This window comes from Lepidochelys kempii, chromosome 10 (assembly GCF_965140285.1).
Source record: "Lepidochelys kempii isolate rLepKem1 chromosome 10, rLepKem1.hap1, whole genome shotgun sequence".
NCBI lineage: Eukaryota > Metazoa > Chordata > Testudines > Cheloniidae > Lepidochelys > Lepidochelys kempii.
In genome coordinates, this window is record NC_136389.1 from 26343947 (window position 1) to 26416035 (window position 72089).

At 42.0% G+C, this 72089-nt stretch overlaps 1 long non-coding RNA gene across 4 annotated transcripts; it reads left to right on the top strand.

Moving 5' to 3' along the window:
• The first annotated feature begins 2317 nt into the window (after positions 1–2317).
• Positions 2318–42523, top strand: LOC140918356 (uncharacterized). 4 transcript variants are annotated; one of them, XR_012161159.2, is made up of 4 exons: positions 2318–2690; positions 15037–15233; positions 15353–15405; positions 17723–17928. It is a non-coding gene; the product is annotated as an uncharacterized LOC140918356 (long non-coding RNA). The 4 variants fall into 4 exon arrangements; XR_012161160.2 differs by lacking the exon at positions 15353–15405 and having other exon boundaries at positions 2333–2690; positions 17708–17928; XR_012161158.1 differs by lacking the exon at positions 15353–15405 and having other exon boundaries at positions 2333–2690.
• The last annotated feature ends 29566 nt before the right edge of the window (positions 42524–72089 follow it).

The following is a 72089-nucleotide window of genomic DNA, read 5'->3' on the forward strand; positions in this document are numbered from 1 at the left end:
TCTTTTACAAGCAGCTTGATGTGAGTATTTAAATCTGAGCTGTATGATTTCACAGGGATCACGAGGTATGTTTCTGCTTCCTGACTGGATAAAGATTACTGCTAGAATTAGGTATCTGGTGCAAATACCAGTGAGTATGACTGACTTGAAGGGGGCTCTGTGCTGGCACAGGGGTTCACACAAGTGGGTCAGATTGCACAATACAAGCCTAGAATGTAAATAAAATTAACTTTGAGGGGGGAAAAAGTCTCTTTCTTTTGCTTTTAGCAGAGGACATTTGGAGTCCATTTTCTTGCATATAAAAAGCAAAGTAAGAAGATATCTGAATCATTAACTGTGCACTCTGTTGTTCCATTTCTTTTTAATTTCTGCTATATTATATCCCACACCACATAATTCCAGTATAACAATTCCAGCTTTTATCCGTTACTTAAAATAATTACCTTAAGAAATACTTGGAAGCATTAGATTTGCTTCCAGTGGAGATTCTGATGACTATTTCTTAATACCAGCTCATTTCATTATCTCTCTCCACAGCACGCTTCAAGTGCCCTAAACTAATGTTGTTTAACAATTATTATGGACGAACTTACACGTGTATTCAATTACTCACTCTAGATATGAAGAGGCTTCCCTACTTTGTACATATAGGAAGAGGCAATTCCTCCCTCTCAAGCAGTACACCAGGGGTCTTAACAATACAGTGAATTAGTAATTGGAAGAGTTTTGCAATAAAGCCATCTCCAACCTTCCTCAGAGAAATGAGACAAATTGCTCAAATTGCTCATTGCTCAAATTGCTCACCTGTTGCTTTATTTGATAGTCTCATATCTCCACGACAGTAAAGGCATCTGAATATCTCAGGAAGGTTTGGCTTGAACTCACAAGGTATGAGGGGCCTGAGACTGATCTCATTTATATTAACGTAAATCCAGAGTAACTCCACAGAAAGTTGGACATTCTGGGCACTGCCATGCACATAGCAACTGAAAGATAGGGTTATTCTGCATGTGCCATTTTCCCCAATTGGCCCTCCAAGTTTGTATAGTAAAGCTAGCTTCCTTCTGAAACCTGGGGCTCTTACCAGTGGAGCTAATAGCAGCCACAGTGGAACACCATACTGAGTTGTATGTAGTTAGTGGCAGCAGACATACTGGCTGAGGGGGATTAGTGGGAAGAGACTATACAAAGGGATTGATTGTAGTTTTGTGGGAATCTGTGTTTGTGGATACAGTACCGCATATAATATCTGTCTGAGGTCTCGCTATTGGGCCGAGAACCTGATCCTACATTTGTGTCCTACTGACTTCAGTGGGACTCGACATGGGTACAATAGGGCATCCGGTTAGATCACAGCGCAGGGCTCTAAGCGCTGAAAAAGGTTAGTATGGCAGTGCCCATACAGAATGGGACAGAAAAGTCTGTTTCTCTCTCCCTGGGTTTTAACACTCTTTAGTGGGACTTTATAATTCTACGGGGGTTTTGTTGTGTGCCATATTATTGGTGTCAGACAATTCTATTGCCCAGTTTCAGAGCCAAGAGAACGATGAGCCGAGAAATTGGAGGGTAGAATACAACAAAGCCTTGTGGCTGTTTTCACATGGTTATATTCTTTATGAATGGTCACTTATGGCTTAACAACCACTGTTGCTGCCTTTGAAATAATTTACATGCCATTCTTTTCCAGCAGTTGTCATTGTTAACCTCTTCTAACCAACCATTTTTTCCCTCAGGTTGTTTAATTATTGGAGGATAAGTGGTACTAGTGAGGGATTCACAGGGAAAAAGTAATTAGTATTTCCATCTATCTCTGTGAAAGAAAGTATTATTAATTAATTAAGAAGGATTTTTAAAAAAATCTACAATAGAGATATCTACAAGGGTCACATTTGCTCTGAATGCCTCTTTGACAGGTACCCATTTATTATTTTAACAAGCCAAGATTGTCTGCATCTTCAATCACAGGAGGTCAATCCTTCATTTCTGTCAAACCTTTGATAACTAAAGTGTCTGTATTAATAACTAAAAGCTGAAAGAACAAGCTAAGATAGCTACAGTAGGGGGTCACATTGCTTGAAATTGCCAAGTAGCAGCTAGTTCGTTTTGCACGAAGAAAAGAGTTAATCATTGTATACAGTTGCAGTAATTATTTTTAGACGTACTTTGGCATAACTCTGCTACCCACTGGACCTTTACCTCCAAGTAAGCCCTTTTCTATAATAGCAGTTCACGTCTAGAAAGAAAGAAAAGAGAATGAATGTGTGTGGGATAAAAGTGTTGACCTGGGCAGGGCTTTCCTAATGAGGGTACATCTTTGTAACCACAGGCGCATGTTAGTCCACACTTATAAATAACTGGGACAGCCACCAGGCTCTTTTGTCTAGGGCACTGTTTAACTGACATGTGTCCCAGCGAGAGGGCTCATTGTTGGAATCATCCCCCAAAAGGAGGAAGTGGCTGAAGAACATTTAGATTTAGAGTATCCTTGCTACGCATTTTTCCTACTTTTAACTAGAGGGCTTGTGTGAGCATCCTACCCTTAGTCTGCACCTGATTAATAACTGAGAAAGGAAAGTTCCAGATGAGTTTTCCTGATGCACACGAAGAAGCAGCTTGGCTTAGTGGATAAAGTCCTGCACTTGAACTACTCAAGAGACACAGGTCTGCCACTGACTGCTGGATGGCCTGGGGTAAGCCATTTTGCCTTTCTGTATCTCTGTTTCCTCAGGATAGTGGCAAGGATCTATAGATGAAAACCACTAAAACAGCTAGGTATTATTTTCCTAAACATTTTCTAGGTGAAAGTGACATTTTTTCATCTTTTGGTATATGCAAAGACATAACTCTGCCATACCAGTGTCACTTATTCTTTTTTTTAAAATGATAGTAGCACCCAAAATATGCTAAGCACAGTACAGCTGTGTAAGAAGAGACAGTCCATGCCCTGAAGAATTTACAGCATAGAAGGACAAAGACAAATCAAAGGGTTGTTCAGCTGCACTATGGTGAGAATGGATTGTTGGTTAGCTTTTCAAAAGAGGCAGAGCACTCTCAGATCCCACTGATCTCATTGTAGGTTGTCAGCACCTCTGAATATCAGACCACTCATTTTCAAGTAACGTGTGGTAATTTTGGTGCAGGCAGAAAGATCCTACTTATTATACACATAGGCCTCCTACTTAACCCTGAAAGGAAGAGGACTCTCTGTATTCACATCTGAAAGAGATAGCTGCTGGGATACAAACAAAAGCACCTATATTTACTCAGCTGACTATGCCACTAAAATCTTCTCTTTAAACGTGCACTGAGTAAACCCCACCAGATTTGGAATTCCGGTGTAGTTTGGAGAAGCATCCTAGAGTTTTGCATCACCACTACTCAAACTTCTCAAAACTGCAAAGCTGACATGGAAATTTCTCAACAAGAACCTTTCTGAGGAAATTGACAACATGCCCGGCTCTGGCCCTGCAAATGCAAAGGGCACAAACAATCTGATATTTCAGAATCTTAAGAGAGTTTCAGTTCTAGAAATGGATAGAGCTTCATTGGGGTTTGATTGTATTCAAATTGGACTACCCCAGCTTGGACTCAGCACCAGTTGTGCTGCATGAAAGGGATCCAGTGGAAAGAGAACACCCTTGCTAGCATACAGCTAAGCAGCATTTTCTTCTTCTCATGCCTGTCACATTCCCTCTTCCTTTTATTTCCATGTTTTTGTTTTCTCCTTCACTTCACTCTATGGCAGCAAATAATGCAGAATACTAATGTAGCTCTAACTCTTTCATTTACAGATCATTTCTCCACACACAAGTGCTCAGTTTTTCCAAGTACAAATCAAATCAGGTTACCTTAATTACTCAGGAGTTTTTGAGTTGTTCTGAGGTGCTGGCCTTTTGTTATCCCTAAGCCCCTTTACTAGACGGAGTAAGATCTATGTAGTCTTTCAATGCTTTTCTTTCTCAGTGTTAGCAGAGAGGAATTCTTGTCAGAAGTAATTCTGTTTGCCTGAACAAGGAGTTTCAGGGTGACATTATTTTAAAGCCAGTGGATGAATAATAATCCTTCCAGGTGATTGCTTTGCGAAGAATATAATAAAGGAATATTTAGTGACTTTTTCACCCAATTTACTGTTTCGTGGAATATCATAACAGAATTTAGACAGGTTAGCTGTGAACACAGATTCTGGCTTCTTTTTCAAGTAAATTGGTAGCACATTATTAGAAAAATTCACAGAGGGAAATGCTAATGGTGCAGCAGTGCTTACGTTTTATATGAGCCAGATTATGACTAGATACATAGAAAAAAAGAGTGGGAAATCTGCAGCTGAGAAGAGCTTAGTGCATAATTATTTTCTCTCACTCACCAAATGACTCCTGGGTTGGAAGGATTTAAAACAGAAAGTGAATGATAAAAAATGCTGACTGTGGCTAACCAAGCAGAATTAACATTGCCAGGAGAGATGCGCCAGACTTGTGTGGACCTTGAAATGAGTGCTTTCTAAACAGTATGGCCCCTATTTAAAAATAGCAACTGTTACTTACAAGGAAAAGCAAAGTAAGTTTCATTTCCGATTCAGCAGACTGGCTCACCCCTCCCCACATCCAAGAGCTGGCAAAATGGCACTTAAACTACAGAATTTCACAGTCCTTTTTCTGGTGCCAGATTTTGCCAGAGGAGATTGCTTTGGAGAGCAAGCAAGATATATGTCCTCCTAAACTGCTAGGCATTCAAGCTTCTCCCTTTTTTGAAATGCAGGAGAAAAGTAATATTCACTGGTCAGCACTGCAAGTTCCACTGGCCTATAACAGCACATTATTTAAGCCCTGATTCACCAAAATGCTTAAGCACATACTTAACTTTAAGACCATCCCTATTCAGCAAAGCATTTAACCATGTGTTTAAGTCCTGTTGACTTCAAAGTTTAAAGTTAAGCAGGTGCTTCTGTGCATTGCTAAATTTGGGCCTTAAACTGTAAGAATGGGATAATTTGGCTCATTATACTTGGGGAACGACACAATGCCCTTGAACATTAAACTTGCTATCTATTTGCATACAGATGCACACACAGTACTGGGTTCTGCTTTCAAAGAATTCTGTAGCTATCAAACTACACAAGGATCCTTAGAGATTACCCAACTGCAATTATGCTCCAAAATAGATTTGGCGGCATCACCTACATGCCATCTCAGTAAGTCCAGCTGCACTGAGCGAACACATTTGCTCAGGTTCTTCCATTGCCCTTGAATGTGCTTTGGTTTCACTTGCTGCATAAAATACTGTTAGATATGAGTTTATGAGACACCCACTCCCAGTAGTAAAATAAACCTCGCTTGTAACAAGGAAGTCCTCTGGAACTTGAGTTCTTTCCATGAAATCATGGTTTGTGCCCACACATTGCTAAAGGTCTTGCTGGAGCACCCTGAAGTACCTTTCTACATAGAATATCCCCTGCTGGGATCTCTTCTAGCCAGATTAATGATGTGATGCCTTTCTGCTGTTCTTGGTTTCAGTGAGCATTAATTTGTGATTAAACTCTTTATTACTGTTTAAAGACAGACACTGCATAAATAAGCTGTACATTTCCACTGCTCACTCTCAAAAAAAGCTTCTGATTTGAAATGCAAGGAACTGAAATCAGAGTTACAACACTGAAATTCCTAATCGAGGAAGGTCTAAGTGCCTGGTTGTCACTTAAGTATTCTTGCATGGTTCACTGATGTGCTCCGATACTCATTTTCTCTATGTCAAGTGTACATTTATTATGTTAATGCTGAATCATCATAATAAGAGTGGCCATACTGGGTCAGACCAATGGTCCATCGAACCCAGTATCCTGTCGCCTGAGAGCAGCCAATGCCAGATGCCTCAGAGGGAACAAACAACAGGGCAATCATCAAGTGATCCATCCCCTATCATCTGCTCCCAGCTTCTGGCAGTCAGAAGCTTAGGACACCCAGAGCATGAGGTTGCATCCCTGATCATCTTAGCTAATAGCCATTGATGAACTTATTTAATTCTTTTTTGAACCAGTTATAGTTTTGGCTTTCACAACATTCCCAGGCAATGAGTTCCCACAGGTTGACTGTGTGTTGTCTGAAGAAGTACTTTCTTACGTTTGTTTTAAACCTGCTGCCTATTAATTTTATTGGGTGACCGGGGTTCTTGTGTTATGTGAAGGGGTAAATAACACTTCCTTATTCATTTTCTCCACACCCATCAATTTTATAATCCTTAATTATAAGCTCTCTTAGTCACCTCTTTTCCAAGAAGAAAAGTCCCAGTCTTTTTCATCTCTCCTCAGATGGAAGCAGTTCTATAGCCTTCATAATTTTTGTTGCCCTTCTCTGTACCTTTTCCAAATCCAATATATATCTTTTTTGAGATGGGGCAGTCAGAACTGCATGCAGTATTTAAGGTGTGGATGTACCGTGAATTTACATATTGGCATTATCATATTTATGGTCTTATTATCTATCCCTTTCCTAACATTGTTACCTTTTTTGACTGCCACTGCATATTGAACAGATGTTTTCAGAAGACTATCCACAATGACTCCAAGATCTCTTTCTTGAGTGGGAACAGCTAATTTAGACCCCATCATTTTGTACGTATAGTTGGAAAACATAATCCCAATATGCATTACTTTGCATTTATCAACACTGAATTTCATCTGTCATTGTGTTGCCATGTCACACAGTTTTGAGAGATCCCTTTGTAGCTCTTTTCAGTCTGCTTTGGACTTAACTATCCTGACTAATTCTGTATCATCTGCATGCTTTGCCACCTCACTGTTTACCCCTTTTTCTAGTTTACTTATGAATATGTGGAACAGCACTCTTACCAGTACAGATCCGTCGGGGGTATTGCTATTTAACTCTCTCCATTCTGAAAACTGACTATCTATTCCTTCCCCTTTCCCCATCCCTGTCTTTTAACTAGTTACTGATCCAGAAGAGGACCTTCCCTCTTATTCCATGACTGGTTACTTTGCTTAGGAGGCTTTGGTGAGAGACCTTGTCAAAGATTCTCTGAAAATCCAAGTACATTACATCCATTGGGTAACTTTTGTCCACCTGTTTGTTGACCTCCTCGAAAAATTCTAATAGATTGTTAAGGCATGATTTCCCTTTACAAAAGCTGTGTTAACTCTTCCCCAACAAATTGTGTTCATCTGTGTTTCTGATCATTCTGTTCTTTACTATAGTTTCAACCAATTTGCGTGGTACTGAAGTTAGGTTTACTGACCTGTAATTGCCAAGATTACCTCTGGAATCTTTTTTTTAAAAATTGGCATCACATTAGTGATCCTCCAGTCATCTGGTACAGAAGCTGATTTAAGTGGTAGGTTATATACAACAGTTAGTAGTTCTGCAATTTCATATCTAAGTTCTTGCAGAACTTTTGGGTGAATACCATTTTGTCCTGGTGACTTATTACTGTTTAATTTCTTCCAAAACCTTCTTTATTGACACTCAACCTGTGACAGTTTCTCAGATTTGTCATCTACAAAGAATGGCTCAGGTGTAAGAATCTCCCTCACATCCTCTGCAGTGAAGACCAATGCAAAGAATTCATTTAGCTTCTCTGCAATGGCCTTGTCTTTCTTGAGTGCTCCTTTAGCACATCGATTGTCCAGTGGCCTCACTGATTGTTTTGAAGGCTTCCTGCTTCTGATGTACTTAAAAATCATCATCATAACTGACTAAGCCTGGGATTTTCAAAGAGGCCAAACAGAATTAGGCACTCAGCTCCCTCCACCTGTTTTGAAAACCCCAATGTTGGGTAATCACAATTTTTTTTAAAGGAAACTGTTAGTGCCTGCAATTTTTATTCCATTCATCCTGGAAAGTTTGGGAATTGAACCCAAGACCTCTCACCCCAAAAACCATACACATATGCCTCCAGGCCATCTGTATTGTTCATATCTGATTAAGGTCCCTGTTGAAGTAGTTCCTTTTTAATTGACACAACTGGGGTAGCCCAGACAGTTATTATGATGTCTTGATTGCTGTTTATGTGTTCACTCTATTGTAACTTGCATGCGTTAGGTTGGTACTAGTGCTGGAGAGAAGAAAACTAATTTAGTTTTAAAGGGGACGTGAAAATTTTAAGGTAGTTTAATGTTTTGGTAAAACTATAATGGTTGGGAAAGTTGGACTATCAGAGTCAATAAAAAGCATTAATTCTGATAATAACTCAAGCCTTAACTCCCTCCAATTCAAAGAAACACCCTTTCTCCGATGTACAGTATAAATGCTCTTCATACCACAATTGATGACAGCCAATAGAAAAGATACATTTTTCATTTGTACCCCATTGAGATTTCACACCATAAAGATCAAATCTGTAGATAGTTATTTACCCATATATAAACTGACTTGTTCAGCGATGAGGAGTCATCTACATTTTATCCATTTATGCCGTTCCCTAAACTTTATAGGCCAGATCCACAGCTGCTGTCAATGACCTCAGTGAAGCCGTGCTGAGTGACATGAGCAGAGGATCTGGATCTGATATAGTAGATGGATGACTGTCAATATTACACAGTCCGTAGTGCCAAGATACCACTCTGATGGATAGAGTATGGAGCAGAGGAAAAGAGTGGAGGTGGAGAAAGATGCATGAACCAGGTCTTTGTCTGGATTTCTGGACAAATACAGCTCTTGACTTCTTGCAAGCTATTGGCTATGCCTTTCCAAATCTCAGTGTTCCAGCTGCATGGGGCTCGGGAAGGCACGTCAGCAGCGGAGCTTGCTGTGTAGCTGCCGCTCCTTTCCCTTTGTTTTGGACTACATTTGTATGTTTGCTCCCCTCCATGATGCATAACAGAGGGCAGCATTTGACCCCAAAAGAACATAATCTGAGTGACATTCCAAAGAACTGTTTTAAAATCTTCTCTCCAACTTCTTTATTGGATCAGTTACAGCCTCTCTGTGTTTCCTTCTGCAAACCCTACTGTAAATGTTGTTGGGTAATTAACGTGTTGAACACCAGAGCTGAACTTTCATAGGCAATTAATGGGATGGGAACAGCCCACAAAATGCATTTCAGTTTTAGTAGTGAATTGTGACTCATTCGCCATCTTGCAGAGCGGTATCAAGCATTGTGGTATCCCTAAAACAGATCAGCCCTTTGTGCTTGTTCACCTTTCCCACCCTTACCCCCTTTCCATATACCAAGGCCCCCTTTTCTGTTCAATTTTTCACTTCAGCCTTGTAAAGGATTCTGCTTGTTGGTTACTTACAATCTACATATTGTCCTTCTGCTGCATCAATAACTCATTGGCCTAGCATCTGCTTTCCACTGAGCCCAGAAAAACAGTTTTATTTTTACATCCTGTGTAACTCCTCAGGTCTCCAGAAAATCATACCCTCCATCATGATTCTAGCCCCGATGTTTGCACCCCTGCTAAGGAGGCTAGGAGCCACTTCCTAAGCCTAGATAGACAAATGCACTATCACAGCTGGGAAGGGCACAGGAGGGAGTCAGAAATGCCTCTTTGCTCCCGACTTAGGCTCAGGGGAACACAGGGGCTGCACCCCAGATACTTCCCCACAGAACAACCAGGCAGGGAAGGGGCAAGGAGGGGTGGGGAGTAAATTAACTCATGGCTCTATCACAGCTATGCACTGGCAAGTAGAATCAGCTGAAGTATGCTGCACCCCAAGCAGAGGGGTTATAAATTAGTCCCTACAGTCAGAGCCTTATGGGCAGCAAGCATGATCTAACCCTATACCTTTAGATGGGTTGAAAGCTTAGCTTAAAAACCCAAGTCCAAAGACTTATCCAGGGAACACTCATTTATTATGAAATTTAAAAGCAAAGACGCTTAACCATTTGGAAGTTAGAGGATTGTGTAAAATTTGGTTGTATGCTATCCAATGTTTATTGAGATTCCTCTGCCTGACTCAAAAATACCAGAGTTGTCTTTAAGCTGAACTTTGCAAACAAATGACTGAAATTATTACATAGTTATGGAACCTGTTCAGTCTCAAGGACACAGTATACTAGTCTGGCCAGTACAAATCCATCATGAGTTGCATATATCATAGTCGGACATTATAAATATGAAATAACATCCTCTTCAAAGTCTATATTGACAGGGGACAATGTACAAGAGAGCACCCTACTAGGCAATTTCCTGTCTTGAGAGACCATGCCAAAGTATTCCTCAAGTATTCTGAGTACATTTTTAACAGAAGCCAACCGCCACAGAACAATTTTGCCAGAACTTTGAACAGTGGCTGAAGACAAGTCTTCCCGTATAGCAAATATTGTACAGCCAGTTAATGTAATTAATGTATTTCATGATTTTGAATAGAGTTGGGAAATGTTCCCAACAATTCCGGCCCCCTTCCCACAGTACAATTTTCCTAGTAATAAGGACTTGTTACTAACTCAACATTTAGTCCAGGTTCCATTAAATTTTGTACAAAACTTTGTGATAACCTAACTCTGAACACAACTGGGCCAATTTATAGTTTAATTCAAAATGGAGGTAAAACCAACAATTAATAAGAGTGGCTGCTATTCAGAAGCAAGCCTAGAGTTCAGCTGTACACAGCACAATCCAGACCTTGGTTTTAGATGGGACACTGGTCATAAAAATTTGTCTCTTTATTGTGGAAAAAAAGTGAAATGCTCTTTTTCAACAAGCTAAAGAACTGGTCAAAATAGGAAGTTTTTGGCAAAAATTTTCACAAAAAATCCACCTTATTTTTCATTGAAATATTCCACAATTTGATTTGTTTACTAGTTCTAACACAGGTATATTGTGGAATCTGAGGAAGGCCCCAACCCAGCTGCAGAATGCCATATAAAGGGTCTTTAAAAACCCTAGATCTGGCTAGGGGAAAATTCTCCAGGCACAGGAACTAAGGGTTTGTCTTCACTACTGGGGAGATCCAAGCTGCTGTAATCAATGCAGCAGGTGTTGATTTAGTGGGTCCAGTGAAGACCTGCTAAATCGACAGTAGAGCGTTCTCTCTGTTAGAGTCTGATACTCCAGCTCCCCAAGAAGAGTAAGGTAAGTTGATGGGAGAGCATCTCACGTCAACGCGGTGCAGTGAAGAATCCAGGGTAAGTCGACCTGAGCTATGTCGACTCCAGTTACGTTATTCTTGTAGCTGGAGTAGTTGACTTACCCCGGTAGTGTAGACAAGGTTGACTTAGGTTGACTTACCCCGGTAGTGTAGACAAGGCCTATGGGAGACTGCCACAGGCTGCCTTCCAGGACTCTTTCAGCCACGGGGAACATGCCAAAGCTGGGAGGGGGTGGAGCCATAGCACTCTGATGATTCTGAACAGTGCTCCTGCCCATACGCAGTGGGTGACAGGCAGCCTCCAGAACTGTGCAAGTCATACCTGGGTCCACTGTGATTTCCAGGGCAACCCAGAATTGGCAGCTTTCAAGGGACCTCAGGAGGTCATCTAGTCCAACCCCCTGCTCAAAGCAGGACCAATCCCCAATTTTTGCCCCAGATCCCTAAATGGCCCCCTCAAGGATTGAACTCATAACCCTGGGTTTAGCAGGCCAATGCTCAAACCACTGAGCTATCCCTACCCCCCCTTACTCTTCCTCCCACTCTCTGGCCTCTAAGAGGGGAAGCACAGAATCTCCAACTAAGCTGCCCTTTCTGTCTCATACATAGTGTAGGCACAGAGTCCAAAATTAGGGAATTGAATTTACAAGCACAATTCCTGACTGAGAAAATACAATAATTGCTAACAGCTAACACACAGTGGCACCTGAGATGCAAAAGTGACTAGTGATTTTGGGTACCTGGATCGAGCCACCTTAACAGGGGCCTGATTTTCAGAAAGCACTGACAGTCCACACTTTGTCCCCTTGAGGCATCCCCAGACTTTAATACTTAGTCCTGCCATGACTAGAAGGACTGGACTAGAAGACTTCTTGAGATCCCTTCCAGTCCTACAATACGATTCTATGATCCTCAGTTAACCCACAAAAATCACTACATGTGCCCTATTGAATGTGGCATATTGCAGCATTATAAAATATATTTATGCACATGAGATGAAAAAAATTCTCCTTTCCACAATCTTCCCCTGTTTAGGGTGTGTGTTTGCACATGAACATATACTCCCCAAACAAGGAACGTATGTGGAAAGGAGAAAATCTTTTCTATAGTCTACGGGATGTGATAAGATTGTGCCCCACTCTTTTCTCAGTCTCACACTGGAGGAAACACAGTTTTCTTTTAAATAAGCTTAGGGAAAAATAAAATCCATCAAGATAAAAATAAAATCCATAGAGCTGCAGCAGTCAGGCCCTGCACCACTGCATAGGCGGGTCCTGCTACAAAGCCAAGAAACAGCCAAGGAAAAAATGAATTGTCAAGCAGATGATTGTACTTAAGAGAATCCTCCTGAAGCTGGACATCTGGGTGCTTCAGATGCCAACCTTAAATCAGCAGTCAGCTTAGTGCTGGTATAGGGATGGATGGCAAAATAAGGCAAATTTTACATTGCCAAGGATGGTATGGGATGCAATGTCAAGTGAATACTGCAAGTAAATCCATTTGGCACTGTACTCTGAAAACATGCTTAAAAACAAAGCATAAATTGTGTCAAGAGAATGCCTAATCAGGGCATGGAAATGTGCTACTCTGTGCTATTGAACTTCATGAGCAAAGGGGGTCTATGCGCTTCAGAATGGCTGGGGGTAAGCAAATGGCTGCTGTGTGCTGGGATAGGCATAAAGAGAACTGAAACATTAACCTCTGCTTTGCCAGCAAGCAGCAACTGCCTTTTTCGTATGGCAGCTGTTGACTTGTTTGTTGTTCTGATAGGGAATGAATTATCAAATGAAAAAAGGACAAGAATGCTGTATTTTATCATCATACTTATTACACTTCCTATACTTCACTGCCATGACATTTTGGCACGTAATTTAATACTTCTAGTAATGTAAAAATTGTAAGAAACCTCCTTTCCTATTCACTCCCTGCCCCTCAGATTTCGGTGTCTCTTGAAATCTCAGCCTGCAACTAGGACTAGAAGAACACCAGAAATCTGGTGTGAAACTTTTTCCTCAAGGGTTTTTCCAGCTGGTTTTTGCAGACCCAAGAGATCCAACCCAAGATTTTATTTACAGTAGCTATTCAATCAAACACTCATTTATCCAGATAAAAGGAGTAGATGAAAATAATTCAAATAAACATAGTTCTGGGAAAGCAGGGAACCATCTATCTTTCTAGATAAGAATACTTCTTATATATGACCCATCCCTTCTCTACCATAGTATCTAGGCACTCCCAGTCATTAAAGTATTTTTCCCCCCTACACCCCTGAGGTAGGAAAATATTACATCCATTTTACAGCTGGGGAACCAAAGCATGTAGACTAAGTGACTTGCTTAGGGTCACATTGGAACTCTACTGCAGTGTTCAGAATTGAACCCAGGTGTCCAGAGACAGAGGCCAGTTCCTTAACCACAAGACCATCCATCGTCGCTTCATTTTTCAGTGTACTCTAATACATATCTAATACAATGTCTCTTTTCAAATAAAGGAATTTTTCAAGTAATCAAAATTTGACTGTATGCACAATCTCTCTCAGACATTACATTGTGCAGAGACAGTTTACAGAAAGTCTCCATTGCAAACACAACATTTTCAAAGAACTGTAGCACGTGGATCCACTAAATACTGTACATATGACACCTGAGTTGATCTCAGGCAGACAGCTTACAGACCTATGAGCTCTACATTCTCAAAATAAGCCCTTGACTAGATTCCAAAGAAGTTACCACAACCAGTCAAAAATGTCAACTATACATTAATCCAGGGGTGGGCAAACTTTTTGGCCCAAGGGCCACATCTGGGTATGAAAACTGTATGGTGAGCCATGAAGGCTCATGAAATTGGGGGTTGGGGTGTGGGCTCCAGCTGGGGGTGCGGGCTGAGGAGTGGGACCAGAGATGAGGAGTTCAGGGTGTGGGAGGGGGCTCCGGGCTGGCACATGGGGGGGGGTGAGGGCTCCGGCGGGGGGTGTGGGCTCTGGGGTGCAGCTGGGGATGAGGGGTTGAGGGTACTCCGGGAGGGGACCGAGGGATTCGGAGGGCAGGAGGGGGATCTGCATTGGGGCAGGGGGTTGGGGCATGGCAGGGGGTCATGGGTACAGGCTCCTGGCGGCGCTTATCTCAAGCAGCTCCCGGAAGTAGCGGAATGTCCCCCCTCCGGCTCCTACGTGGCAATGTGGCCAGGCCGCTCTGCGTGGTGCCCTGTCCGCAGGTGTTGCCCCTGCAGCTCCTATTGGCCATAGTTCCCAGCCAATGGGAGCTGCGGGGGCAGCAGTTGGGGCAGGGGCAGCGTGTGGAGCCCCTGGGCTGCCTCTGCACATAGGAGCTGGAGTGGGGACATGCCGCTGCTTCTGGGAGCTGCGCGGAACCATGGCTTGCATGGAGCAGGGTAAGACCCGAACCCCGCTCCCCAGCTAGAGCGACAGAGAGGGGCAAGCACCAGACTCCGCTCCCTGGTGGGAGTTCGAGGGCCTGATTAAAGTGTCTGACGGACCGGATGCAGCCCCTGGGCCACAGTTTGCCCACCTGCATTAATCCCTGTTTACTTGATGCGGCAAATATTTGCAGAGTATATACACTTTCTAATAGCAGATATATTGATTTACATAATGACAAAAAGTCTGACTGCAAAAATAAGAAAATCCATAGCAAAGACAGAAAAACTTTGACTAATAATCCAACCTCAAGTCAAGCTGGCATGTCCTCCTTTGTACGATGGCAGAGTGATGACTGTGATATCAGGCTACAATTTTAGCAATATGTATTTCCTCTCTTTTGTCAATTTGTGTGTGTTGGACCCAATGGTCACCCGTAAGAACTTGCCTTCAGTCACAATGGCCAAATGCAGACATGTTGATTCATGAGTAGCATCTTACTCCATAACTAGCCCCAAGGACTTAGGTGGGAGCACATGTATAGTCAAAGTGAGTCTGAATATTGCCTTAAATAACTTTAATTCTGTATTTGCAGTATATTCTATGTATTTCTTACAGCCAAACCAAGGGAACCTATCAACTTACAGAAGGCAACTGGAAAGTTTACAAGAGAGTGACCACTACTGCACATTATTTCAACATGTGTTGAACATAAGAACGGTCATACTGGGTCAGCCCAAAGGCCCATCTAGCCCCGTGTCCTGTCTTCTGACAGTGGTCAATGCCAGGTGCTTCAGAGGGAATTAATAGAACAGGTAATTATCAAGTGATCCATCCACTGTTGAAGATGAATTAGTAATAGTGATTTGCAGCATCCATGGTGGTCTACTTCAATTGTGTGTTATATGCATGACCAATAATATGAATTTTCCAGAGCGGCTCCTGAGGATCAGGGTTCTAGTCAACACTGAAGGAAGACTATATAATGTAGGTGTCATTTGATTCTAACACACACATATATATATTTAGCTTATATTCCAGTTACTTAAGAACAAGTCCTGAAGTTCTTAATGTAAAACAAATACTGGGCTCCTCAGATACAACAAAATTCCCCATTAACTTCAGTGGGAGTAAGGACCACAGAATTTGGCCTTTAGTCCTTAGACAACATTCCCAATGAAGTTAATGGGATGCTTTGCCAAGTAGGACTTCAGGATTGGGTCCTTTATCATTACTGCTGATGCTAAATATGAAGATGACTTTGAAATAGGTGCATTTTTTTTTTTTTACTAAAGTCAAATCAATCACAACCGATGGGGCTATGTGAAACTCGCAAATTTCATTTCACACAGATATCAGCTAACTTTTTCATTAATTTTGATTCACATGTTTTCACACTCACTTCAAATCCAGAACTCAAAATGAACGACTGACGTTATGTTCAGCTCCAGAATATTGCCTGTTAGTTTGAGTTTTATTCCACTGAGAAAACCTACCATGGAAGTTAAAAACATTTAGACAAAACCAAAATTCAACCACAAAAAACACTGTTTTTTTAAACCATATGTGTTTAGAAGCAGCAAAATCTCCTGGTTTGATAAAAACTGGTTCATGTAAACTTTGACTTGTTCCATTTTTAGGTTCAAAGTCCAAATTTGCAGAGTTTGCTTAGTTTTAGGTTTCAAATTTTACCTTTCACACAGCACTTGTAACAAAGCAACACTAACTGCTACTTCAAAATCAAAATAAATCACACCACAATATTAAAGAACTGCTACTAGACTCCCTTAAAAAGGAGCAAAATGTTCATAACCATAACTTAATTATACAGATATACAATGCAAATCAGAAATATTTTCTGAGTTGTACAGAAACATGAATAAGATGGAGGTTGACAGTTCAACCCATCTGAGGTTTAAATCTACAGAAGGATTGTTATGGCCTCTAGTTTTTAACTGAAGTGTGAACCCCAGTGAAATAACGCCACTAAATCAAAATGAATGACCTCTAAATAATTGTTCATGTTATTGGATTCTATTAATTTAACAATACCTATTGTTTTTAGAAGTTCATGTTTAAGGTGTGATACTACCATGAATAAGAACTAGAGGTCATTGTGCACCTTATAACCAACCTAGACATTCTTAACCATTCTTCAATTTCAAAGAAAAGTCATAGCCTTTGATGAGAAAACTAACATGACCCTTTCTGTTTAGAGAAGTAAAATAAATTCAAAATCTTCATGGCACAATGTCTAAAGTTCAGGACAAAGTATCAGTTTAGCCACAACATGTTTTTTTTTTTAAACTTCAAATTACTTGCTTACAAAGTGTCTCTCCATCCAGTAAATACATTAATCAGTGATTAAATCTAGGTGGGGACATTATTACTTGCCGAGTTATTTCAGCTTACATACACAACATGGCCTAAAAATCATGCTGGGAACTAAACACTTCAAGGTAGTGTCACTTTACCTTTGATTTTGGCTGGCTGGGACAATGAGTTTTTGTCTCTCACATTGTAGCTGTCATTAAAAAGTCAGTGTTTACTACGATGCCACATCCCTTCTGTTTGGATAGAATATAGAATTTCTGTGATAACTGTTGAGTTAATGCTGACCAATGAATGTTCTTCCAGACACACCTCTCTCCACTCCTTTGGCAGAGGCAGCTAGGATATAGTCTTTTCCCCTGCTTCTCCCCTCAGCTAGTCTCAGGAAAGCTCTCCTGTATTTCCTTAGCAGGGTCAACTGAACAAGTGGCTCCTTCTCTTATGACCATGCTCTGAGCAGTTGCTGGGCTAGCTCATATCCAAAGAAGCAGTATCCTGTTTACTTCTGAGATACTAGATATGGGTGCAGAAATCAGTTCAATATCTACACTAAGTTGCCTTTGCAACAGACATCATATGATGAACGGAGGCAACCTAGATAATTTGCTTTGCCATGACAGCTATTATACTATGTCAAAAGTAGTGTCAAGTATTCCCAATGACTGGTCCAAGATTGTAGTGTTTAACTTCGTAAAGCTGAAATACCTAGAATCTAGATCCAATTTACAATACTAGGAGTCCTGCATATTAAGTGAGCTATGCCTTTACATACCAATATTAGCATTTCAGCACCACAGTTAATTTGAAGATCACTGTTCTGAAAGCTTAGTTAGGGAGAAAATGTTCTTGGCAACGCAACAGAAATATTTAGCTGAAAATATATTGTCCCGTGGCAACAGCCTCACAGAGAAGACTGAACGAAGCCCATCTCTTTTACATGACGCAATTATGTTTGCAGCCATTTGTATTTCAGATCATGAGAGATGAACACTGCGCTGAAATCTGTATGCAGCTTTCTTCTGAAAGATTCCACCGCATTGTGCTGCAAAGCCACAGATCTAAATTAGGCCCTTAAGGCTCAACATGGAAAGCTGTAATCACAGGCTGAACTTTTAACTTTTGTTTTCCTACACAATGACCAGCACATTCTCCTTATTATTAGACTATTAAATTTTAATACTGCTATCTCACATGTTGCCTTTATTACCTGTCACATTAAGTCTGCGGAGGTTTGCGTTTGTCCATCTTTATACCCCATAGAAGTGATTCAGCTTACATTTAAAGCACAAATTGTATTTAAAAAAAATAAAAATCCCTACAGGTGTTGAGAAAAATATCCTCTTCATTAAAGCTAAGCAAACTGGTTCAAACTAATTAAGAATCTGCTTAAAATTCAAGACCAAATTTTGACCTGAACTTTAGAAAAGTTTGATCATTACAGATAAATATTCCCTACCCGACCTAAGTTATTTTATGGCCCCAGAACACCACCCACACTCTTTGATTTCCTCTATCACCTTCTCTGACATTTTAGGGACAGAGAAATTGCAATACCAGAGCAGTTCAGTAACCTGTGTAAGAAACCTTGCAGTAGGCAGTTAGAGTACTACATATATAATGGAAAGTTGCTTTCTAATCTCCATCAGTTAGAGGTTGGCTTGTGCCCTCAAGCATAAAGGTTTATACCCTTCCAAAAAACTTTTATACATTTTAATTCTGAATATTCTAAATATTCATATAAATATCCTATTTTTAAATCTTGCTAAACTCTTAGATTGTATGAGATCTTGTGACAATGAGTTCCTCAGGCTAGTTATGAGTCAGGTGAAAAAGTACTTCTTCATATCACCTTTAAAAATGCTGCCTTCAGTTTCATTGAACCTTGACAAATGTATTGCAGGGCACTAGATGTGTATGTGACCTGGTCAGTTCTGCTGGGGTGGCTGCTAGCTTTAAACCTCAGCTTCCCCAGAGAGGCACATAATATATGCAGATATCCCTGACCTGGGGGAAAAACCTGCTTATGCAGGATTTTAATACAGCCACCAACTTGGCCCAGCAGAGAGTGGTAGACCTAACGAGTGTGAGACAGCTAGGGCTGCCAGCTATCCAGGATTGTCCTGGAGTCTCCAGGAATTAAAGATTAATCTTTAATTAAAGACTGTGTCATATGAAGAAACCTCCAGGAATTTGTCCAACCAAAGTTGGCAAGCCCAGTGACAGCCTGCAACAGGAATAGGGTGACCAGATGTCCCAATTTTATAGGGACAGTCCCGATTTTTGGGTCTTTTTCTCACATAGGCACCTATTACCCCCCACCTCCTGTCCTGATTTTTGACACTTGCTGTCTGGTCAGCCTAAACAGGAATATCAGGACGGGGATGGGGAGAGAGCAAGGCAAGAAAGTAAATAAAGTGGTTTAGGGCAAATGGCAGACAAATAAAGAGAAAGAGATGGGAACTCTTAGGCTCAGGCCATCTAATTGTAAAGGGAGAAGTAGTAGAGGAACTGGGGTACAAGAGAAAAGTGTCACTTATTCATACATTTTAAAACTAAGAATAGTTCAAATTCAGTTCATTTCTTATTATTCCCCTCATTTATACTCCTCTGACATGTGGGGTAGTAGTCTAAGCATGGGACTGGGAACAAGGAGATCTGAATTCTACTTCCCGCTCTGCTCTCTGTAAGAACTCAAGCCTGCTGCTTAACATCTCTGGGCCTCAGTTTCCCCATCTCTAGAGTAGGATTAATTATACTTTGTAAATCACTAAGATATTTATCATAAAGCTGCTATTGTACATAATTATAATTCAAATTCATTGAAGTACAAACAATAAAAAATTACCACTGGTGTCAGATAATAGGTTTGGGGCGTGATAAATACAAATAATGTTTGCTATTGCTCTTACACAAACCCATAAATCATTCGTGGATTAAACTTTCAGAAACTTTTAACAAGCATCCATGCCATTACAGCACAATTCAAAATCTATTTCAGGTTGCCACAAAAGCTTGGTGCTGTATTCAGAATGTAGGGATCAATCAATTTAAGGAAGGAAAGATGAAAGAACAGATTACCTAGTGATACGGTCATTAATTTTAGATGCAAACACCCAACTTCATTTTATTTTTATGGGAAAGAGCCCATGGTATCTCAGAAAACTTGTCAAAGTTCCGACATTCTCTCCTGCATTTAAAGCATCACTTGAACTTAATCAGACTGCTGAGCTAATGACAAAAGGTAGGCAAAAATTGTGCGACAGCATAAGATTAAATGCTAGAGAGAACAGCTTGTAGAAGAGCTCTGGCTCCCCTGGGGAAGAGAATTTGGAATCCAAATCCCGAAGGCAGTTTTGACCACCCAAAGCATTTACTATTATCCTGTTGCTCTTACTCAGTTAAATGCCTCACTGAAGTCACTAGGAATTTTTCTTAAATACTGCAGGATCAAGCCCAATGACTTATTTTATATATATCTATGTCTTTGAGGTATAAAATGTCTTCTAGATATAAATCTAGAGATTAGGTAAAATGATTCTGATACACGTGTATCTATACATTCACAAATACCATAATCATGCTTTATTAGCAGGGCCCTATCAAATACATGGTCAATTTCACAGTCAGAGGATTTTAAAAATCGTAAATTTTGTGACTGCAGCTATTTAAATCTGAAATATCATGGTGTTGTAATTGTAGGGGTCTTGACCCAAATGGCAGTTGCAGGGGAGGGGGTAGGTCGCAAGGTTATCGTAGGAAGGGGTTGAAGTACAGCCAACCTGACTTCTGCGCTGCTGCTGGTGGGTCACTGGCTTCAGAGCTGGGTGCCTGGGCAATAGCTGCCGCTCTCCGGCCACCCCGCTCTGAAGGTGGTGCAGAAGTAAGGGTGGCAAGACTGAAACCCCCCTAAAATAACCCTGCAACTCCATTTGAGTCAGGATTCCCCATTTGAAAAACCCTGGTCTCCCTCGTGAAATCTGTATAGTATGGGGTAAAAGCACAGAAAAGACCAAATTTCATTTGGGGGAGACCAGATTTCAAGGTCCATGATATGATTTTCATGGCCATGAATTTGGTAGGGTCCTATTTATTAGTTACACATACTATATATAAAATAAAGCATGATTATGATGTTGAAAATATGTGTGTTATATCTATACGTATGATATATAAAATATGTATATAGACATGTGCATCACAATCATACTTTATATTTTATACAGTGTGTACATAGAATACATACACAAACATGTCAAAATCATGCTTTCCATCATAAAGTATAATTGTGACTCATGATTTGGGCTGTCTGGACACTAATGTAGTTTAATTTTTCTTAGGCAATAATGTTTCTTTCAATCATTTAAATCGCAAAGTCAATCCTTTCTGTTATATAAATAATCAATTTTATTTGTTTATTTTTCTTAAATACCAGAGTTCTTCCTTAGTTTTCAATTGAACTCCCTTATTTATTTTCCTTGAGCCTCTGGGGAAGAATGCATGAATGCTGCTGACATAAAAATTAATGGAAAGGAAAAAACCCAACCTAGCCAGACTAATAAACTGAGTGACATTAGACAAAAGAGGGGATAACATACAGTGCCTGCATTAAGCATGAGCTCCAGTCCCCACCCCTCTGGCAGCAGAGCACCTCCTGGCTCTGGAACCAGTGCTGTTCCACAGCACAAGGGAGGAAGCTGGATTCTGAGAGGCCATGCCTGGATTGTGCATCGCTGGTGTGAGGCCTGCCACGATAGGGACTCATGATAACATGCAAGGGGTGAACGGAGTAGGCTGTTGCCCAGATTCTACAGATCCTCCCACCAGGATGATGGCATTACTAAGGCCATTTCATCTACCAGGCACAAGCAGCATCAGTGCAGCAGCTCCCCAGCACCGGGGGAGGATTTCTTCCACCCTAAATTACTCCACAGAGATGCTTACCCTACAGCCTGCTAGTAGGCCTGTGGGCTACCTTTCTGCATTGGCTCTGCTAGCACTATTCTCAAGAGAGAATGCCACTGTACAGGAATATTAGGAACTGGTGCTCAGTCTAGCAAAGCACTTTAAGCATGTGCTGACTAGATTAAAGACATGCCTGGTTACAAATACACACGTATTTTGGTGATTTGCAAGATTGGGACCCTGGGGCTTGATGCTACGAGGGACTGAGCCTCTGGTCCAGATCTAGCAAAGCACTGTGAGGACTCCCATTGACTTCAGTGGTAAAACTCAGGTAAAGATAAACACATGCTTGAGTGCTTTGCTGCGCTGGTGCTAGAGTGCTCAGCACTTTGCAGGATTTAGCCCTTACTGATTTACAAGAAGGCTGAACACCTACTATTAAGCTTATTTCCTATTAAAACAGGGAAGGATTATAGATCACTCATGCTTTTGCACATGCAACCAACTGGTCACTGTATGTGACAAATACCTCTCCGAGCCCAACCCACAGAGGATATGTTCCAGGCTACGCAGCCTGGCTCTTTAGCTCAAGCTGCAGAGATGTGAAGTTTCAGTCTCTGGCTCAATCCCTGGTTAGTTGCGTCAGCCAAGATGCAGAAGGAACACCACACATTTCCCTACTCCTCTTTTATTCCTCCCCACATCTGTGTATTACTACTGCACTGGACCATAACTGTCATCCCACATACAAGGGCAGAGACTAGTGGCAACATGACTCTCCATCTAAAGCTAGCAGCAGACACCACATGGCCTCTTGTGTAGGCAATGCAACCCATTTTGCATTCTGGATTCCCATGTCACTCATCAGATTTCCAGCAGCATCACAAATTCAAACTTCTCAAGTTTTTGAGTAGTCAAGTTCTGGAACTCTCTGTACCTCTGTTTTTTTCTCTGTGATGTGAGGATTACACTTATTTATCTACATCCCAGTGCAATTGTGAGTTAAAAGGCATCAGTGTTTGCAGATCACTTTGATCCTAAGATAAAATGTGCTGCACAACTCTTATGATGTAATAATGTGAGTGCAAAGAATGGAGTAGAGAGAGCGGGAGTCTAAATGTGCCTCCGGTATTTCTGTATCTCCTCCCAACATTGATGTGCCTATAAATTAGCAACTTTTCCCGGCACACATTTTTCCCAGCTGAAAGGTCTCTACAGTCTGATCTGAGGTTTTCAAAGCAGTGGAAATTAACAGAAGATATGTGGCCAAACCCCCTGCAAAGCTCTGAAAAATCTCAGCCCAGATGTTTGTTTTTAAAATAGCCACAGTTAAAAGAGAAGAGAAGACCCAAACACATTGCATACCTTTGGGATTATGGCTTTAGAAACAGCAAAGCAATCAAATCCTTTCCCCCACAGCCTTCCGTGGGCCTGATTCTTTTATATAGGGCTTGTTTATATGGAAAACTAATGTACGGTAAACTGGGGTGTAAACCCATAGCACACTAGTCTGCAGTGCACTGTCTGGCTGTATGGAGCCTACTATTGCACACTGAAAATGCCATAGCATGCTTTACTGCAGTTTGAAATGGGAGTAGATTAAAGAGCATAGAACTTTTAGTGCACATTAGCAGGGTTGGCCAGTTAGTGCCCAGCAAGCTAGTGTGCTCTAGATTTACACTGCCATCTTAACACATACTAATTGTCTGTATAGACAAGCACTTCCACTGGCTTTGTACACAAAGTTATTACCGACCTAGGCCCCAGTCCAGCAAAGCAATTAGGCACATGACTAGTCCCTCTGAAGTCACTGCTATTGTTGTCCACCGACATCACTGGAGGCAAGGTCATATTGCCATGAGTCACTGCCCCTGCACGTAGTTAAAAATAACTGAGTTCAATGGAACTGCTCACATGCTTAAAGTGAAGCATGTGCTTAATGCTTTAAGGAGATCATGGCATTGCATGAGCATAAATAAAGTATCAGTGAACTGGATTCTCATTTCAAGTTGAGCCTTCTAATTTTCTCAGCCACACATCTAGTGCATTGGGAAGAATATTGTAGAATTATAACAAGGTATACATGGCCGTTATTACGAAGTCAAACAAACTGATTCCAAGTACAGAATACGCTAAAACGTTCAAACATGTATTCTAGTGTTTGAAGCAGTGCTTGCTTTCTTTAAGAAGCTAGTAACATCCTTTTAACCATACAAGCCTATTGAAGTTATCACTGCTGTTCTGTCATGTAATTTCAGAGTTCACAAGATATAAAAGGACAGCTTGTTGTGACAAACAACCTGATGATACTCAAGGACACAAACTATGTATAGCCACTTTAAGGCTTTCCTCGGGCCAGAGAAGTTTTCTAGGGGTCTTTATACATGTATTCATTGATTCTGTGGTTGCAAAGTTTGCCACAGATTTTAGTTTTACTGTATGGGCTTTTTTTAGTATGTCTAACTTTGTTCTTCTTCTACTATATGGGGAAAATGCTAATTATTCTTCATGTTCTCCTGGAGCTGCTTTGTCTTGTCTTCAGGATGCAAGTGGCTGGTCTGAATTGATTTAATTGGCAAAGGCATAGTTCAAAGAATAGCAATATCTATGATAGAAATAACATAGCACATTAGAAGTCAAGATAAGTAGCCCTTTTATTTCAACAGGTAACGCTTATTGGTACTGCTACGCACTGCTCTATTGATTTACAATCATTCGTCTTTGACATTGGTTGTGGAGTTCTCATTCTTTCCGATTCAGATTGGGAGTGCAAGTGTGGTAAAAAAATTTGTTCCAAAACAAACAGAAATACACAAGGAGGAAAGTTAGAAGGACAAAGTATCATTTCTCATTACATTTTATATTAAGAAATAGGTTTGCAAAGCTATGTTTTTAGAATAAACAATATATCAAAGACCACACTGAAAAAAAATCACATCTATGGAGCACTTGTAGTATGTGGTACAAATAGTTGCATTTCCTCTTAGTTTAAATATTGAAAACATCTTTACAGTTGCAGTTCACTCCTAGGACAAAAAAAAGGGTGAGGTTTCTTTATCTGAGATTCATACAGCATGACAGAAAGTCCCATCTCAGCAACAAGAAAGGGAAAATGTAACAGGTACTTACCAATTGGAAAAGAGAAAATTGCAGCAACCCATTGCAAGATGGCTACTGTAGCATTGCAGCTACCTGGTTCTGCTGCATTTAAAAGGCTAGCTCCAAAAACGCATGCTGGAGGTGTATATGTGTCAAAGTGATAGGAGGACAACCATGCATTCAGCAGAGTATGACACAATGGCCTGTTGCTTTGTGAGGTTGGATACATTAGGCTACTCTTACGTTGCATGTAGTGTGAGTGAATGTGATATTAATGGAGTATGAAAGATCGTATTGTCTGGGTTTTTTCCCCTCTCCCTGCATTAGGTTTATTTATGCTGCAGAATTTTTATGTTCTAGTTCCTTTTCCACTTTCTTTTCTTTCAACTGAGCAGCAGAGAATGTGGACACCTGGGAATCAGCTGGGTTATTTTAACAACAATTAGGCAGGAAAGACATGATTTAATCCTGAAAGGCCAGGGGAGGCTTGCTGAAGAAAGCAGAGTTTGGGGTCAATTACAACAGGAGAAAGACCAAAGAAAAAGCACCAGACCACCTTGTCACAGAGAATTAGAGATTGATCCAATGTTCACTAAACTCAATGGAATGAGATCAGTCTCTAATAGGGTTCACAAAGTTGCTAATAGAGATATTGCATTCAGGTGTACCACTGTATCACAAATACAAATGACTTTCAGGAGTAGCAGTGTAATAGTGATGGCTTAATGGGTAAGCATCAGTATGAAACAGCTGGGGACAGATTCTCCATTGCCCTGCACTATGTGTAGTCATTTACCCCAATGTGAATTGAAAGGAAGGTGGGAGTAAACTGCAACTCTATCAGAATGGTAACTATTTACAGTCACTTAGGAATTCCTATGCAAGACACAGGGTAATGGACTTCTAGTCTCTTGAGAACCATAGCTTTCAATCCTCCCTTCTAAGAGAGATAAACTCAGTTCTACCCATAATTCTTAGATGTGGGTCTTTTGAATTAAACTTTAAATGCTGAGGTCCAGTCTGCTCTGTGTGGATAGAGATTACAAAGTATTTTTCATTAACATAACTGCTTTCCTTGGCAAACTTGTCCAAAATTTCCCATCACCCAATTCTGCTCTGCAATGGTCCCAGTTCCATTGTCTGTGGGGGAATATAAAGATCTCCCATTTGAAGAGCTTGCCACTCTATGTTTATTGATTCTAAAGTCCCAGAAAGGGAACCCATACCGCCATTTATACTTGTGGTTCAAAGGGCGGACAGTTAAGAATGCTCATGATTTACCTGCATTCTGTATGGCAGTATATCACCTTATCAGTTGCAAAGCAGTGAAAGATCAAGCTCTTACGTCATTTCTACATTAAGAAAATTCACACTGGTGTAACCCCATTAATGTAGTTACACCTGCACAATCCCCCAGTGTAGGTAAGTGCACTGCACTGAAGTGAGACCCTACCCAGAGTACCTTACTTTGCTATATTCCTGAACTAAGCCCCCCTGGAGGACTTTCCACATCTACATTAGAGATTTGTGTAGAATAGCAGCACTAATGTAGTTACACAAGTACAAGTTATTCTAATGGAGTTAGGGCCTTAGACTGGGAAAGGCAGCATTGTAACTTTTAGCCAAAGAAGGGCGGGTTTACTACTTGTATTACAGTAGTGCCTAGAGGCCCCAGCCAAGACCAGGGCTCCATTGTGCTAAGCACTGTGCAAACATACATTGAGATACATTCCCTGCCCAGAAGAACTTAAAATCTAAATAGACGAACGGGTGTGAAGGGAAACAGGCCCAGAGACGTGACCTCTCCAAGGTCATACAGCAGTGAGTAATAGAGATGAGAACAGAACCCAAATCTCCCAAGTCCCAGTTCAATGTTCTATCCACTAGAACACGCTGCTTCTCCACCTCTGGCTTTTTATGGCAGAAATCTTTTTCTTCTAGGACATTACACTGTTCTAACTATAGGCTTAGATCTGGAGTCAGTGCTTTAAGTGCTTCCATTTCAAACTGAAATGGAAAGATGGGAAGCAAGTGAGAATCAATAGTGCATATAAATGTATAAAAGACACATATTTCAATCATATGGTGCTTTTAGAGTGACAAAAACTGTGTCCTGACAGTATGGAAAACTTAACCACTCTAAACATGTTGGACTAGATTTCTCTAGCCAGGTTACAGCCTCATTGTGCCACTGAGACCATAATTTGGCCCTAGATGCCCACCAGCAGAGTCCTCTGACAGATGGGAACACTACCTGCTGGTGTATCTGTGGCACAGACAGTCCTGGTGCTTCTACCCCACTCCCTAGCATGGGGGTGGGGAGGCATGTCAGAAGTGGCAGTGACACAGAGGAGGGGGGTGATGGAGCAGAGCTCTCCCACAGCTCTTTCCCGCTGGTGTAGGTTCGATTAAGAACCCTATAACAGTGATAGAACTTAAAGTTGCCTTGCAGCAGTTTAAATTGCATTGGGGATGAATCTGACTCCATGCATCAGAGAGCCAGAACTGGCTCCCTGATGAGCCCACCTCCTCTTCATTTATAAATCTAGCACAATGGACTGGTTTAGAAGCATGCTATGCTAGAACGGAGAATCAAATTCTGCCCTCACTTACATCTGTGGAGTAAATAGGTTTTCATGGGTGTAACAGAAAACTGAAATTAGCTGGGATTATTTCCCTTTAATGTGATGTATGGAAAGTATAGTGCACTGCTTCCTAAATTTCAGATTTGTATTGCTTCTGCAATGCTGATCTCAGAACATAAAACGAACACTTAGTTTAACTCACCATAAAGAAATAACTTTATTCTCATGAAATGTTCTTATCAGAAATGTTGTTTCTTCTTCATTTAGCAAAAATAACAATACCCCAAGGGGAATGCAGTGTTGCAAGAATATAAACTTCAAACTTCAATAAATAATCTAAACCCACAATAGTTCTAGGGACAGACAGCTGGACTACCTAATGGTGAAAGGTTATTGTAAACACGAATTTTCAAACCAAATCTGGATGGTAATAAAGGGGTCCTCTAAGAGATTTCATAGAAGGAGACAACTGATGTCCAGATATTTTCTTAACAGTCTTTTCCTTTTACATCCATTTAAATTCTCCTTTGGATAATGTCAGTTTCCTGTATTATAAGACACTCTGATTAAGACATGATAACAAGAATACAGAATCCTCTTTTAGAAAGATCAGAATCTCATTGTCTCAAATGTAATTTCTTCTTTTATGATTTTCCCAAAAAAATCATTTGCAAAGTAACAGCATCACCATCCTAAGCATTCTTGCCAGCTTCATTTTAGAGCCAAATCCACCCTCCTATTCTTACATGGATCCCAGTAAACTCAATAGGAAGCTCCTGTGTATACCTGAGTTCATAATCTGGTCCCTTTACTAGTACATTGATGTTCACTTCCACTTGCACAGTTATTCCCATGTTGGTGAACATTTCAATGGAATTGTGGTATACTCATAAGGACTTGGCACTTTGCTTGCTGTAATATTCCATTCTTCTCTCTTATTGAGCTCTTGAATATCTGAAACCCAGATGCTACAGTGATAGATGCTTTCAATAATATCAGAATATTGAATTAAGCTCCATTATTGACTAGCAACCAGGTGATTCTCTGTATTCAAATGTCTCCTTTTCAACCAGCAGAATAGCTCTTGACTGATTCCATTTTCAACAAATTAAGAGTAGAGGCAAATCCTTTGCCCTGTATGCTCATAGAAACATAATCCTCCTTATATAACTGAGTTTAGACTTACGATCTTACAGTAAACAAGAGCATGCATTGGTATTCTGGCAATGTATTGCTCTACTACAGCAGCCTACCCTTTTAACTTGCACACCATCCTTAATTTATGTAAGAGCTGATAATCCTTGAAGGCCAAAAATGATTGCTGTCTGTTATTTCCAAGTTTTTCTAGGGTCCAGTTTCATAGTGTTGTCCCTTTTCTTGACTGAAATACAGCTGTATGAGTCAGCTGATCGACACTTTAGTAAATCATCATATGCTAAGCTGTTGAGTAATTTGTTACTAATTGGTGAGTAATTGCTTAAGTTTCTCTTCTTTTGTAAAATACTTAATTAAAATATTGCTGTATTTTTTCATGTTTTTTACTTTAATTTTTCCGCAACATACTCTGAAAATATTATATTTTTGAGTCTTCCATACAGATAAGATTATGTTTGTTTTCCATGGTATGTAAGTGATTTAATTCATCCTACACCCTTTGGGTAAAATCCTGGCTCCACTGAAGTCAATGACAGAACTCCCATTGACTTGAATGGTTCAGGATTTCACCATTTGTGTTTTTGACCTTGTTTATCTACTCTGGACTGAATCCTGATCTTTTAAAGTCAATGTCAGTCCTGAAAGGCACAAAGCAGCCTTAAAGGTGGCTTAATGGGCTACTTGAGAATTCCCCCTAAGTAGAGGGATCCTTGGGTTGCAGAACCTCTAGAGCAGTTATTTTTTAACCCCTCCCGCCAAGTCCTTGTTGCTGGAGCTGTCCTTACCCCCAAAACAGAAACTTAGGAAACAGCTGATGGAAGTTAAAGCAGCCCCAAGGCTGCTCTAACATGCATTGGAGGATTGAGCTGTTAAAGGTCAGCTATACGATCCAGACACCGCAGAGACAACGTGCTATGATCAGAGTCTGGCCGGACCAGAGCATCTGGCCTCATCAAGATTTTTAGCAGTAACTTCAATGGGAGCAGTTTAGGCTCTCTAAAACTCTTGCATCCGATGAAGTGAGCTGTAGCTCATGAAAGCTTATGCTCTAACAAATTTGTTAGTCTCTAAGGTGCCACAAGTACTCCTTTTCTTTTTGCGGATACCGACTAACACGGCTGCTACTTTGAAATCTAAAGCTCTTGTATTTAAAACAGACAAAAAATATACAGTAAGCAATTAAAATCCCATAATCTAACCTAAAGTAACCACAACAATGTAACTCAGTGTTCTGGCATCCTGAAACCCCAGTTAGTAACATGATAATATTCTACAGTGTATGATTATTAAGTTAATAACTTTTTCAGTCATGAGGAATTCTAGGTTCTCACTGAACCTCCTCTGATTCCAGTCAAATGACACAGGCACACCCTGATACACTAGACTTGTTTCCAACATTACACAGATGGTATAAAAACGGCCATACTGGGTCAGACCTATGATCCATCTAGCCCAGTATCCTGTCTTCCGATAGTGGCCAATGCCAGGTGCTTCTGCGGGAACCAACAGAACAGGCAATCAACAAGTATTTTGTATTGCCATCTGAATTTACAACAGCATAACTAACAGCAGCATATAGTCCTTTCCTTTTAAAAGCATGGGCCACCAAGTGCCGGCAAGATTAGAAAAACAGGACCCACCATAGTCCCATGAAAGTTCATGGCAAAGCTTTCATCATCAGCCGTATTAGGCCCTGGGACATTATCCCATTATACATTATCCTACATAATAGAAGTTTAAATTCTGCCATGTTTTTGAAAATAGAATATTTAGTCAATTGGAATGGCTGTATCTTATTGTTACAGTTTTTTTCCCCTCAGAGCTTTGTTCCAAATGGCTGTGTTGGTCTCAATTGTTGTCCTTTGGTAGACTGAAATTAGTTTGTGGTCAGGAGAAAATATCATCCCAAGGAAATTTTAGGATGCAAAGTTAACGGAGCATCACTGTCCTGTGAAGTATCCATCAGGCAAATCTCAAAGGTTTTACACAGCTTTCTTCCAACATAATAAACATCCCTTTTGCCTCACACTATTCCTTTTTACAATGCTAATATTTGTGATTCCAAGCACCTTTTCCATTAGCCACATGTTGTCTTCCCAGAGTTCTTCAATCATCATCTTTCCTTTTGTCTGAAAGTTTGAATATTCATCTTGCTGCTCACTGAAATGCTCCATGTCTTTGAAGAAGAGGTCTTTTCTGACTGGCAGTGACAGTTATTACAACATTAAACTAGACACTTGATCATTTTGATCTTTGCCAACTTTGTTCTTTCCTTTGTAAAAGTCATGCATATGTGTCTCATCACTGTACTCTGCATTCATCACCTCTTTTTCTCACTATTCATACTTTTTTTTTTGGAGGGGGGTGGATGCCTTATAATCCCCATCCTGTCACTGATGTGGCAATAAATCTATCATGCTGCTTGTCATTCATTCATGCAGTGCTAAGTCCATTCTTTGCCTCCCCACATTTGTTTTGCACCCTGAAATGCTCGGTCTTATTTTCCTTTATGTTAAAACCTCTTATAATAAAAATACAAACCTATTGAAACAGATTGCTCTTTGAGGCAGGGACCCACCATTTTGTTCTCTGTTTGTACAATGCCTCACACAATGGGGTCCTGGTCCATGACTGGGGCTCCAAGTGAGATCCACAATAAAATAAATAAATAACAAAATTCACTAAACTATACATAGGGATAAATGAAGGAAATTTTTTTTAGAATTGCTTCTAGTTCTGAGATCAAAAGTGAAATCCCATCATCACAGTGCATTAATTTGGCTTGCCAGTCTCTACATTTTTTTAAAGACACCTATCACTTGGGGCTGGGTTTTCAAAAGTGCTCAGTGTTGCTCCCATCTAACTGAATGGTCGTTATGCTAGGGTTATGACAATGGATTATCACTGAAAATCTACTACTCCTTAAAGATATAGAGAGATAAATTTTCCCAATATTCAAGCATATCATATTTTAATCCTTCTGGAGAGAATATAGTGATCTATTGGTTTCATGTGATAAAACAAGCAGTTTCACCATATACATGAGAGTTGTTTCATAACATGTCCCTTCCTTCAGAATTACTAAATTGAAAGAGTAATAATGTACACGTATAAATTGCCATTCTTTATGATTAAATCCTCAATTCTAATTCTTCTTTGAAGGAATCTATATAGCACATTTCTCATTTAAAAACTAGTAAAAGGAAATTTGTATAGGGACAATGGCCACGCAAAGGCATATATTTTGTAGGACACCTAAATTCCAAAGCAGATTGAGATTGTCATCTTTTATGATGTATAAAGGAAGTTAAATTTCCTACCAGTTAATTGTGTAAGTTCTTGTATACAAGAAAGTGCAGTCTCAAATAAATAATTTTGACCCCCAACTCAGCAAAGAACCTAAGTATATGCTTTGTGTTAAGCACATGCTCATCCCAGCCATATTCACTGAAGCTCTTAGGCACTAATCCAGCACAGCACTGCCACGCACTTTAAATATAAGAGCACTTGATAGACTTCATGTGATTACTCATGTGCTTAAAGTTAAACACATGCTTAAGTGCTTTGCTGGATCAAGGGGTGAAATAGGAGTTTTGTCACTGACTTCAATGGGGCCAGGATTTCACCAAGGTCTCTATTTGCTCCCCAGTCCTGCACGTCTCTTGATAGTCCAGGTCCAGGTATCCCTTCGGCAGACTGCCAATGTAGATGGACTGTCGTTTTTGCTAGACCCATGAATCTGAGATCACATTACAAAGAGACACTGTCAGACTATTTAGGCATCCCAGATTTAACCTCCCTGAAAGAAATTAAGTGTCATGCAGCATCAGTGGCAAATGCCTGGTAGATTTTTCTTCTACACAATCAGTGTATAACTAAGATCGTTCTTGTGACAAATCTATACATTTCTTGCAATAATGGGCATGCAAGGATTTTCCTCTGATATTTTCATTCTGTTTACTCAGGTGATACTCGGGCTCACTCATATACATAGTACTTTTATCATCATACTGGACTCGGTCCTACAACCACTGACTTCAGTACAAATTGGCTCAGTCCCATTATCCTCCATGTATGAGTCCACAGTGCCCCCTTGGGAGAACCTAATCTCTAACTCCAGCTCAAAGGGCCCCTGAGGCTACATTTAAAGCAATGAGCAGTGTGCATACCAACAAGCCCAAAATAGCATTAAATATGCCTAAATAGGCCAACATAATTTGGGAGACTACCAAAGCCTAATCCATAGTGAAAACCCACCAGTATTTCCTATGCATTTGTTATACACGTTTGCTACAAAACACCGAAAATGCAGATTGCATAATTCTGGCCCTGCTAAGTCAATGATAAAACTCCCATTGACTTAAATGAGGTCAGAGTTTCACCCCAAATGTCTCAGTGGTATAGACCAGTGGTTTTCAAAGTTCGGGTCACGACCCAGTACTGGGTTGCGGAATGCAAGCCACTGGGTCACCTTGCTCAGCACCAAGGACCCTGGCAGGTGGCCATTAAAAGCTAGTAGTCCCTACCTGTTCTGAAACTGCACTGCATCCTGGAAGTGGCCAGCAGCGGGTCTGGCTCGTAGGCAGGGGAGCCATGGGGCTCCATGCACTGCCCCACCCTGAGCACCGGCTCCACACCCCCATTGGCCAGGAACTGGCCAATGAGAGCTGGGGCGGGAGGGGCGATGCCTGCAGGTGAGAGCCACGCCTCCCCCTAGGAGCCGGGCCCACTTCTGGATGCTTCCACGGTGCAGCACGGACCATGGTGCCAGGACAGGCAGGAAGCCTGCGTTGCTGACCGGGAGTCGCCGGAGGTAGGCCCATGCCCCAGCCCTGGGCCCCAATCCCCTGCCCCAGCCCTGAGCCCCCTCAAACCCAGAGCCCCCTCCTGCACCCCAAACCCCTCATCCCTGGCCCCACCCTACAGCCCACACCCTAACGCTCTGCCCTGAGCCCCCTCCCACACCCGAAACCCCTCATCCTCAGCTCCACTGGGTCACAGGCATCAACAATTTTCTTCAACTGGGTCACCAAAAAAAAGTTTGAAAACCACTGGTATAGGCTGCATGGGCTAAAGAAATCTTTTTCAGCAATGAGAGATTCCACCTGACTGGTTTTATGATGTTACCATGACTGGCCTTACGAATCAGAAGAATAATGTTCTGCACACTGTACCTAATATTGGGCCAGATCTTTAGCTGGTGTAAACTGGCATTACACCCATCTGGCCCAAATTCCACAAAAGTATTTTGGATCATCTTAAATCATGAAAGATGTTCAGTATAATACAGAAATGGCTGATTTCTGTCCAGAAGATAATGTCATGATGGAGGTTGGGTGAAACCTCCCTGAAGCTGGTGAGCCTCATGGTTACCGTACATTCAGGATAAATGTAAAAAGCAGTTAAGTTCCTTTGAGTAAAATAGCTGAAACAGTAAGATCCAGGGCCCAAAATGGAAAGCTGGTCAGAAGCTGAGCTATGTGGGTGAAGGGATTTTGCTGGAGGTTGAATGCAAATGCATGAGCTGGCATGCTTATGAGAGAGAAAAACTAGGAGAGCCAGAAGCAGACGTCAAGGGAAGCACAGGTAACACAGCCAAGAGAGAAAACTTTTAGGGCACAGTGTTGGCTGGAGAGAGGCGTGGAACTGTGAGCAAAGAAACTGCCTCCTGTTGCTTGATTCCTGCTGTGTTCAGGGAAATAGGACTTTGTACATTCTTTGTAAATAAACAACATCAGATAAATACCTGACTCCAACCTCAATTTCTCCTCTGAATGGAAACAACTCAGCAAAGCCCTGAATATTGAATAGGTGCTCAGGTCAAAAGGGATAACAATACAAAGAAAAATATCTTCAGAGAACACTAAGTAGAAATGGACAGTTATGAACAAAACTAATGGTGAACTGAGTAGCCTAAAGTAGTTTTTCTCTAAGCAATATTTACTAAATGCTCTAGGGTACCATTTTCAAGAGTGCCTAAGCAGCTCAGGAGACTAAATCTCATTGACTTTCAAGGGGACTTTGGCTCTTAAGTAACTTAGGTGCTTTGGAAAATTTTACTGCTACTCCCTACAGTCTATAAGGCTGAGCTCAGTAGACAGAAGAATCAGCATACTTTACTTCAGGTCCTATCTAAACACATGTACGCTGTCTCCCTTATAGGTGAGTTGACAATTGGTTAGTGAGCTAATTTGTTTTAATATGTTGCGTTGTTATCCGGAAACCACACATGCACCTCCTGTTAGGAAAGATCTGAATTATGCCACTCTTTTGGATCTCTAACAATTTTTAAATGACATGGGTAAGCTCACTGCTGCCATGCACTAATTGGCAAGTAATCCAAAATCCTCCAATGGCTGATAGGGAGGATGCTCTTCAAAAAAGAGGTGGTGCAACACTGAGAACTAAGTTTTATTAGGAGCAGTATCTAGGAGATTTCCAAAAGTTACAGAAATAATATCAAGCCCTGAAGAGATAAGGTAAATATATGACCTAGACCAGGTGGTGGGCAATTTCTGGTCCATCAGGGTAATCTGATTGCAGGCTGCAAGACATTTTGTTGACATTGACCGTCCACAGGCACGGCCCACTGCAGCTTCCAGTGGCCGCGGTTCGCTGTCCCCGACCAATGGGAGCTGCGGGAAGCGGCGGGCTACAGGTACGTGCGGGAGCTGGGTCGGGCGGTGCCTGCGGATGGTCAACGTCAGCAAAATGACCCGCAGCTCGCAATCAGATTACCCTGATGGGCCGCATGCGGGCCACAGGTTGCCCACCACTGACCTACAGCATTAAGTGCCAAGAAACATCTTATTAACATTCACATTGTTACCTTTTTCTCTTCCCATCTGATTCACAGACATTAAGGCAGAAAGGACCATTAGATCATCTAGTCTGACTTCCTGCATATTACAGATCATTACATTTCATCTAGTTACCCCTGTATTGAGTCCAATAACTTGAGTTTGGTTAAAGCATAGCTTGCAAAAAAGCATTCACAGTCTTGATTTGAAGACATCATGAGCTGGAGAATCCACCTCTTTCCTTGGTAGTTTGTTCACTGGTTAACCACCCTCACTGTTAAAAATATCTGCATTATTTCTAATCTGAACTTGTTTGGCTTCAACTTCTAGCCATTTTCTGTCTTTCCCTGCTAAATTAAAGAGTTCTTGAGCACTCAGTATTTTCACCCTGTGATGGGTCTTCTTATATACTGTAATGAAGACACCTCTCAATCTTCTTTTTGATAAACTGAACAGATGAAGCACTTTCAGTGTCTCATTGCAAGGCATTTCCTCTAGCCCTTGAATAATTTTTGTGGTTCTTTTTTTTTTTTTTTTTTGGCACCCTCTCCATTTTTTCAACATCCTTTTAAAAATGTTGACACCAGAACTGGACACAGTACTCCAGTATTGGTCTCACCAATGCTGTATACCAAGGTAAAAATCTACTCCCTACTCCCCTGTCTACACATCCAAGGATTGCATTAACCTGTTTTACCACAGCATCACATTGGGAGCTGATGCTGAGTTGCTTGTCCAATTTGACCACTAAAGCCTTTCCAGAGTCATTGCTTTCCAAGATACCTCATTCCATAGATATAAATGTATTATAATTGATTTTGTTTGAGTGGACCCCTCTGACCAAGTAATCCAAGTTGCTCTGTATATCTGCCCTATCCTCATCATCACTTGCCATTCTGCCAATCTTTTTTTTTTTAAATCTGCAGTGATCTTATATTCACTTCCAGATCACTGATGGCAGTGTTGAATAGGGTCAGGCCTTGTAACCATTCCTTGCAGAACTCCACTAGAAATACCCTCATTCAAAGACGAGTCCCCATTGACAACTATATTTTGAGATCTGTCAGTTAGCCAATTCTTAAACCATTAATGTGTGCTTTATTGGTACTTTTTGGTGATAATTTTGTAATCTGAATGTTGTGCGGTACTAAGTCAAATGTCTTACGAAAGTCTAACTCTATTACATCTATGCAGTTATCTTTATCAACCAACTTTAATATAAAAAATGAAATCAGGTTTCTTTGACAAGACCTATTTTCCATAAAACCACATTGACTGGCATTAATTTATATTCTTACATTTTAATTCTTTCTTGATGTGTCCATTTGTTGTCTCTCATTTTACACTTGGATTGTAAACTCTTGGGGCAGAGACCATCTTTTGTTAGATATCTGTACAGTGTCTAGCACAATGCAGATGAGGCCTCTTTATTGTGATGTAAAGTGATAATGATAATTTTACATGTGCAATATCATTTTGTATTCAGCTAGTGCTGACATCACAACGGCATATAATAAAATTTGGTGTCAAGCACTGTGTTTTGTATGGAAATCTTCATGTATAAAATCCTGTGCAGGAAAGGGGATCATGAAAGGGAGCTACTGATCATTACTCCAGTCTGGAATTAACTGAAACATTTTTGTAATATTCCTCAGGAAGCTCATTCAAATCTACCAATCTCTAGAAATTAATGGCATGAACTTGCATTAAATCAATCTGTCGTTAGTCCAGCTTTCTTTATGGTAATTCCTTAGGATACATTTCCTGCAACTGACTGAGAGATGCCAAAAGAGGATCTACAGACATGATTTTAAAATGTATCACAGTACATTAGCTTGCACCTAGCTGTATCTTTCACAGGACATCACAGTCACACAATATAAATACAAGGCGATGGGATACTGAGCCATTGACTGCTATGGACCCAGTTAAGTGTATTTGTGTAAAAGATGGACATAAGCAGTGTAGAAAGAGACATACAAGTTCTGGATTCCGTAAAGTTGGGAGAATACTACACACTGGTTTGAGATAATGTGGCTGTTATATCTAAGTGAGTTTAATCCTTGTACAATCAAATTGCCACTTGCAAACATACTGTTGCTTGTGGGCTCAAGTGTGCCCGTTAGGTATCGCTCACAACAAAGAGCAGTGCAGAGCTGCACAGCCCCACTGGGGGTGGCTCCTGGCAGAACTCTTTCCTGGTGGACAAGGGAAGTGAGCTCACTGCTATGCTCCTACGTTGAGTGCGGCTTACTCTCCCCACTGTGCTGGTCGCCCTCAGCAGGCTGGTGTGAGGATGGGGTAGGGACAGGGGCCCATTTCAGATGTTGTGCTCCCCTAGGGAGTAGGGCACGAACAATCCTTGTGCTCAGGAACTGTGTTTGGGCCTCGTGCTTACGAGGGCTCTGGAAATGGGAGTGGTTGTAAAATGGACGCCTGTAAAAGTAAAAGAGATAGATTGAGATAATGAGCCATATCTTTAACAAGTGCAAACTGCACAGTTCCACTGAAGTCGAAGGGGCTATGCACTTGCCCCACAGGTGAGTATCTGTGAGGAATCACTGCAAATTCCTAGCCATGCACAGAATGGGAAAAATATCTATCATTGACCGCTGCTAGAAGAGTTTCGTAACAAGCCAAATCCCACAATGCCACTGAAACAGTAAAATGCAAACCTACTGCAGTCTTACTGATTAAATGCCAAGACTGTCAAAAGTTATTGATGTTTGAGACCCCACAAAGTGGCCATGTTTGCAAAGAGTTGGGGGTGGGGGGCTCAGCTCTGTCAGAAAATCCAGCCCCTTGAAGGTGTCTCAAGTTGAGTACCTAAAAGGCAAAGCATGGAAAAGTTTCTAGTTGAAGGGATCACTCTCATTACAGTGTGTATGGTAACACCCATTGTTTCATGTTCTCTATGTATATAAATCTCCCCACTGTATTTTCCACTGAATGCATCCGATGAAGTGAGCTGTAGCTCACGAAAGCTCATGGTCAAATAAATGTATTAGTCTCTAAGGTGCCACAAGTCCTCTTTTTCTTTTTGTCAGAAAGTTACAAAATGATGCGAAAAGGACTCTCCAGCAAAATCACTGATCCCCCCTATAAATTTCACTCGACTCTTTGCATGTAGGATTGCCTGTTAGAGTGCCACATCAAGGACTGCATCTTTCCATAAGGAGGAATGTCTTGATAATCAATGGTAGATTTCTAATTGAGGCATGGCTCAACCATTAAATTAATTAGCCTGATTCTGATCCTGTACCATGTAAATCAGGAGTAGCTCCACTAAAGTCAATTAAATTAAACCATGGTAACTGAGATAAGAATGAGACCGAATGCATTTAGTTAACTAGATTAGGTTACCTGCCTCTAGCAACAATTCCAACAAAGAAACAAACAAATCGTCACTTCAGATCAAATGGCAAATCCTGCTGTGTACAGCAGTTCCCTTTTATATTGCAGCAGGTTCTAAAACCACCTGACCTTTGCCAGCACGACAATGTTCTCCATTATTGAAAAGGATATGGTTAGTAGTGCATTAAGATACCTGTTTTCTAGTACATCCAAGCTAAATGGACTTCAGCTTTCAGCTTCTGTAATCATCATTAATGATTTGTTCCATAGCCAATCTGATAAAGAAGGATGACCAAAGCTGTGCTGATTAGATTTCCTTGAATGGAGGTGATTACATTCTCTGCTTTATTTATCATTACTAATAGCAACCAGGGGTTGCTCAGCTTCAGTTAGTTCAGCTGATCCTTTTGAATAGGATAACATAGCCTGATGTTCTCTGCCCTTTCTGCTCTGCGTGCCAATTGCCCAAAAAGGACGGAAACCACTTGAGTTAGGGGAAGTCAAATAAGGGTTTCCTCCTCCTTGAGATAGAGAGAGGAGAGTGTGTTCCCAGGGGAGGTGTATGGGCCACATATGTCTCAGTGCTAGGATTTCACTCATAGGCATCGACTCAGTGGGTGCTCCAAGGCTGGAGCACTCACAGAAAAACATTAGCAGGTGCTTAGCACCCACCAGCAGCCAGCTCCTCCACCCACAGTGCCTCCTGCCCGCCAGCAGCCCCACTGATCAACTTCACCCCCTCCCTCCCAGCACGTCCCGCCTGCCGCAGATCACCTGTTCTGCTGCATGCAGGAGGTGCTGGGACGGGGCATGCTCGGGGCAGGGGGCAGAAAGAGGCAGAGTGGGAAGAGGCAGGGCAGGGTGCGGCCTTGGGGAAGGCGTGAGTGGGGGTGGAATGAGGGCGGGAAGAGGTGGTGGGTTTAGGGTGGAATGGGGATAGGGCCTGCAGTGGAAGGGTCGAGCACCCCCCGGGTAGAGAGGAAGTTGGCACCTAATATTTCACTGTATGCTAGGCCGGTGGCTAGAGAGGCTGTTCCATCCAGGAGTACCCCCTGCAGAGTCCTAATGACTTCTGTGGGGTTTTGCATGGGGCAAGGGGTTCACACAGGTGAAACAGCTTACAGGATCAGGGCCTTATTCTTTTAAAGGAAAGTTTATCTTGAAAGCAGCCCAATTGCTTGAGATGCAGGGAATGATGCGGGCAATGTCTTGTGGGGTATATCTAGACACACACATAGGTACGGTAATTTACAGAGCTGTCAACCAGGCCACACGATGTGTACACTAATTTCTATAAAGAAACAAGAGGGAGTAACAAAAGGGTTTCCATTTTACATACCCAGAGTTCTTTCAGTCTTTTCGAAACAGAACACCATGAAATTCACCAGGTGAGCTGTTTATCCTAGAGCTGGAATTGTTAAGCTTTTCTTTTAAGGTTTCCACTTTTATTATTTATTATACACAGTGAAACTTCACTTACCCTAACCTCAGCTATCAGAAAAAGCCTAATTTATGTGAAATGAGGTCATGTCCCTTGATGTGTATTAAACAATTTGAAAACCCTCATTTATCCACATTAATTCCATTTGGATAAAGGAGGTGTCACTGTATATCAGTAATTTTATTTCTTTTTTTTTCTTTTCTAAAGAAAAAGCCAAGTTAATTAAACCAAACCCTACAGTATTTATGATTTTTTTTGTAGCTTAGCCTGGTTTATAAAAGGTGATGTTAATATTGACTTTAATTAATGTCAATCTTAATGTAATATTACATTAATAGCCTGGTGTATCTTTGAGCCTAAGGCAATGTACCGTACAGCTTAAGCTATTTATAACAAAGGTATATTTAACAGCTTTGCCCCCACCAAAAAAAAAAATCAATTTATACTAAATGTTGTTGCAAAATCAGATTCATCACCCCAGGGATTAAGAAAAATGAAAGACCAATTTAATGACAGGATTTAGTTCATTATTTATCTTCCAGCATGTAAATTATAGATTGTCATGAATTTTTTATCCTTTTGGTGCCCACTACCTAATTCATGTGAAAAACGTAAGCCTATGTTACAAAGAACAAGCTCCCTAGCTCTGTGTACAAGAGGCATCTCCTCTGCCTTTTGACGGACGATAATCTGTCAAAATGAAAAATTAATGGAGGCTCCCTTAATTCATCATCTTCTGCCTGTGTTCTATTAATGGTTTTAAAAAAACTTCTATAACTGCTCACACTGAACAGAATTGGTAAAGTGGGGGGAATGAGAGGTCAGCTGACTGCTTGAGTTTATGCCATGTGCTATAATCCAGCCAATAGCTGAATGACATGTTATTTATTAAATTCATTCAGGAATTGTGCAGATTTCTGCACACCATGAAAATGTGCTGAGATCAGAACATTTGGTGGGGGTACTTTATAGTTTTCAGTTTTGCCGTAACAGAAATTACTTTGTGTAAATGATTATAAAGAACTTGCATGGAGTAGGTATGCTACATGAAGCCCCCATTTTGAAAACTCGACCCAGGAATAGACCAAACCAGGGAAATAATAAGCAGGCTTCAGTTGTGTCCCCTAAAATAAAATGTACATGTCAAAAAACAACTGATTTTCTCTTTGATGACTGATTTTACCTAAACCAGGGAGGACTTTTAGCACTGTCTTAAATAAGGATTTAACCGCTATAGAAAATATGCCATTATAAATGTGTTTCATAGCTGTCCTAGTCACCTCTACTGATGACCTTAAAAATAGGAGTTCAACCAAAGTCTTTCTTTCTTTCACAGCTCAACTACTTTTGGATGATCCTATAGGTCTGAATGCTATGTTTGTCATATCACAATAAATTCAAGGACAACGGACGATGTCATAAATGCAAGATTATGACAACTTCACTGCTGGATTGAGAAGCATGGAGAAGTGGAGTGGAAAAATGCTATTCAAACATAAATACTGGCAGAAATAGCACAGTAGATTACAGGAGAAGTGTTTCTTTGTGCACAGTACACATGTATTCCTTGAGACAATATGCCTTTTTTCCAAAAATGGATACATTTTGGTGGGCTAAATCCGGAGACACTACACAGGAAGTAAGATCCAACTCTTTGTCATTCAGAATGCTCATTAGAATAAAGCACTAATTCAGCCATCCTTATTTATAAAATATTGCAAGGAGGAAGGGAGGTCCTTAGTCACTCACTCAGTCACCTGACTGTTTTTATTGAGATCTCGCTGTCTCACTAATCATTGTACATGGTTCTAAGGCACCAATTACCCTATCTTGGCTATGGTTATGTTTTCTAAAGCCCGATTCAGGTCTCATTTACATCAGTGGAAAGATACCCACAGACTTCAGTGGCGGTTGGAGCAACCCCTTGATAAACAGGCTACAGCCGAAATCCTGTGACATCCCCTGAAGGGGAACTCATGCAATGACTTGGCTCATCAGCAAGAGATCAGCGAGGAAGAGAAAATTTTTGTCAAGAGTTTTGTGAATAACAAGAATATGTTGAACAAGTATAGCACCTTTTGTCTGAGGATCTGTGTGTTTTAAACATGAATGCACAGACCTTTGAAACATCCCTAAGAGATAGCTATTATCACTCCATTTAAAAATGGAGAAATTGTGGGTCAAAGAAGTTAAGTGTTTTGCCCAAGGCCAAGTAAAAAGTCTGGGACAGAGCTGGGAAGAGAATACAGATCTTCTAAATCCCAGTCCTGTGCTTAACCACTTGAACACCCTTTCCCAAGTTTGTCTTTTCCCCTGGTTCAAAGGTAGCAATTTTGTCAGGTGAACTAGAAGAGATTCCATCTGGATAATTCAGCCGAAACTGCTATGTTCTCGTGTGTGTCTGAGGCATGCTGAGATAAAGACAAAAGCCAACAAAACTTAATGTTTACATTATTTAATTGTTTTCCAGTCAACAGCAATTTTTATTTTCTGAAATCAGTGGTCAGAATATGTGGCTCCTTCTATGAAATACCAGGAAGAGAACACACATGTGCTGGGAATTTCAAAGGAGACCAAGGGGGTTAGGCACTCAAATACCACTGAAATGCAATGGGAACTGAGTGCATAAATCCCTTGGGTTCTTTTGAAAATCCCAGCCACAATTGGCTACGCTACAGCTGAGGGAAAACAACCATCAAGAAGAACTGCCATGGACAGAAAACTGCCTGCAAAGAACTTAAGGTTCACCCAGTTCCATGAGTGGCTCTGGACACAGGTGACCCAGAGCACGAGTCATTCAAAAGCTCTTGAACAATGACCCTCATGAGTGCATTAACATTCTGTGCATTTGTCACAGGTGTTGATCAACAAAATTTTGAGAGCTAAAGATTTGTCCAGAGAAGTGTAATGGGGATAAATGAACTCCTCATGTGAGAAGAGCGCAATGGCCTTGCTAGGCATTAGTGACATTTGCGCATTAGGGAAATATACTTGATTGGGGGCTGTTTTGTTTACCCATGTTTTATGTATGCAGAAGAAGGTCTGAAAGTTTTTTGGCATCACATGCAAGTGAATTGGATAGCAGACTAAGTGGTTACAGAGTGAGACTCTTCTAGGACTGGAGATACTGGTAAATGGCTATGGATCCAGACTCTTCTAGGACTGGAGATACTGGTAAATGGCTAGGGATCCAGACTCTTCTAGGACCTAAAGTCATTATAACCTGAAGAACATTTTGCAGCCTATGTGAAAGTGAGTTGATGGTCACAGCCCATTTCCCCATAGACAGGTGAACCCATCACAGAAGCCAACATTTCAAAACCACTAGCTGTCACCTTGTTGGCAGTCTCAGGGGTGAGGCAAGGAATGAGCAGGCCATGAAGACTGAACTACTTTCAAACCCTTAGGGGTGGGAGATCCTGCCAGACCACGGTTGGATGATGCAATGATGCCTCCACTGCTACTCTCCATGATATAGTTGGTGTGGGAACCTCACATCTCTCTCCAAGGCTGTCTGCCTGGTAGCTACTATTACTGCTTATTATTACTTAAGCTGAGAACTGTACAGATGGGTATGTGTCCCCTTAAAAGCCAATATAACCACTTTGAAAAAACTTTGGGGAAAAAGAAAATGCAGTCCCTGTGGGAGAACATTAGAATCTTATTCCTACTTGTCACGGTTCATAACAGAAGCCCTCTACACCTTGCTCCCTAGATCTAGTATTAAATCCTTCAGATATCTACAAATTATTATGCTGATATTGCTTTTAAGGTCAAGGTTTAAAGTATAATGTGGATCTTACAAGAAACTCTAGTGATTGATGTAATATATCAGGCACTTGCCTTGAAAAAAAGAGTATTATTCAGCTGCCTCCACTGGAAGATTAAAAGGGTGGGGGGCGAAGAAGTTGCCTAGCTGGTTAAATGAAGGGTGGTTGTTCTCAATGGTCAATGTTGCAATGAAATCACTATAAAAAATAGCAACTGATATTGAACTTGCTTGCAACATCTTCTGATCCCTCTAATACATGTCTCCAGGCAGCAATTCTCTCTTCACATCAATAACCTTGTTACACCAGCTGGTTTCAAATACTAGCAATTTCCAAAATCATCTTTGAAAGCTGCTTTCTGTACACTCTGCTCTGCATGTTTTTGAAACTCCTCAGACAATGCAGGAAATTGCTTTTTATATTTGCTAAAGGTCCAAGCCACCAGAAGGAAGGTTGCTCCCATCTCATGCAATTTCTCTCATTATTTCAGGTGCTAATGTTGGTTTGCAAGCACAGGTATTTGAACCTGATGAACGATACAACAGGAACAGTGAAAATTGGATATTATCATGAAGAAAACATTTTGCTGTAGGAACATAGACTCAACTATACCTAATCAGGCCACTAGTCCAACAATAGCCTGAGCTCTCCAGTAGCTAATACCCAATATTTCATAGGAAAGTGAAGGAAACCCCAGAGCACTAAGATAATTGTTCACCGCTGTATATGGAGAAAAATATCCTTCCTGCCCCCGAGGCTGACCAGCTCATGCTTTCACACATATAATAGTAATACCCTCATTATAATGCAGACAGACTCAGGATATTGTTTCCTAATCTATATTTACAGTATGCACTCAGGCATCCAATATGGAGACCCAGTAGTGGACTATGCACAGAGTTATTATTGGCTATATATAGCCAATCTTTTAAAAATACAGCCACAATATTTGACTTGTATGGTATTGTCCAGGCTCCAGGAGCTGTATTTTAGAAGTTGATTATTTCCTCAGTAGAGGAGTAGAGAGCAGACAAACTTAGGATATTGTTTGCTAGTCTATATTTACAGTATGTACTCAGGCATCCAACATGGGGACCCAGTAGTAGACTGTGCACAAAATATATTAGTGAGAGGTCAGCATTGGAGATGCTTCAGACTCACTTCAGTCCAGTGGCTGACATAGCCTCTCTCAGCGCTAATGTATCTACCTGGGGAAGAAGATCAGAGAGTTTGACTGGCTCCGCCCTTTCCCCACTCCGCTGCAAGGTCCCCATAAAGGTTGCAAAGAGACAGCAGAGTTGCAGGCTAAGTCCCACAAAATGCCGATTGTTGCTTTGCAAAAGGATGGATAAAACAGGAAAAGCAGCAGCAAAGCTTACTCAAGATACAGCTAAGTCGAAGTAAAACACTGCCACTGCGATAAGTGAATGGAGAATGCAGATTTGGTAGCACTTTACCCCCACTTTTTACACATGTAAATGAGTACATAAGTACAAGGCCGTGGAGGATCAGGCCCCAAACATGCAAGTACCCCCCAGCATAGAATGCTGCTCTTAGGGTAGTTTGCTGGGAATGTATCGGAAATTTAATGATGGAGATGTAGAGAAAGCAAACAGCTTCGGTGTATGTAAGCAGTCCCGAGTTTACAATGGCTCCAGTGGCTCCATGGAGCCGGGCCCATGCTCAGAAGGAGCCCTGGCCTGCTCCACTTGCATTGTGCCCTGAGATCCCTCTGGCTCCCCCTGCCCACCCCCTGCTCCTCTTGGCCTGCCTCCCTGCTCCTTTCTGCCCCCTGGCTGGACCCTAGTGCACTTCCGACTCCGGGCAGTCTGCTTCCCACCACCTGTAGGAACCCACCTGTCCTCCAGGAGCTGAGCAGCCTGGGACTGGTGCAGAAGCCTGGCCAGTCTCAGCCTGGGGGGTGGTGGTGTGGGGGGGGGGTAAGGGGGGAAACGGGACAATGCGGGGAGCTTGGCTGGGCCCCTCCAGGAGAAGTGCATCTTGAGGGAGCCCGGCCAGGGCTGAGGGACCAGAGCGATTCCCTACCCTGGTACCAGCTCTGGCTGCACTGCTGGCACACAGTTGCCTCCCAGCAGGGCCGGTGAGTGTGACCAGAGGCAGGGCGTGGGGGAGTGGGTTTCTTGTAGGGGCAGTGCTGGGCTGTGAAAGGGAAGGGAAGATCTGTGTGTTGGGGCACTAGGGAGTGGGGGTTTTGTGGGAGGTGCTGGGCAGTTGTGGTGGGGCTATGGGCAGGGGGATGCTGGGCAGGAATGGTGTTGTGCAAGGCGCTATGCATTTGTGTGGAGGGGGATGGGGGGGCGCTGGGCACAGTGGGTCTGGGGGGGCTCTGGCCATAGGGAGTTGGGAGGATGTTGGGGGGGGGGCTGTGTGGCACGGCATGGGCCCACCCCCTGAGGGGAAGGGGCATGCTGGCAGCACAGGGCCGGGCGAGCCAGTGTGTGTCTGGTACCTGCCGGTTTGTAAATAGTGCCCTCGCACTGGGCCGGGCGGAGCTGGCTGGCCCCTCGCTCTGGGGACTGACCTCTCCGCGCCATGCTCCATTACTCCCATGGGGGCCCACAAATAAGTTTGGTGCCGGGCCCACAAAAGGTTAATCCGGCCCTGTATGTAAGGGACCTGATTCATCACTGCATCAGTCCAGTTTATGCAGGTCTCACTGCATGAGGATGGTCAGTTGGGCTAAATAGCACAAGAGCTGTAAAGATCCCATCTGTGAAAAGTGGGTGCCTATTTGCTACACTTATTTCAAAGTAGCCACACTGGTGGAAACCCAGAGTGACACAGTGGTCAATCAGGCCCAAGTATTATAGAAGTAACGGGATGTAAGGTTCAGTGTATTGACCCTAATTCTCATTTACACTAAAGCTCTGTCACAGCACTCCAGCAATGTAAAGGGGCCCTAGTGCAGCGGCTCTCAGCCTTTCCAGATTACTGTACCCCCTTTGGGAGTCTGATTTGCCTTGCGTACCCCAAGTTTCACTTCACTTAAAAACTATTTGCTAACAAAATCAAACATAAAAATACAAGTGTCACAGCACATGATTACTGAAAAATTGCTAACTTTCTCATTTTTACAACATAATTATAAAATAAATCAATTGGAATATAGTGTACTTACATTTTAGTGTATAGTATATAGAGCAGTATAAACAAGTCATTGTCTGTATGAAATTTTAGTTTGTACTGACTTTGCTAGTGCTTTTTATGTAGCCTGTTGTAAAACTAGGCAAATATCTAAATGAGTTGATGTACCCCCTGGAAGACCTCTGCGTACCCTCAGGGTACATGTACCCTGGTTGAGAACCACTGCCCTAATGTAAATGAGGATCAATCCCTTTGCTTTTAAAATTCTGAAGAAGCCTTTGGGCCTGGTTTCTTTTGGCGTACATTGTTTTTTATCCTAATGTGGCTCTAGTGAAGTTACTCCTGATTTACACTGATGTTCATAAGAGTAGAATCAGGCCTTCTACATTTTACACTCTTTATAATATTGATCTGTAATCATGCAATATCCACAGGGAAAACTGAGTTCAGGAGTATACAATCAATATTGTATTCATTTAAAAAAAGCCAAAGAATTAAAAATACAAACCACCTGATTTTGAAATAAATTACCTTCATGGAATTATATCTTATCTTTAGACTGAAATATTCACAGAAAATTAATGAGATTGTCAAGTGGCCACAATGAAGATTTATGTGCTAATCTGGTGACGTTTTAAAACAATATAAAATAATAAAGAAATGCTTCTGTTAAAAAAGAGGCAGAGATACTTAACTTGAATGGAATCTTTTATTAGATTCCTCCTGTTTAGAAGCAAATAGCTCCTTTGTTTAAATACCCTTCACAAAGGCAAAGCCTCAGGAAACATTTTGTAAAAGAATTCTGAAAGTCAAAGTCATTTTGATAGAAATCAAACCAGAAATAATTTCTCCCTAAAGGAATTCTACTTTATTTTAATGATGTCTGGATTGTTTCCATTTAAACAGCATTTTTTGTTAATTATGATTCACACTGTCCACTTAAACAGTGACTTTTTTACATAAGCTTAGGAACTCATTTGTCATATCCATTTTGTTCAAGTGGAGGAAACAAATATGAAAGGAAAACAATTTGACTAAAAACATCTTCCGTTCATTAAAAAGCTTTATGTTCTAATGGCTGAATATGAAATTCTGCTCTTAACGGCTACTGGGAGCTGGGGAGCTCTCTGTTAGACACTTACTGAGGCATTCTTTCCTGGTAATATAGGCTGTTTATGGGGCTTTTCATGACCTTTCTTTTTGGTACTGCCAACAGAGGAATACTGTGTGCATCTCTTTTATATCCACTTGTCTGCTTGCTCATGGATATGTATCTGTTTTGTTGTCTTCATTTTGAAGAAAAAAGCCAGGGGCAATTAAAAGAGAATCAAAATAAATATACGTCTGTTGTGTCACAAAACTAACACAAACATTAGGAGAATGTTAGTGCTACAGACACAAAGGTACTGAGATAAAATGCCTGGTCACCTCCTCCAGTGCTTGGGTACATTATGAGGTGTTACTGCCCTTTGCTGTAGACATGAAGATGCTGGTGAATTCCATCACCAGGAGCTGGGCATTCTTTGGCTTCTAATGTTACGAGTTGGATATGTTTTTAATTAGAAATTATCTAGAACCATTAATCTAAATCCCACAAAATTTGGAAGTTCAGATAAAATAGATTGTACATCTAAACCCTCCAGGATTTTGTATGTACTAGCTTGGATGCAGGGAAGCATCCTTATTCCCACAAGCACTCAAGCACATGCTTAACTCCCTTTGAAGTCAATGAGGCTTAAGCCCTTCCCTGAATAAGGATGGATTTAAGAACATGCATAAGTGCTTCCCTGAATCAAGACCATTCTGATTAAGTCAGAGCAACAGCTAATAGCTTGTTTATTTCTGGAATTTCTAACTAACCAATGACTGCATTTCAAAGAACCACTTAGCTTAGCTACATATCAATAGTCTCCAGTGCCATCCAGCAAACTCCCAAGGTATCTCACACATGAATATAAACCCCCTGACCAATAAAGATACTGCAAACACAAGCCATCACCATTTGGCCTATATAAAACACATTTCTCTGTGTTTCCTTAAAAAAACACACAAATATTTGTACTGTAGCTAGTTGACCTTTTTCAAAATGAATTCCATTCTTTTCCAAGTCTGAGTAAACCTGAATGTACAGTGCCAGTAGATCGATAATTAAATGTTTTCTTCTTTAGAGTTATACTGGGATTACACCCGGTTTCTGTATTTACCATTTCCACATACACTAATGGTGACTATATTGGAGCCTCTTTTAAGTAATAGAAAATCATATGCATTAACTTTCCCTCAAAGTCACTGCAAATTGATATCCCCTCTAGTAACAGCTAATACGTCTGGATGCAAGCAACGACTGACAAGATTAGATTCTAATACCACAGACATGCCATGAAAATAGAACTAAAATCTTGTTGGGACCTGACTGGTATCTGCATTCACCATAAATCCACATGGAATTATCTGATTTAGGGGAGATGTCTTTGGGATGAAGCTCAGTTAAAACCAACTGTGGTCATTAAAGACTCCTTTAAACAACAAGGGAGGGGGGGATTGTTAATTCATCTAACAGCCAATTGCGAATGTGGATAATTCTCAATACACCCTCCCTCCCTGACCCCTGCCCTGGCCCCCCATCTTTCCTCCTCCCTCTGCATTCAAAGCAGCTTGTTTCCACCTCCTGCTGCGGGCTTCAGTGGGGGAAGAAGGAACATTGTGAGCACAGGAGAGACAGGATGCCTGTTCTCCATACCTGTGTCTGGAGCTACTGTTGCTTGAAGAAGCAGCTGTAGGGAAAGCACTACTTAAGACCTGCAGTCTTGGGCTGGATCATACCCAGTGCAGATAGAATCTCTGGAAAATTTAGCCGCCCAGCCCTAGCTCTCTACTGAGCATGTGCAAACTGAATTTTTTCTGATGCTCATAACTTGTACAACTTCTCACAGGGACAGCAAAAGGCATATCCCTGGCACTAATGCAGCCTCCCTGCCCCATTTCAAATCCAAAAGCATGGAGGCACCAGAGCTTCCCAATTAAATGGTTTAAGAATTTGCTTGACATGGGAAAAACAGTTCTTTCCCCAATTCCAGTTTTGGAAATGGCTGAACCACTTTTGCTGAAACTTACCAGAAAAATTCAGCTTGAGGCAGACACGCAGCGTGACAATTTTCAGCTTGAAGGGTTAAAACCTGGCAAAATTATAAGCTACTGAAAACAGGGTCCTCTCTTGGAAAGCATTGAGCACCCTTAGCTATAAGCAATATTACCCATTCCACTCACAACATTTTATGAAACCCTTTAGGACAGAGTGTTACAAAGCTTTCATTTTCTATGCAGACATTGATTGTTGCACATGTGGGATAACTACAAATTTCACAGCTATAGGAGATCTTTTATCATAGGTTATGTCTACATTTACACCAGCATGTAGACTATGTATACTACACGCCCAGATAGCATGGCTATTAATAGCAGTATAGATGGTGAAACACAGCTTAAGTGAGTAAAGACACACCAGAACCTTAGATTATATAACTTACACAGCTCTCTAGTCACCCATGCAGTGCCTCCCATGTTTACACTGCTACCTCCTACTGCCGGAGCCTTTCCCCACCACAGGCGCTGCCGGAGACTTTCCCCACTTCATGAAAGACTCCAGAGCAGCAGGGAAAAGCTCTGGCATGGGGGAGGCAGTGGAGAAAGACTCCGGCAGTTATTTTTCTTTTTAAAAATTTATATTAAGCATTTATATTAAGCATTCATTTATACATAGTTTAAAAGGGGGGTAATAAGTGATTCATAGATGTGATAAGTTTGTTACACTTATGAGTGGTGTATTATAGATGGCTGTATGCACATCAGCACAGGGTACTCCAGATAGTTGCAACCTATTGGGCTTTCTAAAAATCTATAACAATTGATTAACCGTTTCGTTATCCATAATCATTTTATTAACACTTTATAAACTGTATATGAATGTACCTTTAATATAAAGTGTGACCAAAATGAATATGGATTACCACATTTTGAGGAGGAAACAAATCAAGAAAGAAACTGTATAGCAAGTAATAGTCCTGTATGGATGTGTTTTGCAACCTAAACACTAAAAAATAGAGGTTTGTCATGAAAATACATTTCTACCTTAGGGTTTGTCTTTGCTATGGAATCATATCATGTTGGAACAGGATCTTGAAGAAATGAGATAACTAATGCAATTATCACTCACAGGGCAGGATAGATACGGATGGGTCATGTTCAGGACTGAGTTGGCTAGAATGGTCAAACCCTGCTCCCACTCAGGTTTAAGCATAGCGAGTGGATGCAATAATTCATACAACTAGCCCTCTGCACTTACTGAAGAGTCACAGTCAGCATCATGAAAAGGAGTACTTGTGACACCTTAGAGACTAACAAATTTATATGAGCATAAGCTTTCGTGAGCTCACTTCATCACAATACATTTGTTAGTCGCTAAGGTGCCACAAGTACTCCTTTCCTTTTTGCGAATATAGACTAACACGGCTGCTACTCTGAAACCAGTCAGCATCATGTTAGTTAATTGGACTCTTCAAGGTCATCTGACACTATTACATTCTGTTGTGAAGACAAGCCTTAAGCTCCTATGTTATGTTCTGAACACAGCACTGAGAGAGCACCTGCACTGTGGCGTGAGGATAATGAATTCCTGAAGCTAGGGGTTTGAAATATCAGCAAGCCATTTGATACGCAGTGATAGCCTGGGAGGTGACCTTGCTCTTGTACTTGCTCCCTTCCTCAGTTACAGGGTAATACAGCAACATCTAACTGCACACTGAAAAGAAGAGAACAAGTGTACAACATCCACTGTTAGAGACTGCTCTAAGCAAGCCTTCCAGGGACTATCCACTTTACTGTTGAGTTACTGTTGGGGGGCGCAGAATTCATACAATCTGCAGATTTCTTTGCTCCCCGCAGAAAAATGGTGGAGCAACTAAATTTGTGCCCCTTCCCTGGCAACCTGGGCACGCCTGCCCAGAGCAGCTGGCAGAGATGTAGATCGGTGCGCGGAGGGGTGGGGGGGCTGGGTGTGCATGGAGAGACATCAAGGAGGCAGGACTGGGCACGTGCCTGTGACACACTGTCCCTCTCACTCGCTCTTGTGACGCTCCTGGCTTGGAGGGGAAGGGCTTTGTGAGGCAGGCTCTGTCCCCTGAGGCAGAGCAGAAATGTAACAAATAAGTAGGCAGGCTGCTAACGTTCCCATTGTCAGTTAATTGTTCCCATTCTTAGTCAAGTTCCCCAGGAGCCTAGAACACCAGTTTCAGACTAGCAGCCATGTTAGTCTGTATCCGCAAAAAGAAAAGGAGGTCTTGTGGCACCTTAGAAACTAACCAATTTATTTGAGCATAAACTTTCGTGAGCTACAGCTCACTTCATCGGATACATTCGGTGGAAAAAACAGTGGGGAGATTTATATACACAAAGAACATGGAACAATGGGTGTTACCATACTAAGTGATCACTCTCTTTACAGTGTGTATGGTAACACCCATTGTTCCATGTTCTCTGTGTATATAAATCTCCCCACTGTTTTTTCCACCGAATGCATCCGATGAAGTGAGCTGTAGCTCACGAAAGCTTATGCTCAAATAAATTGGCTAGTCTCTAAGGTGCCACAAGTACTCCTTTTCTTAAAATACCAGTAGAACTCTTATCTGCTAGGGTAATGACCTCTCCTGGGAGGGTTTATATCCCTAGTAAAACATTCCATGTCTGACCCAGCTGTCAGTCAAGTCAACGGCCAATCATTAGTGTCTGATTTCCAGAAGTGCTAAACACTGACAGCTCCCATTGAGTTCTGTTTGAGTTATGGGTGCTCCACAAGTCTCAAAAAAAAATAAAAATAAAAATGCCCTTAGTCTTCCCTGCTTCAAGAGGAAAAAAAAAACAATATACAGATGACTCTGTGGGGTTCCCTCTAAAACAATACTGTTTTTTGTCCTTGACAAGAGTTCCCCCCTTATCCCCGGCTACTCTCTTTCCTTTGCAACAATTTATGCAGCTTTCAAAACAGCAATGTCTCTGGGCTTTACGATCGGATGGAGCTCTTTTCCTTCCTCTATTCACCTGACTGCAATTATTCTTTTACAGCTTTACTGAACTAATTTTCAGTCACCTTGCTTAAAATTAATTCCAAAACACAAAGTCCACAATTAAAAAAAACATTAATTCTTTGTGATATTCCGTTTCCAAAATTATTCTTGTAAATTATTTGGACAATGGTTGAAGAATTAGTTTTTTGCTCCCCAAACTCTTATCACATCGATGCTTTAAAGAAACTATTTTTTTTCCTTTGGGTCTCTGATTTCCCTGGTGGCAGCAATATAAACCTTGAACTTCTTAAATGTCACTTAATTTATTTGATTTTTCTGTTTACCCTTTTAAAGTGACAAGTTGTTCTGTAGTATTTATGTCTGTTTGAAAATTAGATCTCATAGGCAAGCCAGTGCCGCAGTTACATTTTTGTTACCTTAAGCTTACTAAGCACTTGCCATAAAACCAGAGGATAAAAACAAGCCCCGTCTCATTTTTTTCCAGCCTTCCCCTTTTCCTGTAATGTCCAACAATTTTTTAATCGACTTATTTAACCGTTTACTTGCTCCTTTAAACTTCAGCAGTAACAGTGATTTCAAATGATCTGACCCTGCATTTGGTGAGCAAAATAAGAGATTACTGACCTGCTTTTAACTCTCCATTCTTGACAGGGGTTAATTAGTTTCACACCAAACATGTCAGATCTTGTCACAGGCCTGTGAGCCATCAGGTTGGGGCTGCAGTGAGTTGCACACATTATGTTCCCTTCAGAGAACCTTGTGACAGAAATGAAATTAAATTGACCTGTGCTGCTGGTTTTACATTAGTATTGCGTCTGGTCTCTAAATTAGGATGACAAGATTCCTGCTCTTCCAGTTCTGGTTGGGTTACCACCTCCCATGATCCTGGTGGCTCTAGCTTTGAAGAAGTCCTTCTCTAAGCACCAATATCACAGCTTTCTCCCAAGCCCACCATGACTACCATGGAAAAGGCTTGATGGCAAGTACTTTCCCTAAACAAATACATTTTATACAGCTATATTAACACAAGTGGAGTCATTGGAGCCACTTCATAGCAGCAGAGGATCTGGGCCATAAACTGAAACTTATTCATCCAAACTATTTGGTGAATAAAAGTAACTAATATATTTGAAGGTAATCAGGACCAATGCTTTCAAAAATGGATGCCTAAAGTTAGGTTTTCAATGCCATATTTAGGCATCTAAAAATTGGTCAGATTTTCAACAGTAACGGGAGCTCCTGGGTGCTCAGCACATTTGCAAATCAGGCCTTATTTAGGATATGGATTTAGAATCCTAATTTTAGGCACCAATTTCTGAAAACTCGCCATAATCAATCCACAGATGGTTCTCTAACCAAAAAGTGGGACTAAATTTATAACCACTATTACTCATAATGAACAGGTACATCATCTGTACTTAAAGGCTAAAAGTTCCACTAGAAGTAAAGGAGGAGAAATGGAGAGAAAGTACAAGATAGTCAAGATCTGTAGCTCTTTTATGAAAGGAATCTTTAAGGTATATTTTTATAGATGTGTATGAGGAGCCCAGGAAACCCTAAAGACTAGCAGGAGTCCTAATTAACTTTTCATTGTATCAAACCCCAGGGCAAACAGAAACGTAACGAAGGGTAAGAAAAGAAAGGTCAGAGATAAAGCTTTGCATAAAATGTCACACACAAAGCAGAAATGACATATTCCACTTGTTCGCCAATTTTGTGAACAAGCTCAAAAGTTTGTCTCTCTCAACAACAGAAGTTGGTCAAATAAAAGATATTACCTCACCAGCCTTGTCTCTCTAATATCCTGGGACTAATACAGTTACACCAACACTGTATACAATTTTGTGAACTGGCATAAATGTTCATTTTTCACCTGTTGAACTTGTGTCTATTTCCAAAGAGGGAAGGATGGGGAGGAATAAGGAAATGGGCTGAAGGAAATCAAGTGAGATGATAAAACCCTGCTGTTTATCTAAGACAGCTGAGAAACTGGAAGCAGTACCAAGAAGGAATTTTAATGAGAAGCTTATGGCCAAATATGCAACCCCAAGTGACTTTGGTGAGAGCTATACATGAGCATCTCAGGCAGAAATAGGCTCTTATTATCTTATTTTTATGGCAATAGCAACAGTACTATCCACCGTATGTCAGTTCAACACAGAGGAAAAGTTCCAGAATTACTCATATATGATGCAACAATCATGGACAGAATAACTAAGTGTTATTCACTAGCCCTGATCCTTGCACTGAATCTTTAATACAGAGTTCTTGCATTATCCATGTGTGATTCTTGTACTTTTGTCTGTATGGGGAGATACAAAATAGGTCATCCCTTTCCTAGCTGACTCTATGATCAGTGATCATAAAAGCATCCAGGTCTCCATACCTGAGAACTGCTGGAAGGGGTTAAAGTCCCAAATCAGTACAAATTTATTAATAAAGAGAAGAAAAAACTAGTCATCTCTTCTCTTTCAGAGGTTAAACAGCAGAATATTACACAAGATGGCAGCTACTTTAAAAACTACTGTGACTTTTGTTAAACACTATTCTCATCAGGACACTGTATGAAAATCAGAGTGACAGCTATATAGCTAAAAACTCTTACTTAACAAGATCTGTTAGAAATGGGTGAGAAAGTTCACATAAAACAAGAACTAGAAATGGACAAATCCCCCAAGAGTTTCCGCAAATATTTGCTCAACTAAAAAATTTAATTCACATTAGCTGTGTTCACCACACCCCCTTTTGTATTCACTCTCTGTTGATGTTCTTAGTGCCCAAGTTTACTGTGAAGGGTGCTCCCAGATACAGCAATCAAAGTGAATATTAGAGAATTTGTCATAGAAAATGAATGTGGTTAGTTTATCACATCAATATTAAACTTTGTGCTTCAGGGTTTAAGATGCTCTCTAACTATTAGAGACCTGGATGAGATGTATGTGGGGTGCAGATTACCCCACAATTGCCTACTGTAGGACTCTTACATCCTACTCTGAAGCATCTGGTGTTGGCTGATATCAGAGGCAGGAAACTGGGCTAGATGGACCATGGATCTGATCCAGTCTCACAATTCATAGTTCCTAATACCTCTGAGATATATATATTTCCCTGGAAGATAATAATAATACCTAGCTCTTATATAGCACTTTTCTTCAAGAGATCTCAAAGTGATTTACAAAAGGTCAGTATCTATTTTACAGCTAGGAGAACTGAGGCACTGAGAGGGGAAATGACTTGCCCAAGGTCACCTCATAGGACTGTTGCAGAGCCACTGATTAGAACCTAGGTTTCCTGAGTGCCAGTCCGGTGCTTTATCCATTAGATTACACACTGCCTAAAATGCTTCTAATCCTTCACTAGCAAAGTCTACCTTGTTAAGAGAGTTCAAGCCCACTGACTTGTACAGAGAGGCACCCGCTTATGTCAGGACTGAGTCTGACCCTATCTGTCTTCTGGCTGGAATTTACAGAAGGTCATTTGCAAGCTCTTGGGGGCAGGGATTGTTTCTTGCTGCGTATTTGTACAATGGGGCTTTCAGGAACTACAGTACTGTAATACCTACTGACAACTTCAAAATAATTGCTGATATTTTAGGAGTTGAACTTAAACAACTCCAAAGCTACATTTCAATGAGAACAGTCAGTGGATTACAGTATATTGGCAATTACAATAGCCAAGCAAACAAAACTGAGTGAGTTTGAGAGCCCAATACATATCCATTATAGTCTGTTGCCAGTTTGTGTGCCTGAAAATGAAAACACGGCATGTACCATTCTGAATGGCTGAGAGCAAAAATAATTGAGGCTCAAACTTTATTGGCCTGTATGAATTATTTTTGGTCTCCTGTAATCAAAGCTGAAGATTCACCTGTCAGGCACAGTATGGTAAGACTCATTAGAATCTCACCATGTGCTGTTATGAAATTGCTCCATATGGCTGTGCATGATTGTTTACTTGCTAGGTTAGGATATAGACAGCTCTGAAAAAAATAAAAAGTAATAATTATTTTCAAATTCCTTAAGGCAAAAAGTGTATATGTGCAAATTACAGACTTTGGCAATAGTAAATATTTCCCTCGTACAAAAGTATTTTGTTCTGCACAGCATTGACGATATCGATCATGCAACTGGAAATCCTCAGATGTGAGCACTCATTAAGGCAAAGGTATATGAATCATTTTTTAATGACACCTTTTTGCTTTCAGCATCTTAGCATGTGTCCTGGTTTCAATGGATGCACTGTAATTTAGGCAAGCTGTCTATGGATTTCAGCCATTTCTCTTACCATATGTTTTCTTCAAAAATTACCATGCGCTGGGGCCTGCTCGCTGGATTCATGTAGTGAGATGCACTCTCCGCTGTATCAGCACTTCAGCATCAGTTGAGAAAGCAAGAGTAATATTCTTATTATAAAGAGAAATTCCCAATTAGCGAGTGTAGTGCATGTGGTGTTAACGTGGATTAAATACTTGCCAATTATGAGCAGCTTATTATTAAAGCTACAGCCAGCTGTTTGCCAGAAATGTGAGATCTGGTAAACAAGTCTGTCTCTCTTCACTTGTAAAGGCTCCCAGATTAATTGTTCTTCCCACTGGCTCACAAAAATAAGGCTGAATATTGATGTAAATTGCACTGCCATGGCACCCAAGTGGTTCAAAGCAGAGCAAGTGTAGGAGGTAAAAAGATCAGTTCCGGATCAGAGGAGAATCAGAATGTAACAGCACTGACAGCACTCTGAAGGATCATACTCGCAGAGGGCACTAGACCCAGAACTGACCTTCCTATGTAGGACAACTGGATGAGAAGACAGCTTCACTACAAACTGGGACGATCCTACCCTATAATTTCCTACTATTTTGCTAGTCTTCACTTAAGGGTCTCCACCAAGTTTCAGGTTTCAGAGTAGCAGCCGTGTTACTCTGTATCCGCAAAAATGTATGCATCCGATGAAGTGAGCTGTAGCTCATGAAAGCTTATGCTCTAATTAATTTTTTACCAAGTTTCAGAGTCGCAGCCATGTTAGTCTGTATTTACAAAAAGAAAAGGAGGACTTGTGGCACCTTAGAGACTAACCAATTTATTTGAGCATAAGCTTTTGTGAGCTACAGCTCACTTCATAGGATGCATGCAGTGGAAAATACAGTGAGGAGATTTATATACACAGAGAACATGAAACAATGGGTGTTACCATACACACTGTAACAAGAGTGATCAGGTAAGGTGAGCTATTACCAGCAGGAGAGCGCCGGGGGGGTGGGAGTGGGGGGGGTGGAAGGAGGAACATTTTGTAGTGATAATCAAGGTGGGCCATTTCCAGCAGTTGACAGGAATGGGGGGGTTGCAGGGGGATAAACATGGGGAAACAGTTTTACTTTGTGTAATGACACATCCACTCCCAGTCTTTATTCAAGCCTAAGTTAATTGTATGCAGTTTGCAAATTAATTCCAATTCAGCAGTCTCTCATTGGAGTCTGTTTTTGAAGTTTTTTTGTTGAAGAATTGCCACTTTTAGGTCTGTAATTGATCACACCACACCACACGATCCATTGTCTACAGCCAAGCTCTACGATACAACCACATTTGCTCCAACCCCTCAGACAGAGACAAACACCTACAACATCTCTATCAAGCATTCTTACAACTACAGTACCCACCTGCTGAAGTGAAGAAACAGATTGACAGAGCCAGAAGAGTACCCAGAAGTTACCTACTACAGGACAGGCCCAACAAAGAAAATAACAGAACGCCACTACCCATCATCTTTAGCCCCCAACTAAAACCTCTCCAACGCATCACCAAGGATCTACAACCTATCCTGAAGGACAACCCATCACTCTCACAGATCTTGGGAGACAGGCCAGCCCTTGCTTACAGGCAGCCCCCCAACCTGAAACAAATACTCACCAGCAACCACACACCACACAACAGAACCACTAACCCAGGAACCTATACTTGCAACAAAGCCCGTTGCCAGCTGTGTCCACATATCTATTCAGGGGACACCATCATAGGGCCTAATCACATCAGCCACACTATCAGAGGCTCATTCACCTGAGCATCTACCAATGTGATATATGCCATCATGTGCCAGCAATGCCCCTCTGCCACGTACATTGGCCAAACTGGACAGTCTCTATGTAAAAGAATAAATGGACACAAATCAGACATCAAGAATTATAACATTAAAAAACAAGTTGGAGAACACTTCAATCTCTCTGGTCACTCGATTACAGGCCTAAAAGTGGCAATTCTTCAACAAAAAAACTTCAAAAACAGACTCCAGCAAGAGATTGCTGAATTGGAATTAATTTGCAAACTGGATACAATTAACTTTTCTTTCTACCAAGTTTGTTCATTAATGCAGGAGACAGGTTGTTCTCCTACAAGATTGTTCTTGTTATCAAAAAGTTTTTCCTAATACTCTAGGTTAAAACAGAAGAGAGATGTACATCCTGTTAGCCTTTAACTGACTGTACAGAGCTGGAAGATCAGAGAGAAGGTGCTGAAAGATACATACTGGTTTTCCTTTTTTAAACCTTTAACTCGATATGTTACATGATCAATTTAAGGGTTGCTTCAAATATAAGTTCCAAAAATATGAGACACACAAGGTGGATGAGGTAATATCTTTTATTGGACTGGTGGTGGAGGTGACAAGCTTTTGAGCTTCACAGAGCTCGTCCTTCACAGAGGTTGTGAAATGGTAACTAGAGCGTTACAGCTAAATACAAGGTGGGACAGATTGTTAAGCTTAAGGAATTCACACGTGGTGCATCTTATGAAGTGGGTTCTAGCCAATGAAAGCTTATGCCCAAATAAATTTGTTAGTCTCTAAGGTGCCACAAGGACTCCTCGTTGTTTTTACACACGGTGAAGGAGACCACTTAAAATGAAATGGGCACTTAACGCCTCTGCAGTTGTAGAACGAAGTGGGGTTAGTAGGCAGCAGTGTATTACAGTTTGTTATGATGAGCCATAAAATCAGTGTCCCTGATAAGGCCATGATTTTTAGTGTCCAGTAGAGTTATGAATTTAAGTTCCCATGGTCATCTTCTGTGCAAGTTTCCTTTGAGGATGAGGATTGCAAGGTCAGATATGGAGTGATCACTCTGTGAAAAGTATTTTCTCACAGGTTCCCAAGAACTGTCAGCGTAGATAGGTGGGTGGAGTGTTTCTCTCTCTTTTGTAAGAATTAGGGAAAACCAGGAACTTTTCTGAAGCTCCAGGTTTAAGCATGTTTCATATTTGTTTGGTGTCTTTGGCAGGGAGATGAGGGGCCTGATTCTCCATTATCTTGTCCCTGATGCGAAGTTTTGTCAATAAAGCTTATTTCAGGGAACTCGTATAAACCAGACTGGCAAAAATACTCTTTTGTGGGTATAAACTGTGTCTTCATCAGGATAGATATACCTGTATTGGCTATATATCTACTACATAGGTATCTTGGCAACCCCTTTCTAGTGTATGCAAGGCCTGGGAGTCAGTGTAACTCTCTGCTTTCTCCTGAGTGACAGTAAGTTACTGCTGGCGTATAAAAGCCTTGCTGACTCAGATGTTCTGGCCAGTGAGTAGGGAGGTATAAACAAGGTTCTGCCCATTCTTCATCCACCGCCTCTAAGGGAAGAGAGAGTGGGTGCTTAGCCCTGCTTACTCCTTACAAACCTGCATGCAAGGTAGCCTACATAAGGGGTCCTTATTCCCTTTTGTTCCCTTACATTCACACAGAATCCAAGTCTGAATCTAGCCCTTACTGAATAAAGATGATGGGGCACAGGAGAGAGGTAGGGGTAGGAGGGGGGCAGTAAGATCTCTGCACCGTAGTAATTGAGTCACATTGTAAGCCATGAAATGACACTTACTCACTGCTGGGAGGAGAGCTTACTACCCACCATGAGCTGCCCCACTGAACTCAATGCAACTGTTTACAGAAATAAACAGTGCTTAATTTGTGCCAGGGTATGCTAGGGCTGAGTCCCGGCACCTTTAGGCATGGCAGTTCATATCCCTAGCACCTCTAGGCTTGGCAGTTCACAGCCCTGGCACCTCTGGGCTTGCTGCATCAGTTATGATTGTAAAAATATTGCTTGAGCCTCTGTACCTAATTGCTTGAGCCCCGGCACCACTTTCATTACAAATTAAGCACCAGAAGTAAGTACTACTCCTGATAGTAAGTGTCTATAGCAGGGATCGGCAACCTTTTAGAAGTGGTGTGCTGAGTCTTCATTTATTCACTTTAATTTAAGGTTTTCACATGCCAATAATACATTTTAACGTTTTTTAGAAGGTTTCTCTCTATAAGTCTATATATTATATAACTAAACCATTGTCGTATGTAAACAAGGTTTTCAAAATGTTTAAGCAGCTTCATTTAACATTAAATTAAAATGTTGATCTGACGCTGCCGGCCTGCTCAGCCTGTTGCCAGCCTGGGGTTCCGTTCACCTAGGCTGGCAGCGTGCTGAGCGGGGCCTGTGGCCGGGACCCTGACTGGCAAGGGGCAGGCAGCCAGAACTCCAGACCGGCAGTGGGCTGAGAAGGGCCGGTGGCTGGGACCCCAGACCGGCAGTGGGCTGAGAAGGGCCGGTGGCTGGGACCCCAGACCGGCAGTGGGCTGAGAGGCTCAGCCCGCTGCTGGTCTGGGGTTCCGTCCGCCAGCTCCTGCCAGCCAGGGACCCGGCTGCTGGCCCCGCTCAGCCCGCTGCCGGTCTGGAGTCCCGGCCCTGCCCACATAGAGTAGGTACCTACCTTCTCCCTGGTTCTAGCCATTCTCTTCCTCTCTATGCACTGAGATGAGGGTGGGAGTGTGCTGAGAACAGGGCTGGGGGCGAAGGAGCAGGCTGGGGGTTGGGGTGCAGGGTCTGGCCAGGAGCTAGAATGAAGGAGGGGGATCAGGGATGGGGCATGAGGTTTGGGTGTGGAGCACTTACCTGGGCAGCTCCCATTTGGTGTGAGGGGTGCAGGTGGGAATATGTGTGTGTGTGTGTGTGTGCAGGAGCTCCCGTTTGGTGCTCAGGGTGGGAGTGGGGATGTGGGGGGTGCAAGAGTCAGGGCATGGGGTGTGGGGGGGCTGGGTATGTGTGGGGGGTGCAGGAGTCAGAGCAAGGGGCTGGGTATGTGTGGGGGGTGCCAGATTCAGGGCTGGGGTTGTGGTGGGGGTGCAGGGGTCAGGGCACGGGGCTGGGTGTGTGTGAGGAGGGTTCAGGGGTGAGGGCAGAGGGCTGGGTATGTGTGAGGAGGGTTCAGGGGTGAGGGCAGAGGGCTGGAGGGTGTGGGGGGGTGCAGGGGTCAGGGCAGAGGGCTGGGGGTGCGGGCTGGGGTCGTGGGGGTGCTTCCAGCCCCCTGCCTTGAACGGCTCACGGCAGGGGGCTGGAGGGGATATGCCCTGATTCCACCCCCTTCCCCAAGGTCCCCGGAGCAGAGAGCATGCTGTGGCTCCACTTTTCCCTCTCCCCTCCATAGCAAGGGCCATCAGCTGATCGGCTGCAGGGAGGGGGAGGGGGAGGGGCAGGAACCCAGCACGCTGGGCGGAAGAGGCAGGGGGAGGCGGAAGCTTGCCTGCCCTGCAAGGAGAGAGCGGGGGCGGGCCGGAAAAGAGCGAGCTGGGCCGGGCAGGATTTTTAGTGGCACACTGCTGTCTGCCCGGGTCCGGCAGACAGCAGTGTGCCATTAAAAATTGGCTCACGTGCCATAGGTTGCCGACCCCTGGTCTATAGGATCAAGTGTCTAAACCCAGCTGCAGAGAAAAGCAACACATTTATCTGATATTGATACCAAATCTATCTTCAGTTGTGTGATGACCTACACACTGTTTATTGGAAATGGATCAAACCCAAAGCTAATTAACATGGACACTCTCCGCCCCCCACAAAACCCATCCATGCTAGTGATGCCTGGGATACACTAGGCAATGTAGTGCAAGTACTCATTAAATATATAGGCCCTCTATGTACAACTTCATCTATTCATAGCAAGGACATGTAGCGGAACCATGAAATAGGCAGAGAGGGAATCTTTGCCTCATATCTCTCTATTATAAGCAATGGGAAAAAATACCATTCACAAAATCATAACATTTGGGGTGCTTTTTTATAAAGGAGAAAAATTAGATTTATTAAGTGTGAGCCAAAGCCAAAACACTGGAGGATTATGGAGCAGGTAATCCCATTCTAAGTAGTCTGACACTTTCCCAGTGTCATTAGAAAGTGCTATTTGGTAGGGGAGAAGAGCTTATTGGCTCAAGAGATAATGCTATAGACGTTTCTAGCATTGTTTGTGCATAATCCACATATAACAAATCCAACCTGGGACTGAGTTATGGTGTGGGAAATTGCTTTTTCAGTCCTAGAAGCCATCTTAGCCACTTAGCTCTGCAATCTTAATTTACAAGGGAAAAGGGACGGTAGTTGGAATAAAAATTTGGATCAACGTCAGGTTTAGGAATGAAAATAAATAACGCTTCTCTGAAGCTCCCTTGACAGTTAGTTTTGGATTCAAGATCTTTAAAGAAAAGCGTTAATTTAGGGGCAGAAACTTATTATATTGTGAAAGACCGCAGCAGTATTAGTCATATTGCCTTCAGTCCATGTTCAAACATTTGTAAGGTCCAACCTTCTCTTTCTGTCTCCACAGCTAACACACTCGTGTAGACCCTGATTATTTACTGCCTCAACATCGAAAGTTCAAAGTCAAATGTTCTTTGACTCCCATCACAGTCAAGCTTCTTGTCCTCGCCTTCCAGGTCCAAAATATTCTGCTCCCTTTACATGACTGTCAGCGGCTCTTTTCACATTGACCCTGTCTCCTTCTGTCTACCAGTGACACCAGGTCCACTTTTAAAAACATGCCCATGGTTCCTTCCAAGCTGCCTACACATGGAACACTCTGGCTGAGCTAGCCTCCCAAGCCACTACATTCTCCAGGTTTTGACCCCCACCTAAACATCCACTTCTACCATGGCACCTACAAATTACTCAGCTGATAATGGCCAGGAAGATGGACCTTTGGGAATAATTGAGATATAATCATCTGGAAAAAATGACAGGAGTTGGCTGCTTGCCAGCTTGGCCACTCAATGTTTTGAACATTTCCCCCCTGGTACCTTCATCTGTCTGTTTAAAATGCAAGATCTTTGGAGCCTGGACTGTGCCTTGCAGTAACTTGTTCATTCCTTGGCACATTTTGGGTGCTCTTGGGATGTAAATAATAATGGACAATGGAAACTCTGAACATGGGTCAAATGCACAATATGGGCCAATAGCTCTTTGGCCAGATGTTTTATTGAGTTTCACATTTTTTAATTGCTCTTTCTATTTCAGCTTCTTCCATGGTTCCCAGATGGTATCTCCTCAGCATAAAATGGATCTAAATCCTACACCAACATTTCTGGATTCCTCAGCACTGTGGCTGAAAATTCTCAGCAACTTCATTTAATTTCTAAAGGTAGGGTTTTAGGAACAAACCTAATACTTCCTAATGCCAGGGGAAAGAATCATGTTGTTTTCAAAGGGCATTGAAACAGGCACTCAGGGAATTCAATCATACCATCAGTATAGTATGGTAGCCTGGGAGTTTTTTCTATTGCAACACCTCTTATTTTCAGTGTTGGATATCCCATAGATTTTTGTACTGATGACCTAGGCACTGAAAGGTTTGATAGTTGAGTGTTGGTGTTTTGGCAGCTATGGAAGTACAGGGAAACAATTTGGGATGGTGGGTTAAACTCATTAGCTCTGATCAAGTTCCACCGAAAGATCTAAGCCTGGTGATGACAATGCTTTGAGAGTTGACATGGGATGGACACAGTTTTCTTTTTGTTTACTTAGTATAGTGTCTAAGGATCCAATCCTGCCAATCATATGCTTGTCTCTAATGAGACTATTCATGTGCATAAAGTCAACGGGACTATTCACAGTTCCAAAGTTAAGCAAACCTTTGCAGGATTGGGCACTAGTACAGTATCAAAGACTTCTCCAACCACATTATATTAGGAAAATCACTAACGGTTGTAGCTTTTTCAGTTCTTTAAATAAAAATAAAGGGAGAAGGCTGATCTTTGGTAGAGTCATATACATTATGCATAATTCTGCATAATTGAGTTTCAGCACAGCCTCTCTTAATCTCCCATCTCTATGTCTTTCTGAGATTGCAGTGAACATTTGCTAAAAAGTATGTCAACATCAAGCTTTTCATTAGCCAGTGGGGAATATAGAATTTCAAATAACTTATCTGTTTAGATTTGGGTTTTGATGAATGGCTCTCTTGGAGAAATACTACTGAGCATTTAGTTCTTTCTTTTTTTTTTTTTTTTTGGAAACGTACAGATTTCCCCCCTGTTTTAATAAGGCTGTTATGGCTTTTAACATACCATGAAATTAAATGTCTACATTGGGGATCCATAATTTAGCATAACAATAGTATTTATAGCACTTGTTGGAACTATGAAGAATCAGAAGACGGTATAATAATGATTGTAACATTTTAATTGTGGCCATACATTCTAGAGCCCACAAAGTTGACCTCTAAATTAAAAACATACTAAAGTGATAATCATGTTTCTCAGCAGTGGTTTGTACAAGGTGAATTATCACCTGCATGATAGTATTAATCTGGAATCTGCTGGCAAGTATAAACAAATATATATATATTTTTTTTCAGAATAGCTGAAGTTCTAAAGACGGTCTTATGTACTCACTATACTTTGGAAGCTACCGTATCTGGTTGCTTGAGACACATGTATCTTTCCTTCATGTCTGCATAACAGAAATTACAAACAAGCCAGGGATATATTTGTATATTCTATGTGAAGATAGTTAGGGCCAGATCCTGCAAGGTCACAAAGGCCCCCCAACTCCCACTGTACTTGGGGCATTCAGAACACTCAGCAGCTCTCAGGAGACACTCATGGCCTGATCTGCAGAGGTGCTGGTGCATTACCAACTCCTATGGAAGTTCATAGCAGCTGTGGTCCTCAGCATCTCTGAAAGTCAGGCCAGCAGCATCTTTCAGGACTGAGGACCTGATTCAGAAAAGCACTTAAACACACACAAACACATGGTCAAGTTATGTCCTGAATAGGGCCTGGGCACTAAATGCTTGTTTGTGGCCCAATCATGCAAAACCCCAATGTGCTGAACCACAATGGGGTCCAGTCCTTAGTTTTTATCATCTAATATTTGTTATCCTGTCTTCCCTGAGCTCCACCACAACCTGTTTGGGGCAGAGATTGCCATTTACTATATATTTGCACAGCACCACAATGGGGCCTTAATCTGATGGCAGCATTTAAGCACTGTTGCAATATTAAAAAAATGTGACAACTATCTCTATAACCCTTTTCAGGAAAGCAAGTAAGATGTGCCATACCCAGGGAAGCAGCAAAGTCCCCCATCCCGCCCAAAGAGAAATATAGTGAAACTACAAATATATGTTTTCAGCAATGATCATGTCAGACACATCCAAATGACTGAGTAGCACATTTCATGTAAAGTGCTGGCTGGAGGGAGAATACTTAAAAAAAAAAATTCCCAAATTGTGGAAAGTGCTAATTTACCCCCATCACAATTTAATTAAAATAAAACCATCAGTCTTTCATATTCTGTAAGGAACAGGATTTATTATGACCTGAATCCCGAAAGAAACAGGACGAGAGCGGCAGCAAGAGTGGCCAACATTTTTCTGAAGTGTGCCAGGGTAAGTTTACTGTTGTTGCTGAGACCATGAAAGGCCATTAGTTAGCATCACTGAGGAGCTAGCAATGAGATCGGAGAGAAATGTTCATTTTCATGACTGACTTGTAAAATGAGAACCATTGGAATTAATTCAGCTCCTGGTTACATTGATGTAAACTGGAACTGACCCCACTGACTGTACTGGGATCACGTCTGGCTTACACCGATGTCCATGACAACAGCATTTGGCCCACAATACAGGAGTTACCATTCTTGTTAGCACCTTCTCTCCCTGCCAAACAGTGGTCAGATACTGAAAGACATGCAACCAATTAGTGGCAACCTCAGCCTATGGTCTCATCTTGCTGCATGTCCAGCCTGCCAGGGCCAGCTCTAGGTTTTTTGCCGCCCCAAGCAAAAAATTTGCCACCCCAAGCTCCAAGAGCGCCACTGCCCAAGCAAAAAACAAACAAACAAAAAAAAAACGGGTGGCCGGAATGCCGCCCCTGGAATTGTGCTGCCCCACGCATGTGCTTGCTTTGCTGGTGCCTAGAGCTGGTTCAGAGGGTGTTTTGTAGGTTGGTTACAAAGTCCAGAATGTTAGTTCCTGGAGAAGATGTAAATCCCTCCCATTGCTGCTTCACCAACTGTAATGGCCCCTTAACCTCACGGCCATATACAAGTTCAAATGGGGAAAACCCTAAACTGGGGAGTGGTACAGCTCTGTAGGCAAAGAGCAACTGCTGCAACACTAGGTCCCAATCATTGGAGTGCTCATTTACGAATTTATGTATCATGGCCCCCAAAGTTCCATTAAACTTCTCCACCATGCCATTGGTTTGATGGTGGTAAGAATCATAGAATCATAGAATCATAGAATATCAGGGTTGGAAGGGACCCCAGAAGGTCATCTAGTCCAACCCCCTGCTCAAAGCAGGACCAATTCCCAGTTAAATCATCCCAGCCAGGGCTTTGTCAAGCCTGACCTTAAAAACCTCTAAGGAAGGAGATTCTACCACCTCCCTAGGTAATGCATTCCAGTGTTTCACCACCCTCATAGTGAAAAAGTTTTTCCTAATATCCAATCTAAACCTCCCCCACTGCAACTTGAGACCATTACTCCTCGTTCTGTCATCTGCTACCATTGAGAACAGTCTAGAGCCATCCTCTTTGGAACCCCCTTTCAGGTAGTTGAAAGCAGCTATCAAATCCCCCCTCCTTCTTCTCTTCTGCAGACTAAACAATCCCAGCTCCCTCAGCCTCTCCCTAGTGGCCATGCTGGGGTGAACAGGACCAAAGACCGTCCTCTCAGCTCAGCTCAGTGGCAACCAAGTGATTTACCCCATGAGCTTCCCAAAGGTTTTCCATGGTTCCTGCCAGGAAATTAGTCCCTGCATCTGTGAGGATGTCGGAGGGCCAACCTACCCTGGCAAAAATGTCTGCTAGTGCCTGGCACACACTTTTAGCCCTGGTGTTGCTTAGAGCTACTGCTTCCGGCCATCGGGTGGCAAAATCCATGAAAGTCAGTATGTACTGCTTTCCTCTGGGTGTCTTTTTTGGAAAAGGACCCCGAATATCCACAGTTACTCGCTGAAATGGAGCTTCAATGATGGGGAGTGGCTGGAGAGGGGCTTTGACCTGGTCTTGGGGTTTTCTCACTCTTTGGCATACTTCACAAGACCGGACATAGGTAGAAACATCCTTGCCCATTCCCTCCCAGTGGAATGACCCCCCCCCCAAACGGTCTTTGGTCCTGTTCACCCCAGCATGGCCACTAGGGTGATCGTGGGCTAAGCTCAAGAGATTGGCCTGGTATTTAGTTGGAACTACCAACTGTCTTTGAGGATGCCAGTCTTCCTGGTGTCCACCAGAAAGAGTTTCCTTGTATAAAAGTCCTCTTTCTACAACAAACCTGGATCGATTAGAAGAGCTGAGAGGCGGTGGGTTGCTCCCTGCCGCCGTCCAAGCTCTCTGGAGGCTTTCATCTGCTTCCTGTTCGGTCTGGAACTGTTCCCTTGATGCTGGAGACATCAGTTCCTCATTGGATTGTGGACCTATGCTTGGTTCCTCTGGAAGCGATGTAGGGGATGGGGCTGTTTCCGTTGACTGTGAACCGCTCTCCGCTGGGACACTATGTTGGGGTTCAGGCTCCGGCTGAGCCTCTTGTGTAGGGTTATGGGCTGCTGCCGGTTCAGGTTCGGTGGGGCCCTCTGGTGTTGAGGTTGCAAGTACTGGATTCAGTGCTGGCAATGGGTCTGGTGTTGGTTGTTCGGCTGGTTCCGGTTCTGGGATTGGTTCCATCTGGGTCTCTGGGACTGGATCCACTACTGCTGTTGCAGACATTGGCCTGGGGTCCAGGTCCATCACCTCTGACTGGGTCCTGATAGAAGTTTCTGGAACAGAGTTAGGCCTCATGGCTTGTTTAGCCTGGCTACGGGTGACCATTCCCACCCTCTTGACCCGCTTCACATGATTGGCCAAGTCTTCCCCCAACAGCATGGGGATGGGATAATCATCATAGACCGCAGAAGTCCATGTTCCTGACCAGCCCTGGTACTGGACAGGCAACTTGGCTGTAGGCAAATTGAAAGAGTTGGACTTGAAGGGTTGAATCGTCACTTGGATCTCTGGGTTGATTAAATTGGGGTCCACTAAGGAAGCATGGATAGCTGACACTTGTGCTCCAGTGTCCCTCCACGCAGTGACCTTCTTCCCGCCCACACTCACAGTTTCCCTCCGCTCCAAGGGTATCTGGGAGGTATCTGGGCCTGCGGACCTCTGGTGTGATCCCGGTGCAATGAACTGTAATCTGTTGGGGTTCTTGGGGCAGTTGGCCTTTACATGCCCCAGCTTGTTACATTTAAAACATCGTCCAGCTGACGGGTCACTGGGGCGAGGTGGGTTGCTGGAGAACGGGGTGGTGGGACGATAAGGGGTCTGGAGGGTTCTTTGGGAGGTAGGTGGGGCTTTGGGCGGCCCCCGGTGATAGGGTGTGGTCTGGGGTTGTCCCTTCTGGTCTCTGCTCCAACTGCGACCAGTTTTCTTCTTCTCGGCCACCTCCACCCATCTGGCTCCAATCTCTCCTGCCTCAATTACAGTTTTGGGCTTCTCATCTAGGATGTATCTTTCTATTTCCTCAGGAACACCCTCTAAGAATTGTTCCATTTGCATTAGGAAGGGCAAATTTACTGGAGATTCAACACTTGCTCCTGATATCCAGGCATCCCAATGTTTCACAATGTGGTAGGCTTGTTGGGTAAATGACACGTCTGGTTTCCACCTTAGGGCTCTGAACCTCCGACGAGACTGCTCGGGTGTTATCCCCATTCTGACTCTTGCCTTGGATTTAAACAGTTCATACTTGTTCATGTGTTCTTTAGGCATTTCAGCTGCCACCTCAGCTAAGGGTCCACTGAGCTGCGGCCTCAGCTCTACCATGTATTGGTCAGTAGAGATGTTGTACCCAAGACAGGCCCTTTCGAAGTTTTCTAGGAAGGCCTCAGTATCATCGCCTGCCTTGTAGGTGGGGAACTTTCTGGGATGGGGAGTGGTACCTGGAGAAGGATTGCTAGGGTTTGTTGGTATATTCTGCTGAGCCTTTACCTTCTTCATCTCCAGTGCATGCTTCCTCTCTTTTTCCCTCTCCTTCTCTACATGCTTCCTCTCTTCTTCCTTCTCCTCCTTCTTCAGCCGCATGAGTTCTATCTGTCTTTCATGTTCCCTTTGTTTTTCCTTAGCCTGAAATCTGGCTAATTCCAGCTTTTGTCGAGTCATGGATTTTGTCATCCTAACCTCTCTGTTTTTTAACTAACTTTACACCCGAGGTTTAGAAATAAACAAACAAAACTTGGCTGTAAAATTTTGCTGTGCTGGAATAGAATACCTATTCTCTGATAGTGATTGTCAGCCTACAGAAAAAGACAATTCCCTTGTCTCTGCTCTGGCCCCAAATCAAAGCAAAAAACCTCCAACTACTTGGAAACCTGCTTACCAGCAGCCCACAGGAAAAAAAAAATCCTTTTCAAACTTGTGCTCCTTGTAAAAAAAAAATCAAAATCCTAAAAATAAAAAAAGCCTGTGCCACTTTTGTCTACAGGCAAATGGGTAGAACACCCCCCCCTATTTACTTTTAGGGAAAAAAAACCCCTTCTGGTTTGGAAGACTGTGAATTTCCCTGCAGGAGTTAAGTACCCTGCCTCCAGGCAAAGAAAACCTGCAATTCACAAAGATAATCCCCTTTTGTCTCTCCTCCAGCTCCAAAGCAGAGAAAAAACAAGCTGCTTTCAGTTCCAGCTGCTTTCTGGACCTCTTTTCCAGCAGCCCCAAAGGAAAAAAAAATTTCCTTTTTAAAATCTGTATTTCTAGTTCAAAAAATCTCAAATTGATCTCAAAATGATTTCAGGTTAATCCCACCACTCTGCCACCATGTCAAGGTTCCTCCCCCACTCTGAACTCTAGGGTACAGATGTGGGGACCTGCATGAAAACCTCCTAAGCTTACTTTTACCGGCTTAGGTTAAAACTTCCCCAAGGTACAAATTAATTTTATCTTTTGTCCTTGGAATAACCACTGCCACCACCAAACTCTAACTGGGTTTACTGGGAAACGTAGTTTGGACACGTCTTTCCCCCCAAAACCCTCCCAACCCTTGCACCCCACTTCCTGGGAAAGGTTTGGTAAAAATCCTCACCAATTTGCATAGGTGACCACAGACCCAAACCCTTGGATCTGAGAACAATGAAAAAGCATTCAGTTTTCTTACAAGAAGACTTTTAATAGAAATAGAAGTAAATAGGAGTAAAGGAATCACCCCTGTAAAATCAGGATGGTAGGTACCTTACAGGGTAATTAGATTCAAAACACAGAGAATCCCTCTAGGCAAAACCTTAAGTTACAAAAAAGACACACAGACAGAAATAGTCATTCTATTCAGCACAATTCTTTTCTCAGCCATTTAAAGAAATCATAATCTAACACATACCTAGCTATATTACTTACTAAAGTTCTAAGACTCCATTCCTGGTCTATCCCCAGGAAAACCAGCATATAAACAGACACACAGACCCTTTGTTTCTCTCCCTCCTCCCAGCTTTTGAAAGTATCTTGTCTCCTCATTGGTCATTTTGGTCAGGTGCCAGCGAGGTTACCTTTAGCTTCTTAACCCTTTACAGGTGAGAGGATTTTTCCTCTGGCCAGGAGGGATTGTAAAGGCGTTTACTCTTCCCTTTATATTTATGACACCTTCTGATAACCTTAGCGGTGTGAAACAGATGTGTACTGAGGCAGTGACATCTGTGTGAGTGTGCAGGTAGCCTGAAACTATACATCGATATTAACTGGTCCAATTCATGCTAAAAGTTTTAACTTTGATGCACAGAATGGT